A 72,089-nucleotide genomic window follows, 5' to 3' on the forward strand; every position below is an offset into this window, starting at 1 on the left:
TAGGATGCCTTTAATTGTGAAGCAGAAAACTTATAACTTGGGAGTGCTATCTCTTATTCATTAGCATTTTAGGGTTTGCAAAGTACAATTATATAATACTTCTCCATTCTGTGATTTCTATTATACTTCAATTCTGTGAAGTAAGCTTTGTTGGTATCTATATTTTATATATCTAAAATTGATCTGTACAAAGTCTAATTTTTTACATTACAGAAAAAAATTACATAACTTTAATGAACTATTTTAACATTCTCAAACTTATAAAGCTATTGTTATATTTAGTGACAATAATATATAATATTGTCACTAAATATAACATATATTTAATGTTATAAATATAATGAATAATATATAATCTCCAACATTGAACTGTATTTGTTCAATGTTGGAGATTATATATTATTCAAAATATTTCCAAATGGGTGAAATAGACCAGAGTATATTTTGCCAAGGTTGTTTTCCCTTGATTTTTAAAACTATGTGTACATGTTTATGCAGAAAGAAATTGTATCTATAGTAATTTCCTGTTATTCAGGATACATTATATTCATAATAATAGCATTTCATGTAAGTAACGTTTGATAGTGAAAATTCTATGGTATGCAGTGGTAAGATATAACTAATATAATAAATTCTTTACCCCTAATGGCCTAGACCAATATATAATTTAACATGGATAATCTTGTAACTAGATTTTTAGAGAACAATTGCCTGGGAACACAATGAAAAAAAATCTGATTTAGCAAGACATCCTACAGAAAAAAATTCTGAGTACTTTACTAAATACTAAAATTAACACTATCATATATGTTAAAATGGCAATAAAATCTTAAATACCATTCAAGGAAGCATTGTATTGTGACTACAAGGAATTTTCCTAAACTCATTTCTAGGCAGAGCATTATGTGTGTGTGTGTGTGTATACACATATATTCACTGTTGAAGTGCTATTATAATAAGTTTTATTATATTAAGATTACACTTAGTTACAAATAACAGAAAACTGGGTTATCTAGAACAGTTGCTTCAAATGAGGCTTGATTTAGGAGATAACTGAGATATCCAAGGACCCACTGTTTTTCCTTCTTTCATTCTGTCTTCCCCTGAGTCAGCTCCATCCAATGGATCCTAACAAGCTTCTGTATTCATGAAAGATCTTTTTATGACAGGAAGTCCAGCGTAGGAGAGACAGCATACCTTGGTAGACTCTGGACGCAAATTCTCTGGGTTAAAAACCTGGTTCTACCACTTCCTAACAGTTTGACCACAAGGCAAGTTAGTTAATCTCTGTGTACCTTAGTTTCCTTATACACAAAATGAGGATAATAATAGTGCCCAAATCATATGTTTGGTGAGAGAACTAAATATGTTAATATTTATAAAGAACATGGAACAAATTTCAGAACATTAGAAAATAATATATAACTATTTGTTAAATAAATAAAAATAAATGTTCCCAAGAATCTACCCCAGTACCTGACACATAGTAGGTACTAGATAAATGAATGACAATTGAATAAAAAAGAGGTACTCCCACTGAAATCAAGCACAACCATAATATTATGGCCATGATCATAAAGAGAGTAGAAACTATGCTGTATGAAGAAGGTTTGAATGAGGATGTTCAAACTAGACATCACAAAATGTATTCACAAGAGAAAATTCCTTTACTAAATAAGAAAGAGTACATTGGTTGTATTTCTTAGAACAAGATCAGAACTAGGACCAAAGAAGAGAAGGTAATTGGATAATTCTGGTAATTGTATTTATCTAATAGCGTGGAATAAGTTGATGATAAGCAGGAAGCCCTGTTTCCAGAATCTTTCCAGCAGACCATATTAAAAAGGATCACTAAATTGTGAAGTAATTTAGAAAAAAAGTGACTACAAAAGTGCATGCAACACTTAAATAGAATTATTTACATATTTGGAGGTGTGTACTGAAACTGAATAGTTTTGCAGAATTCTGCTCTTCTTTTTCTCTGCTTAGACTCCTAAATGTCATGCTGATTTTGTAGTTCTTGGTTTTGTTATATAAAAATTACTGAAGAATATTACTAGGTTTTGAGAATGACCAATAAATGAATATAAATATCAATGCAATGCAATCACAGGTAAGAAAAAATAAGCATGTTTTATGATCAATGAGCAGAGGTCCTGGCAAATTTATTTATTTCAATAAAAAATAAAATAAAAATACAGTAAAGAAGTTTTGGTAAAGTAATGATTATGGCATATGTCAAAAGGTTACAATGTCAAGGTCCCAGTTGTGGCTGAAATTTACATCACCAGTATTTTCTCCCACAGAAGGAAACAACTCCTGCACTCCTTAAGGAAAATTAGTGGTGAAGTATATGGAGGTCAGCCTAGAGTAGAAAGGGGAATAGAAGTGCTACTTCGCAATTCATGCAAACTCCTTAACAAAATCCAACAATTTGTAGGGATCAGGAAGCTCACATTCTCCTTTGGTACCCATGCTATTCTCTACATTCTCATTATTCTCAGATACAGACATTTCTAATACTTGTTTAGTCATGTCATCTACATGCAAAATTCAGATGTAGAAAAAATCTACACCATTAAAGCAGTGTAAGCATAGTTTATAAGTTTTTGCTCCATGACTATTTTCACCGTTGGAAAATTTGCATATAGTCTTAGTCTTGACTTGACTTCCAAAAAATGTTCTTGTAAATCTGCTGTACACAAGCCAATCCAACATCTCATCTTTCAAGTTCAGGAAGAAAAGGGAGAACTCAGAAAACCAGCTTTGAATTCAACTTTCAAGTGAAAGCACCAAAATGATGATTTTCATTTGTTAGCATGTGCTGGTTTGCTCTCACATTTGTATACTTCCTTTCGGGAGATTGCTAATCATTTGTAAATTACCTCATAAAATTGCTTTTATATTTAAACCTTGATTTTTTTCTATAAATATCCAGGTATTTAAGCATATTTGAAAGCAGCTTTAAATGATGCTGATTTAATCAACAACAACAAAAATTTAATGAGTGGAGCAATGCAACAAAACACCCCACCAATCACACATTGATTTACCTGCTGGACATATTTAATTTTCTTTTACATGTTTTGGCTATTTTTATCCAGAAAATTATAAAAGAAATTTAAGTATTGATTAATCCAGGAAGTTGGTTTAGAAAATTAAAGCTAAAATATGTTTTTGCAAAAATCCTGTTTTACAAGTGAAATACAGATGTTTGCTTAACTATGTACAAAGATGGCTATTTCTCTTCAAAAGTTTTGCTTTATTTAGGATGGAATTTCGGCTTTAAAACACTGTAGAAAGTTGAACCTCCCAAAACATATATATATTGATGAGCCTAAAGTGGCAATGATAATAAAACCAAAATTAATTAACTAAATCTTGCCTATCAAGTGACAAGGATATGCAAATACTTTGATCAAAACAGCATGACTACTATGAGATGTATTCCTAAACCTCAAATACAGACAAGCTTCTTTCTAAAAGTTTCATTGTAAACAAGTTGTTCAAAAATAAAAGCATATATTTCTCAGAAATTTTGTTAAAAATAGTCATATCATCACAAAAAATTTCCAGGTTTATTTTCAGTCAGCATATCATCAAAAAGTCCAAAAAAACAATTATATCTCTACATACTAACAATGATCATGAAGAAACCAAAATTAAAACACAATACCATTTATAATAGTTCCAAAGAAAATGAGATACTTTGGCACGAATTAATAAAGTATATATAGGAGCTGTATGTGGAAAATCACAAAATGCTGATGAAAAAAGTCAAAGATGATGTAAATAAATAGACATACCATGGTCATGCATGGAAAAACTCAGCATAAATAAAATGTCAATTTCCCCAAATTGAGCTATAGTTTTAACACGATTCCTATCAAAGCTCCAGCAAGATTATTTTTTTAGCTATAGGCAAGATTATTCTGAAATATATATGGAAAGAAAATGAAAGTAGAATAGCTAAACAGTTCAAGATTTTTAAAAATGGCATGTATAATATACTTATTTCTAAAAAACGTTTATATACATATATAGTGTGTATGTATAAAAGATGTTTGAAATTATGGCTACCACAACATTAATGGCACCTACCTTTGGTTGATATATTTAAAGGCCATGTTTACTTTAGTCATTTTAACATGCATTTGTTGATTTCTATGTCTGGTGGAATTGTTACCATACAACTGGTTTCCTTGCCCACTGTCCAGATAAAGGCCAATATACTGAGATAGTGGGAGTTCCAGTGGAAAGAGAATTTAATATCACAAGGGGCCAAATGAGGAGATAGGAGTAATTTCTCAAATCCATCTCCTCAAGACTGTTTGGTTAAGATTTTTAAAGGTGGTTTGGCAAACAAAGAGCTTAGGAATTGAGTATGATAATTAACTGGGGATGAACTTATATGGTTAGAAGGCAGAAATTGTCTTCCTGGCTAGACAGTTCCTAGGTAGAGGGTCACAAGACTTGTTGGATCAGTTCTCACACATGACCATTGGTCCAGTTAAGATCACTTATTCCTCCTGAATGCAGACTATGGAGAATATCGCAAAGACTACTCTTAGGTTTTACAATAGTGATTTTATCTACAGAAGCAGTTGAAGAAGTCACAAATTTTGTACCTGTCAAAGATTCATGACATTTAAGCAGTGAGTAGTTACAGCAGTAGGGAAGTTAGGGAACAATGGCTGGTTAACTTTTAGCCATATCTATACTTCTATAGAAATCAGACTTTTACCACTTTTCTGCCTTATGGCCTGACATCATTTTATATAGGCAGTTTCAGAATCTGACTCTAACTCTGGGTAGATAATGTCAGAGTTGAATTGCATTATAGGACACACAGTTAGCGTCAGAGAATTAGTCAATGTGGAGACAAAATTCATACGTTTGATGTCAGAAGTAAAGTGCTCTGGAAGTATTGAGTGTTGTGAGTGAGAGCATAGAGAAAAGGAAAAAACAGTTAATTTTTTCTATGTATAGTCATTATTTATAAATTATAGTCATGTATCACTTAACAATGGGGATACATTGCTGTAAAAAATATGTCATTAGGCAATTTCATTGTTGTGCAAACATTCACATATTTACACAAGCCCAGACAGTATAGCCTACTGCACATCTAGTCTCTATGATAAAGCCTTTTACTCCTATGTTACAAACCTGTATAGCATGTTCCTCTACTGAATATTGCAGGCAATTATAACAATGGTTAAGTATTTGTGTGTCTAAATGAACTTAAACATGGAAAATGTACAGTAAAAAATACCATGTAAAAGATTAAAAAAAAAAAAGGTACACCTGTATAGGGCACTTACCATGAATAGAGCTTGCAGGATTGGAAGCTGCTCTGGGTGAGTCAGCAAGTGAGTGTGTTACTGCCCAACCAGGTCCCTTGTCTGCTGCCCAGGGGGAAGCCAATAGGCGGAGACAGCAGGAGTTGCAGAAGAAAAAGAATTTAATATTGCAAAGTGGCAAGTTAGGAGATGGGAATAATTTCTCAAATCCATCTCCTGAAGAATTGGGAGACTAAGGTTTTTAAAGGTAGTTTGGTGAACAAAGGATAGGGAATTGGGTCTGTTGACTGGCTGGGGATAAACTCACAGGGTTGGGAAGCAGAAATTTTTTTCTTGGCTGAGACAGTTCCTGAATAGAGAGTCAAGGGACTTGTGTCAATATTCACACATGGCCACTGGTCTTGTTGACATCAGTTGGTCACTCCAAATGCAGATTTTGGAAGATATCTCAAAGACCAGTCTTAGGTTTTGCAATGGCAATTTTATCTAAAGAAATGATTGGAGAAGTCATAAATCTTGCATCTCTCAAGGTTTCATGATGCTTAAGAAATAGCAATTACAGCAATAAGCAATTACAGAAAGGCAAGTTAGAAAACAACATCCGGTTAACTTTTAGCTTTGTCTATACTTCTGTAGAAATCAGACTTTTACCACAGTTCCTGCTTATGGGCTTCCATTATTTTAATGAAGGTGGTTTCAAGTGGAGAGTAAATGTAATAGCCAAGAACATTACTGTACTCTACGGCAGACTTTATAAGCACTATATAATTAGGCTACACTAAATTTATTAAAATTTTTTTTCTTTCTTTTATTATAAACTTTAACTTTTTTAATTTTTTGTAATAACACTTAGCTTAAAAGAAAAATACATTGTGCAGCTGTCAAAAATATTTTATTTCTTTATATCCTTATTCTATTCTTATTCTTTTTCTATTTTTAAAATTTTTTATTTTACTTTTCACTTTTTAAACTTTTTTATTAAAAAGACAAAAACTTTTTTGTGTAAGACACAAACACACACATTAGCCTAGGCTTACACAGGATCAGGATCACTAATATCACTGTCTTCCACCTTCATATCTTCTTTCCCTGGAAAGTCTTCAAGGGCATTAACAACACATGAGGCTGTCATCTCCTATGATAACAAGGCCTTCTTTTGGAATGCCTCCTGAAGGACCTGGCTGAGGCTGTTTTACAGTTATTTTTTTTTTTTAATAAGTAGAGGGAGTACACTTTAAAATAAGGTTAAAAATTATAGTACAGTAAATATAGAAAACAGTAAAAGCTGTATATCATTCTCAAGTATTATATACTGTACATACTTGTATGTGCTATGCTTTAATATAGCTGGCAGTGAAATAGGTTTTTTTACACCAGCATCGCCACCAACATATGGATAATGCATTGTACTAGGACTTTATGACAACCATGATGTCACTAGGCTATAGGAATATTTCAGGCTATTTATAATCATATGGGACCACCCTCATGTATGAGATCCATCACTGACTGAAATGTCATTATGTGGTGCATGACTGTAATTGAAATGCTTTCTCTTCTCCATGATCACTGAATGCTATTGAGTTATTACCAGAAGTAATAATATTGATTATTCACGTAATTCTTTTTAATTTGGGGAAAACATCTAATATTGATGAGTAAAGACTCACACAAAAACACATAAACACACATAAACATCTGTGTACTTATAATGTCTGAATGAAACAAATCATTTATCAAAATTTTTAAAAATTAAAAAGAAAATACACAACCAATATCTGTTCTCTAACATCATGTATGTATCACTTAAAATATATGTATTAATATATGTTTTATTAAAATCTGAGATGGGTAAAAATACACTTATTGGGAAAGAAGTGATTAAAATGCAAAAAGTCTTTGTCCTCCTAGAATTTACATCATAGTGTGGGGAGAGAAAAAATATAATATATATAGATTTACTAACAGCTGGAAAGACGAAATAAAGCAGTGTAAGGAGGTAGGAACTTCTGAAACGGGGCGGTTATCCTAGTACGGTTTCTGAGCAGGGGCCTAGAGCACATGAGGGAGTGTGCTCCATACAAGGGAAGGCCGCAGCAAAGGCCCTGCGGTGGTGAGATGCTTAGAATGTGAGCAACAGCAGGACTTCACTGAGGCTGGAGCATAACATGGGGCTGTGGGAGAAAACGAGATTAGAGAATATGGCTGGGGGTGGGGATGTTGTTTGGCCTTCAAGACATAATAAGAAATTTTTATTTTATTCTCAGTGCAATGAGTAGTCACTGAAAGATTTTTAGTGAAGAAGAAACAAGATCTGCTTTATGTTTTCAAAGGATGGCTGTGGACACTGGTTTGAATATAAGTTTACCATGGGGCAGAAGTAGAGTCAGGGGGACCAGTTAGGAAGATGTAAGGGTTAATTTTATGTGTCAATTTGACTGGATGACCACGGGGCAGGGAGATATTTGGTCAAACATTATCATGGATATGTCTTACAGAGTGTTTTTAGATGAGATTAACATTTGAGTTGGTAGACTGAGTAAAACAGATTGCCCTCCCCGGTGTGTATGAACCTCACCCACCACTTGGAGGCCTAAATAGAACAAAACAGTTGACACTCCTGAAAGTAAAAGGGAACCTCTCCTACCTAAATGCCTTAAGCTGGAACATCAGTGTTTTCCCTGCCTTCATACTTGAACTGAAACCTTAGCTCTTCTTGGGTCTTGAACCTCCTGGTTTATGGATTGAAACTACACCATTAACTCTCCTGGATCTCTAGCTCCCTGACTGCAGATCTTAGAATTTCTCAGCCTTCATAACCTTGTGAGCGTGATTAAGTGAGGTATTAGTTCTAAGACCCCCGGTGGACATCAAAACCCACAGATGCTCAAATCCTTTATATAAAATAGTGCAGTATTTGGATATAACCCATGCATATATTCCTGTATATTTTAATTCATCTCTAGATTACTTATACAATGTAAATGTGATATAAATAGTTGTTATACTGTACTGTTTTATCTGTATTTTTTTTATTATTGTAGTGTTATTTTTTGCAAATATTTTTAATTTGTAGTTGGTTGAGTTCACAAATGCAGAACCCAAAGATATGGAAGGCTGACTACATATATCTGTATATATCTCCTATTGGTTCTGATTCTCTGGAGAACACTAATGCAGAGAATATGGTAGTAATCTAAGCATTAGATGATATTGGCCCTATAGTGATAGCCATAGAGGTAGCAAGAAATGATGAGAACCAATATATATCTATAGCTACGATGTCTGAGAGAAAGATAACAGGAGATGGATTTCATGTGTAAGTATGAAAAAAAATTAAATGACTACATAGGTAGACACTATGATAAAAAGCCTTACTGAGACTTAATACAGTAGACACAAAAAGGAACGTGTCAGTCAGTGTTCTGGCAGGAAATACAAGCCTACTGGTAGTTAAACAGAAAAGACTTTAATGAAGAAAAGTACAGGCTGGTTTAAGGAACCGATAGCAGATGTTGAGGCACGCAGAAGCTAACAGCAGGAAACCTACCATATCTGAATCTGAAGGGGCAGGAGGAGGACATAATGTCACCAAAAAAGCAGCAGTGAGTGTGAAAGCCACAGGAAGGGCCTCATTCCTCTGTCCTCGTTCTCGCAGGAGCTGCCATCATAGCCAAGAACAGCTGAAGAAGGGGAGGTCAAGGGCAGAAATACCACAACTCTTTTCCCCTCTGCCTTTTGGTCTCCTGCCTGTGGCCCTGACAGCCAAACCCAACAGGAAGCCATTTAGCGAGGGAGGCTGCATGAGCTGCACAGGGAAGAAGGAGGGTGGCTCTGGATGGGAGGGAGGGAAGGTGCCAGCAAAGGGGCAGCAGTTGGTTGTATCTTGGAAAAAACACCATCAAATAATGAGGTCCAAGGGAAGGAATATTGGTAAGTAATTTTTAAATATGAGCCGATTATTTACAAGATAGTAAGAAGGTAGCAGAGAGAAGCCCTGAAAATAGCCGTGGTTAACCCACCCCATCCCATTTGAAAGGAACGGATCATGCTGTTTCCCACTGACATACGACAATGTTCTATTTCATCAGAGCTTGCAACGAGCATGTGACTGATTTAACACATTTTTTTCCTCTTTAAAATTGCATTATTTTTAACATAATATAGCACTTAATTATATAGTACTATAATATGAATACATTCCCAATATAAAAGATTCAAACATAGAAGAAGCTAAAGCAACATTGGTCAAGCCCCCAATTCAAATCCCCCAGATGTAACTACTTTTATAGCATGAAATTGTATATTTTCAGCCCTTGTTCTGTGCATATAAATAAATATATTCCTAGTCAGAAAAAAAAATATACCTACATCTGTATATATTTAGATAATAGAAATATTACATTTATTTATATATTTATTATATGTCATACTGTATACTTTCAGCCCTGACTTCTCTTTTAAAGTTCAAGTCTTTGAAAGTTCAACATTCATCAGAAGTATTTTTCATTAAAATCCCTTTAATTTCCTGCCGGGTGTGGGGGCTCACACCTGTAATCCTTGTACTCTGGGGGGGGGGGGCCAAGACGGGAGGATCGTTTGAGCTCAGGAAATCAAAATTAGCCTGAGCAAGAGCAAGACCCTGTCTCTACTAAAAATAGAAAAATGAGCCGGGTGGTGGCATGCACCTGTAGTCCCAGCTAGTCAGGAGGCTGAGACAGGAGGATCGCTTGATCCCAGGAGTTTGAGGTTGCAGTGAGTTATCATGGTGCCACTGTACTCTAGCTGAGACAACAAGAGCCTCTGTATCAAAAAAAAAAAAAAAATCATTCTATTTTCTACTCAAGGTGACACCGAGTCTCAGGTATTACGTGCAGAGGGCTGGTTTCTCAGCTCTCTACTGGTGAGGTCTCTCACTTTCAATCATTGCAGAGGTCCAAGCAGAGGCTTGAGCCATTCCTCCAAGATTCTTCCCCACAAAAGAGATGACAAAGGCCTTTTCCAAAGAAAGCTCTAATTGTATAGAGCACAGAGAAAGAAATACAAAAAATAAAAAATAAAAAATAAAACCCACTCCACACTCTTCACTCCATACTCTTCCTTTATTTTCTTATTAACTTAAATTACCTCAAGAGGATGAGGTGGATTAGGTAGTGCTCTCCAAATATTCACAGCTATAAGAAAAGCATTATCCTGTGGAAAATATACAGATAAGCTCTCTTCATATTTGACCAAGTTTGACTACAAGTTTCACCAAGGGTCCTTGGCACAAAACTATCAGAGCAGAAAAAAGAGATCCAGGAACAAAATAGACTGAAAGCAAACTCTATAATTTGTAAGAATTTAATACATGACTAAATGTAGGAATTTAGTACATGATACAGTGTAAATGGTTTGTACTTGGGAAATCTAAGACAATGCATTGTATTTCATATTGCTTTAAAACATTCAATTATCTTATAAGATTGTTGAGACATTTTAATGAGATAATACAAATAAGCCACTTATTACTCTGAGTGGCATATGAGAAGAGCCTAGCTATTTCCATCATTTATAATTTGAAAATTAATTCATTTGGATAATTACCTTATACCTCATATTTCCTGCCTAAAAATAAAATTGTAAGCATATAATTAATAATTATCTTTGTCCTTTTAAGAAACTAGATGTTCTCCTCAGCATACTAATGAACCAGCTTTGTTTTTTTCTCAAAGCTAATTAAGAGTCACATTGCAAGTCAGATTACACTTGAGTTTTATATGAGGTGACATTGCATGTCCTCAAAGTGCATTTTTTAGAGAGGCAATATTAAAATGCCAACAAATTAAGAGTAATTCCTAATTCTTATTGACTAACCTAGGAGATGTCCCTATTAAGAATATTTCCAAATTCCATGATGAAGACATAAAAATACAAAATACCAGGAATTGCTTTAGTTATCCCAGAATAAAAGCAATTCTTATAGATAGAAAGAGCACAAATTGTATTTTTAACTGAAGTCAAGGGATAAGTGTTAAGATTTTTAAAAGAAACTGTGCAACAAGCCAAGCCATAAAATGTGGAGATGGCAGCCTGCTGTAAATTTTTCTGGCAGTTATGTCTGTAATCCTAAATCCGAGTTACTGAAACCCTGTAATACAATAATAATAAAAGCAATGCAGCGTGAGCACAAGGCCTGCTAGATTTATGATGAGCTGGTGTCTTCCATGAAAGGAACACACCAAATCAAATTAGTGGAGTGGAGATTAATAGAATTTCATCAGTTTCTGGCATGGAGACTATAAGCTGCCTCATAAATTTTCTGTGTTCTGAAAGGCAATGGCTTGAGCCCTTTTGAAGCCTAGCACAAAAATGCCCACCAAGAGTGGCCTTAGCTATTGTGAGGTGAGTGCTTAGATGGTTAACGGAAGGGGAGCAAGTTTCAAAGGCAGCACTAGTACTCCACCACGAGGGGCAGTATATCACGTGGTTGCAAGCTTGGACTCCGGGGCCAGATTGCTAGGGCTTGAACTCTGCCTCCACTACCTAATAACTCTGTGACCTTGGGCTAATGTCTTAGTACCTCTGTGCCTCATTTCCTCATTTGTAGAATGGCTATCAATCTCATACAGTTGTGAGGATTAATATGGTAAATACATGTAAAGTGCTTAGAAAAGGGTCATAGAAGTGAGCTGTAATACCAGCAGCTCTTCTCCCAGACCTTCTAATCCCTGTCTGAATGACTGTGCTAGTAAGAAACTAAGGGCAAAAAGAGAAATAAAAATCAGAAAACGGCTCTGAAGTTCAGATTCATCTAAAGGACAGGCAAAGGAAAGAAAATATCAATCACTCCTGAAGGATTTTCTATCTCCCTGATAAGGACAGTGTAGCTGTAGGGAATTCTGATTTTCCTGCAATTATGATTCGCTCAAAGGTTGGTTGATGCCTTATGGACATGATGTGATCATTATAGGTTGCCCTAAAGAGATTTTGTCTTTTATAACCAAAAGGTTATAATTCGTATAAAACTTTTATTTAAAAAGGAGGAAGGAGGTCATGGGCCATTTAAGTTAGTCCCTCAACAGTAAACCCCAACTTTTCTGGATTTTTAACTCCCTATATTTATTTTTTTGATTCAGTAAATACTACCCCATCTTCAAAGGCATGGGATCTGCTTGCTTGGGTTTTGTTGGTTTTACTCATAATTCTTCAAACTAATTTTGCATGAGAGTTTTATAACTAACTTGAAATAATTTGAAAACTCACGGGATTCTTAAAAGATACGACAGGATCATAGATTTGCGCATCTTTGGCCTAAAACTACCTATCCCCAAAATTGGTGTAATATTTATGATGTTTCTGCATTTGAGGGAGAAAAAAAAGATGCCAGCTTTTCCCATGCAAAGAGGTGGAGGGCATAGATGTAGAAATGGATAAAGGTATGAGATAAAACAGCCAAAGAAATTAAATTAGTAGCCCTAAGAAGATCTGGCACAGAAGTCACCTCTTGAGAGCAATACTGCCATAGCCTATTCTTATTTTCCAAGTAAGATTAAGAACGCTCCAGGGCATGGATTGTATGTCATACTTTCTTTGTGCCTAAATGGTGCCTAGCATAGTACTGTACTTCTCTACTGCATTCACTTCCTAAATTATCACAGCCAGTCCAGTCTGTAAATGTCATCTATTTGATTCAAATATTTCTATCTTTATCCCTGTCCTCTTTCCTAACTTGTCGTACATATCTAGCTGATTACTTATCTGATCTGATTATCTAATATGCCTTAGTGCTGCAGTCCCCAAGCCCCAGTCCATGACCTGGTACAGGTCCCCAGACCGTTAGGAACCAGGCCAAGCATCACTACCTGAGCTCCACCCCGCAACTCCCTGCCCTGCTTCCATGGAAAAATTGTCTTTCATGAAACCTGTCCCTGGTCCAAAAAAATTTGGGACTGCTGCCTTAGCACAGCCTCACATGGACTCTTGACTTTAATTTCTGTAGTGGACACTGCAGGCCACTGTAGTTGGTGCTCCACCCGAAGCCCCTGGGATCCCTCTTAACAGTTTTCTGTTCCCATCCCTCAGTTCTGACATGCTTTAAGCTTGTACCTGTAATATTCTGTTTTAGCTAGGGTTGCTATAAAATATTACTATAGACTGAGTGGCTTAAACAACATACACTCATTGTCTCATAGCTGTGGGAGCTAGATCCAAGATCAAGGGACTGGCTGATACGGTTCACAGCGAAGGCCTTCTGCCTGGCTTGCAGATGGCCAACTTCTTGCTGTGTCCTCACCTGGTAGAGAGAACTGTCTTTCTCTTCTTCTTCTTATAAGACCACTAATCCCACCCTCATGGCCTCATCTAACCTAAATTATCTCCCAAAGGCCCCATCTCCAAATACTGTACTCTAACACTGAGAATTAGGGCTTCAACATATAAATTTTGGGAGAGACACAATTGGCTCCTTCTTGAGAGGATAGCCCTTGGGCTACTGGAGGTGCTTAGAAATCATAAGGAACTGGTGCTTGAGAGTCTGTATTGTCTCCCCTGAACCCAGCAGCCCACACCCAAATCATTTTAAGGCAGGAAAAGCTCTGATATATAATTATGCTTCAGAATTCTCTATGGATCAGACATAGTTTGGGACTTTGTCTGATACGGCATTCTTCCCTAGCTTTCTCTCCTTCCTTTTCCTAATCCCCCACTCTCTTAGTCTCTCCTGCAAGTATTTCCATAGTAAATTACTTGCACACAAATCCTAGTCTCAAGGATTGCTTCTAAATGAGATGCTCTGAAAACTTTTTCTCCCCTGAGGGCTCCCTCACTGGCACTTCTTCTGCAATAGCATCGCCCTTAAATCACGTTTCTCAGCCCCTAAACCTCATCATTCTTGATCCCTTTTTCTTTTCGTCTTACATCTCATCTATCAGAAAGTGCTGCTGGCTCTGTCTTCAAAACATACCCAGACGCTGACCACTTCCCATGACCTTCACTGTTACCTGCTTAGTTAGGTGACCATGAAGTCACTGTCTTTGAGGGTGAGTGGGGATGCTGCTAATAATTGTGTGGTAAAAACAGGTAGAAAAACCGGAACTCTCTTCAGCAAGCTGGGATGCATAGTCCCTCTAATCTTAGTCCTATCTGCCATCTCCTTCAATCTTGACCTATAAATATTCTCTGCAGTGTAGGAACAATGAATATTATGTTATGCCACCTCCCTGCTCAAAAAATTCCAATGGCTTCATATGACAGTAGAATGAAATCCAAATTCTTTACCAGTACCTAAAAGGCCTTGGATGAGTTGGCATCTAACTACTTTTCTGACCTAAATTCCTACTACTCTCCTTCCTACTCACTGAGCTCCAACCACAGTGAATTCTTTTATGTTCTTTCAGTACTTCAGGCACATTCTCAACTCAGGGCCTTTTCATTTGCTTTTCCCTTTGCCTGCCTGAAATATTATGTCCTAAAAAGAGCCATGTCTCACTCATTTCATTGATATTTCTGCTAGCCTTTATAAGATACATCCACCTTGCCAGTTACTGCATGCTCTGATCTTCTTGTCTGCTCGATGTTCCTTTGTAGCAATTCTAAAAGCATGACATATCACCTGTTTTTGTTTATTGTTATTAATATCATTGCTCTTCACTAGGATGCAAGTTCCCTGAGAGAATGTCCAATTCAAATACTTGTCCTCTTAAATTTCAGCTTTTTTTTTTTTTTTTTTGGTAGACAAGGGTCTTACTCTGTCACTCTGGCTAGAGTGCAGTGGCATCATCATAGTTCACTGTAACCTCAAACTCCTGAGTTCAAGTGATCCTCCTGCCTCAGTCCCAAGTAGCTGGGACTACAGGCACATGCCACCACACCCAGCTAATTTTTGTATTTTTTGTAGAGACGGGGTATCACTCTTGCTCAGGTTGGTCTCAAACTTTTGAACTCAAGTGATCCTCCTGCCTCGGCCTCCCAGAGTACTAGGATTACAGGCGTGAGCCACTATGCCTGGCCAAATTTCATCTTTAACCATGTAGAGGTGACATTGTCATATTTAAAAAGAAAGCTTTCTGCTATCCAGCCTATTACTTTTAGCCACTAGCCTGTGTATTATCTTTAAATTTCAAAGGATAGAAATGTAATTCCTAATATTCATTAGAGATTTGTTACAGACTGAGGTAGGTACACCTATCGCACACTTTTGATGCTATATTCTACTGAGATGTGATCTACCTGATAAACATTCATTCCCATCTTGATTTTTTTCTATTTTTAAGTGATACACAAATATAAATATATAAAGAGTGTAAATACATTCTCAGTTTAGTGAAAACAATCTAGATACATACAGAGCAAAATATGAAAATCTTCATTTATGTCCAAAACCTCCAAACATTCTGTCTGAGGAAGAAGCCACTCTTAATAGTTTGGTGTATTTCTTTATTGTCTTTTTCCTTTACATGTATGTGTATGTGTGTGCATGTACACATTTGTTTAATTAAATGATATCACACCACATGTGTTCATCCATGCTCTCTATACCAGTAGAGATTTTTTCTTTTATTGTATGGCTGAATAGATTCCATAGTATATAGGTATTATTAATATAATCTGCATTATCCCTTTTTGATTGGCTTTATGTAATTCCAATTTATAACGTTTTTTTAAAATTTGCAATAAATGTCAAATATCCCTGTAGATATATCTTTGTGCACATATGTCTGTATGCATGTAGATAAGATTCTTAAAAGAATAAATTCTGAGTGAAATGCTATTTGTAATTCTTTTTTGATATATTCTGCCAAATTGCTATCCAAAAAGATTGTTCCAGTTTATACTCCCACTAACAATGCATGAGAAGAATATATATTTCTTCATAGAAGCACCGATAGTAGATGCTACTAATCCCTTATGTTCTTCCCCCTCTAGTGGTTAAAAAACAATGTCTGGATTGGGCACGGTGGCTCATGCCTATAATCCAAACACTTTGGGAGGCTGAGGGGGGAGGATCACTTGAGGACAAAAGCTGGAGACCAGCATGGGCAACATAGAGAGACCCTGGATCTCTACAAAAAATAATAAAAAATAATTAGTCAGTTATGGTGGCAACCACCTGTAGTCCTAGTTTCCTGGGAGGCTGAGGCAGAAAAATCACTTTGAGATTACAATGAGCTATGATTGTGCTCTAGCCTGGGCAATAGAGCAAGATCCTGTCACAAAGAAACAAACAAGAAAGAAACAATGTCTTATGGCTGTTTTAATTTTTATTACTCAATCAGAGTTTTTAGTCTGCATCTTTAAATAGGAAAATATGACCCATTGATATTTTTGCAATTCTAATGTATTTGAATTTAGTCCTCTTCACCATTCTTTACAGGATTTACTTACTTTGTTTTCTTGTTTTACTCTGACCCTTTCTTGCCTATAGTAGTTTCAAAAATATTTTCCTGCTTTAAGTTCCAAATTTTAGTTGTATATCATATATATATATGATGTCTAACCCATAAAAACCTTTAGGTTTTCAATACATAGGTACACTTGATTTTTTCTCACAATGTCCAGAACTAATCAGTATTAATTATGTTTTCCCACACCAGATGAAGCACTTAATTTACTTACTATTTCCCTTACACATCGTCTCCATAGTGAAATTACCTTACTTTGAATTGCACATTTATGCTTATAGAAGCTTGATTCAAGATAACTGGAATCAACTTAAATACCTATCAACAGGACTGTGGATGAAAATATGATATATCTATACAATGGCTCATGGATAAGCAGAATCAACATTGTTCACTTGAGGTCCAGACTACTACTCCCACTTTCTGCCATGAGAATGTCTAGAAATCCTACTTGGATTCATGAGAAACAATTACTACAGGCTTTGGCTTAGAACACTCCAGTTTCTTCTAAATTCATCTGGGTCTATAGAGGAAAGGAGGCAGAAGTGGGAAAAACCCACCTTTAGTTCCACCTCATTAAACTAGAATCCTTAGTCTTTAATCAGCCTGATTCAAGGAGAAGATAGATATAGACAGTTTTCAAAGTAAAGTTTAATATAAAACCAGACTTTTCTCATTTTACACACACACATACACACACACACACACACTCTCTCTCTCTCTCTCTCTCCCTTTGCTTTGTAAGGACCATGTTATGCTAGTATCTCAGGAAAGGGAATTTTAACATGGATTTCACAATATGGGTCAGGTAACACATAATGATCTAGAAATATTTTTCTCCTTTCCTTTATGCTAAATGTTTCTATCCTATCATCACAACACTGCCATCTAAGAGCACGTTTGTTCTAAATTATCTTTCATTCCTGTGAATTCAGTGGAATGGATGTGGAATCAGGGGCCCTCCATTGTGGATCTCTTCCACGAAAACAACCAATTAATAGAGTTCATCCGAAACTCATCTTTTTGGTCATCTTAATGATTTTGCTGATTTCTCAAAATGATAAGAATACATTACAATTGAATGAAATGGACATTTTGCCCACAGTTATAATTTAGTACTCATTAATAATGGCCCTCTGTGTTTCACTGTTTCACTAAATAAGTTTCTATTTCAATGAATTTCTAAGTATACTCTTTCTTTAGATCTTAAAAATAAAGTCAAATTTTTCTTTAGCTTTTAAATATGTATGATTAACAGCAATTCTAAGCTAAACATAAATATATTTTACTTTTGAAAATATTAATTTTCCAAAGATTAAAACTAAGCTGCAAATATGTGGAAATAGAATAGTAAAAATAACTAGCATTGATTAAGTGCTTACTATATGCAGACAGTGTTTCACTTATGTAATTCCATCCACTTCTTTGAGGTAGATGATAAATCATTCTTTTTTAATAATAGGGAGGAATTAAGTAAGATAAGTAACTTAAGTATCTTATCCACCATAACAGAACTGTTGAGAATATGCACATTCATTTGCATAAGCAGGCTTTTATATAGGAAATAATACATTTTAATAAACTCATATCTCAAACCACAGCATTAAAAATAATCTAGCTATGTCCTTAAAAATCAACTATAAAATATAGCCTTCATTTAACCCATTTTAGAGATTACTTAAAATGTAATAACAATAGCAACATGATATCTTGACTTTCTTCATACAAATGTAAGCTCTTCATACTTACATATTTCTGTTTAAAAGAATATTATATGCTATAAATTCATGTGGTCTTTTAGTTTAAAGTTCATATAAATCAAGTGAAGAAAAAAACACATTGACTAATGGTGTTTTAAACAAACCTAATAAGAAGGTATTAGAGATTCTAAAGGCTATATTGCCAAAAAAGACAGGATTTGTTGGATTTGCTTTAACTACCCCCCTCAAATTGTATTTTGGGTAAAAATAAAATTTGATCTGGCTATCAATTGCGTAGAACATTAGAAATAAGATTTTATCTTTGTTGAGTACTTTAAGCTGCAGACTTGATGTTTTCTTGGATTAAAATGATATCTAAAAGTTCCAAAGTGATTCGTGCAGGGATCAGTTGATGTTTGGACACTGAGTGGACACTCAGTGCCAGAGAAAGTTGTCATTCTCTTGGGCACAGTCGGCAGCCTAAGAAACCTGCAGCATCTGGTGAGTACTCCAGATATTGGCATTGTGGGCTTGAGAAAGTTATTCAGCAGCTGTCTTTACTACTCCTGGGCACAAGCTGGTTTCTCATCAATGTAAAATTACATAAGAATTCCTGGGGGAATTATATATATATATATATAATGACTCTGAAAAACTAGCTGAGTTTAATTTGATCAATGTGGTGACAATTAAAAGATAGACAAGCCATGACAGACCTCATTTCTATTTTTCCCCAAAATACAGATCAAGACATTCTATCTTCATTTTTTCCCCTTATTTTGATTCACTGCTTCTTTGGAATGTTTTTCAGAAAAGCTAGAAGAGAAAGTATTCTATGTTCCAGAAGCTGAAATTGCTTTCATGCAATGATCATGTAAACATAATTTTGGAAGCTGATAAATAAAAAGGAAATGTACTACATATTTCATGGCTAAAGCAAGAAGTTTAGGAAATGGACATTTGAAACAAATTATATGAAAGGCTTTGTATGGATGGATATGTGCATTAGAACCAAGGGTGGGGGAGTTTTTGAGATCAGAATTGTATGAATCTTAATTCTTCAACCACAAGGCAAGAAGGAAGCTGGACACAGTTCTATGACAACAGAGAAACATTTATTTAACATTGATCTCATATTTTATATCATATCCAAAATTAACATGGTCTAGAAAGGAGTCATTCTCATCCCGTGTTCTCTTTATACTTGGAGCATTGGAGAGGTCTGTAATCAGAGGTACTCTAGGAGAGAAAAAAACACTGCAGAGTTGTGTTCATCCAGAAGCCTGGAGTTGCCACCACATCTCTAGTGTAACATTAAAGGAAGCAAGGTCCTTGCAGGACACCAAGAGTCACTGCATCCTCAGCAGGCATGGCTTCGACCTCTTGTACAATCATACTGTGGAGCACAAACTATGAGTCACATGGACATTTCTACCTTAAACTCAGAATGTATCTATTTAATTTATTAACTCAAATTCATACATTTTTGTGTGATATGTATGTGTACTCACACACACACACAAATATGTACACATACACACACGAACACTTTCTCAGTTTGCATATTACAAACTGAGATATTTTCTTTATGCTTTTGTTAGCTAGGATAATTAGTCTGATTTTTCTAATGTTATATAATTTATATAAAGTTGCCATTGTTTGGTAAGCCAAATTTCCCCCCACTCCCTCACAATTTTAAAGTGGAAATTAGCAAAAGGAAAAATAAAGGAAAAAGAAATTGGTTTGTTTTTTCTCTTCTTTCAGTTCTGTGTTTTGCTACCTTTAATATTCATGACATTGAAAATTATAAAAATAAATAAATTCTGAGTTTTGGTCTTGTCTCTGCTTTTATTACTTGCATTATTTTTAGTAAATCAAGTACCCTCTTTGGGTCTCAGCATCCTTGTATGAAAAATTAGGGAGCTGGAATAAATCTCTAAGGTCCTTTTGAGCACAAATTTTATGAATCTTGTAATTGCTTCCATTTTATGGGGGATTGTGAAGTGCCCTTGTTTTTTGAACAGTTCTGGCCTGCATCCTTCTGAACCATTTTTTAATAGCCCTGATGCTCCCAAGGGAGGGAAAAACAATAGCAGATGAACAGATTATTTGCTCCCCATAATGCAGTATCTTTGAAAATTTCAAATGCTCTGACATGCTTACATACCCAGCTTTCATTTTAACAGGTGGCTTTACATTGACGCATCCTTCCTTTTGTCTTAATTGAATTGTTTTCTGATGATAAAATCAATACATTGTCATTGTAAGTAATAGCTTATAAAACACACACCAAAGAGCATAAGAAAGAAAAAAGTAATTACTTTTAATCTCAGTATCCCAGAGACCCATTATCAAAATTATTCCTCTGGGCCCATCTAAGTGCATGTGTGTGCATGTGTGCCTGTGTGTTATGCATGTGATATATTTTTACAATATTTGATAGGTTGTGCCTTCAATGCTTTTTTATGGCCTATCTTTATTACATATAAACATTGTGAACACATCCCCATGTTAAAGAAGATACCATCTATGCCATTTTAATTGCTACAAGTTATTCCAATGTTTGAATGTGCCATGATTTATTTAATCAAACAATACATTGTTGGGCAATTTAGCTGTTTCTAATGTTTGCACTTATAAGAAACTTCGAAATAAACATCCTGTATTTTTCAACACTTGTCTTATTATTTCCTTGGATACTGTATACACAAGATTTGTACACTTCAATTTTTTGTTGTTGAGAGTAAATTTACAAAAAGTATTTTTCCCTGTATGTGGTCCTATGTAAATATTAATACCTTTCTGACCCTATGATTCATCTCTTGACTCCCATTTCCTAAGTCACTGCTCACTGGACCGCAGCTTCCACCACGCACTGCACCCACACCCTTGCCTTTCCCAGGGGCCCAAGCACAGTCCCCCGCTGCAATGTTGCCCCAGTAGTGTGGTCTTCTGCTTTGGCTTTTAATTTTCTCTTTTTTTCCTTTCTATTTGTCCAAATCATGTTAGCAAAATCTTATACTCCTTCATGCTATATATTTTTCTTTTTCACTCTCAATAAAATATTTTGGATAAAGTTTATGAATCATCATCTATATAGCTTTTGATTTACTCTACTCTCTTGGGTATCAAATAGATTTGGTTTATATTATTAATATTTGGATGTCATACATTTTATTTATGGGTTTATATTATATTTATGTGTAAAACTATTATACCTAATCCTTTAATCTCTTGATTTCAGACTTAGTCTACCTGCACTTAAAGGATTAATATCATAATTCAAGGACATGAATAAGATCAAGGAAATCCTTTCATGTGATATTGAGTACTAGGCTTGGGTGAAGAGACATGCATTTTTGTAGTTTTTGAAATAACTAAAGAAGGAAAAATATAGGCATTTCTACTACTAAGTGGATTCTATAGTCTCTCAAGTGTATCTTACCTTCATTTAATCTTTGATCCAATCTATATAAAAATAATTATCTTTACCTTTCTTGCCAAAAAATGTTCATAGTTGTAAAAATGTAGAAGCAGTAATCTTTTCATCTAATATAGCAATAATTTTTGTGCTAGGGTATGTCAACCAAAAACAAAGCAGAGGGAAATATCTCCAGTAATGTTTAATTTATTCAGAAATTAGAAAAGAGGATTATAACCCCATATGCACAACTATGGCAAGCCACATATGCATCTGAAGAAGTGAGACTAAAGGGAAACTTGTTTGTCAAAGGAGAAATTCATATAAGCTGCTTGGAAACAGGGTTTGTTGTTTTCAGAGACTCAAAATCAGACTTGGCATCAGTGTGTTGGTGGAGATGCCATTAGCAGACAGGTGTTCTTTCGAGAGCGTCTTACCTGAATTGCTGCAATCCTAGAGAATTTTGTGTGGGGTGATTTTAGAAAGTTCTTGAGACAATCTTTATGTCAGGCATGTATGCATGATTCCTCCTTGGTACTCTCTTGGCTCTAGTTTGTTTTGATCTGACAAAAAGTGATTTTATACTGGTATCTATAATTTTATGAAGTAGAATAAAACAGTCAGGATCCATGTTCTGCTTATGCCCAGACAATGAACCCAGAGAGCCAAGGTTAGAAATGTGTACTCTTGCCAGAATCGAAAGTATAAAACTCAGAGTGGACCTTCAAGGTAGGTGCCTAACATAGGCAACGTGACAGCCATTCTGGGCCATAATCCTGGGAGCATCATCACCAATCAGTTCAGAAATCTCAGGAAGACTAAAGAGAAATAGAGAAAATAGTCAAAGATCAAATAGAACTACCCATTCTGAGCCATCTTAAAAAACTCTGCGGAGAAGTACAGATTGCATAATAGTGAGAGACTCTAGTAAATATAAATAAAAGCAGGCTAGGGGAAGGGGAAAGAACAGAGTATACCAATGCCTGAAACCCACGAGCCAAAGGAAAAGAATAAAGAGAGAAATGGGCAAGATAAAAATTACCCAAAAAAGGGCAAGAAAAGGCAAGCCAAGAGACATATTTGAACCATAAATCTTACCTTGGTTTACAGCCAGTATTTATTAGACACAGTACTGCTCTTTACAGATCCCCAGGACAATGCTGAAACCATGTGTAGCACGTTCAACTGGTTGAACTGAGGTGCTTAGGCACTGCTAGTGTAAACTTTCTGGCTTGGGAGCACACACACACACACACACACACACACAGCATTCAACACCTTGTAAAGTCTTATAAATTGTGTCGTGGCTTTTCTTTTTCATATTCAAAAGGAAAGTCGTTGTTGGAAACAAAAAGGCAGAGAAGAGAATAGTGATGGAGCTGTTGACATAGTGTCTTATCCTATGAACCACTAGGTTAAAGAGATTAATTCCAGAAACTAATACAAATATATTTACAAAATATCATGACATTCTGGGACATGCTAGAATTATAAGGAATTGTTTGCATGAGGGTCTTTGTGAGGCTCTGCCAACCATGTGATGAAATAGGACATTTTTCTATTGTACTGATCCCAACAGCTTCCTTATACCTGTAGAACTGGAGGTTAGCAGGAGATCATAGTCCATGGCATAAACAAAGATTCTCATGGTAGGTCACCTTCTGCAGGGAGTACAGTGAATTTCCTTCTACCAGCTTTGCAGGTGGCAGAGTTTACTTAGAAGAAACAGCCAGATTAGGAAAGAAAGACTTGGCAGATATTTCTGTGTGATAATTACATGTGACTCAATGGCATAAGGGACATATCTTTTTGGAAATTTCCTGATATAACTAGGGTTTATCTTATAGGGTAAAATATCCTGCCCGAAGAATGGTGGGCTGGGGTATGGAGCCACTGTAATGGAGGCATAAATTTACATAAGTCCTACTTATAGCCACAGTCATAGGCAAGGTTGGGTTACATATAGAAATATGTCAAAGGTAAGCCAGAGGTGCTTCAAATATTGTGCAAATTTATTTATAGCTCTGGAGAAGTTTTTATAGCTCTTTTGGGAGTTTTCTTGGTGGTCTAGATCAATCTGAAACCCTCCAAATGACTTTATATGGAAAATACCAGGGAATCCAAGGAAGCAGAGCACCCTGATTTCAAACATCAAATCTGGGTTGTAAAATAAGCCAAGATTTGTTCATAAATCCCTGAAATAGTCCTGGAGGGAGAGCACAGACAACAGCAGTCAGCTAAAATTTTCCTATGTCATATGAATCTAGATCCTAGAACCCTGAAAGAGGTCTGTTATCTCTCTGATGGGATGGGGTAACATTGGCCTACATCATCTGGAATAAACAATTTTTTCCCTAATTAGCACTTGGAACATAACTGAACTATCTCCACATTAAATTTAGGATGAAAGAAGGAAAGTTGTTATTTTACTTGTCAATACACTAATTTGTTTGTGCCTTATGAAAACTTAAGCCCCACGGGCAGATCCAAAAGCTAAGAATGAGAAAAAAAGATGAGAGTGACAACTTTGCATAATAATGTAAAATGACATCTTCCTAATGCAATGTAATTTTCAAAACTGTCTGCTCCCAAAGATGAAGGTAACAATTATCTAAAACTAATTTGTACTAATTTATCTAGTTTTTCCTTGAGAATGCTTGTGTCTCTTTACATATAAGTATGTTCTGTCCAAGAGTTATTCTCTAGCAAGAGTTACCAAAACATCAAACTTGGAGTGGTGAGAAGGTTAGGAGCCATGAAACCCACTCTAAACACTGGATTTCTGTGGAGCAATTCATCAGACTCCTCTTTTCCTCAGACTACTACCAAAACCCACAAGCTTTTATCTGAGATTACATAACTTGGATATCACAAGTAGACATGAAGTATTAACCTGGTGGAAGTAGGAGTGGGCATGTCCTGGGGAAGTGTATAGCCCACAGGCAGGATTTTCCTAAAGTGGTACATATTTTCACTGTGAAGAGAAGAAAGTGGGCTATCTTAGGATGACTACAAGAAAGAAAAATAAAGTCATGAGCTGGGATATTCCTAAGAGGGAAACCCTATGATTAAGTTTGAGCTTCTTTCATTTTCTATCCTTAGACTCTAGGAAGGTCATTCTTAAAATCTAACTTCCACATATACTTCCCATTCCTAATGTTTAAATTTCCTGTGGTTATCCCCAAAACTTTCATTGATTACATCACACATTAAAACCTAATGTTAGAAGCTGATATAGTTGCAAAAGTACTGTTGAATGGACAATGCTAAATTCTGTAGTTCCAAGCAGAAGCCACAGCTAAGACAGCAAGGTAGTGGGAGCGTGATTTGGAGAAGCCTGGTGTCAGGAGGAGCAGATGGCAGCATGCCCAGTCCAGATCAGGAGGGACAGGGCACAGAGACCCTCTTTGGACCGAATGATCTGCAAGAAAGCTGCCCTTTCCTAGGCCAGGAAAGCCAGATCACATCATGTGGTGGATAGGGGCTATCTAATTCACAGATATTTAGGTTACAGAACAAACAGTTGTATCAATGAAATCTTCATTTAACGAAAATATAATCTATAGCAAGTACATGCATATTTTAGTAAATATTCAGTGCAACTAGGTATTAATTTGGAAATCAAAGCATTTGGACTATCCAGTCCCACCCCCATCCCAACACCACACCAAATTATAAGTCCCTTAGCTCAGAGCTTCTGCAAAATTAGGTGGCTGGGAATTGCTGCTGTTCCACAATTAAATTACTTTCCATAGTCAGATAGCAAGGACCCAATCTTTAGGTAACTATGTTAGAAATGAGTCACCCTAGCTTTCTCATTTGGGGTGACACAAATGCTCACCTTTTTTTTCACATTAGTCGTAGTTTTATGGTACAGCCATGAGTACCTCATAACATGAAACTGACTTAGTGAGTCTCAAAATACCTTCAGTTCATATAACCTGGTTAACGTAGCCTCCATGAGTTTTCCTTCTATGTGATTTTAGAGTTCTAAAGTCCACTCTAAAGTTGGAGGCTCAGACACATACTCCTAAAAATGAGTTTCTGATAGTTATATCTGTTTTTTCTAGCCCAGAAAGAGGTAAGGTAATTTTATGATTCTCCCATTGTACCCATAACCATGCTTGCCCTATATCAATTCTCAATAGACATAAATTTTATTGACAGATCCTTGTAATAGGGTTTAATCTGTAAATATCAGATTGGGATTCCTTTGCAAACTTCACGAAATACAAAACTCAAGTACTCCCAGTTGCCAAGGAAACAACATGAGACCATGAGAACATTGACTATGGGGTCAGTGTTGTCAAGGCTGATCACCCTCTGCAAGCATAGAGTGTCGGAAACCTATGTTCAAAGAAAGAAGTAATTGCATTTGCCATTCCAAGCTATATATAGATTCCTTTGATAAAATTAAGTTAAATGAAAGTAAGAGCAATTGTTATAAAGGCCAAAAGTACCATGTTTAACCTTCCAGAATTTTTTTTTTTTTTGAGACAGAGTCTCACTCTGTTGCCCGGGCTAGAGTGTCCTGGAGTCAACCTACCTCACTGCAACCTCAGTCTCCTGGGCTCAAGCAATCCTTCTGCCTCAGTCTCCTGAGTAGCTGGGACTACAGGCATGCGCCACCATGCCTGGCTAATTTTCTTCTATACATATTTTTAATTGTACAGCTAATTTCTTTCAATTTTTTTTTTCCCAGCAGAGATGGTGTCTCACTCTTGCTCAAGCTGGTCTTGAACTCCTGACCTCGAGCGATCCACCCTCCTCAGCCTTCCAGAGTGCTAGGATTACAGGCGTGAGCCACCACACCTGGCCTGACCTTCCAGATTTTAATGGTATAAAGCACAGTGTATTAAGATTTTTACTCAGACAAGTAAATTCTAACATGCTCAGTCAATCTAATATGAATAAAATACACCACAACTATTATTTACTCCTGATGGGAAATCTACAATCAATTGGAAATTAGTTAATTAATTAATTAAGTCTTCTCAACTAAACTCCCTCATTTCTATTTTGAATTTGGCTCAGGGATGGCCATATAATCAGGAATATTTTGGCACCATTTTTTATATTTGCCTCTCCTGTTTGAATCTCTAAATAAAATATAATATATCTCATGTTCTGTATGAAAAGACGTGATTGTCTCTTCCTTCCCCATTCCCCCATCTTCCCCCTCCCACCTCCACCCTCCCTGCCACCATAACTAAGCCCTACAATCATGCGTCTAGTCGGGCAATTGTCTGTGTTATAACACATTTCTTACAAGAGAAGACAAGCCTGTCACCCTGACAACACTACTAGTGATAAGGTCTCACCTGATTCAAGAGTCAATTCATAGGCAGATTTCAGAATTGAAAGTAGTCATCTAATTTAGAAGGCAACTTGTCTCATCTGACACCAAGGCTAAATCTGAACTCTATGTAGACAAATTCCAAAGGATGTTTGTGTTAGTGAAGGGTACAAGAGAACATTAGATGCAAATATTCTGCATCTTATTTAGCCATGGCAGGTATTAGACCACACAGACTTAAATATTTATGTTTCCAGCTGTTTGAATTTAAAATAAGAATACCCTTTTTCCCTTGGTGTGGCTTACTCTTCTTTCCATGCCAAACATCACCTTAGAAAGCCTTCCCTGATGTACCTCTTCACCCTTTCCTCACCAACCAACATATTTTCTATAATTGCAATTTTTTTCACTTCCATTATAATACGTACTGCAATTTGTGATTATATATGTCCTTGTTTACCATTTACTGGCTTTATGAGTAGATTGATATTTTAGGCTCTCAAAATATATGTGGTGAATGAATGAGACACTGACTATATTCATTCAAGAATGAATAAAAGATAGTAAAAATTCATTTTTTAAATCTTAACACTTTTTTGTTTAACAGTAATATAAAATTCATATAATCCAACTAATATTTTAACACAATCACAGAGAAACTTATAAGATCATTAAATTAAGACATAGAAGTATGCTCCATAAATTTACATTACAGTAAAATGACTATATACTTCCTACACGTTTTCTAGTGAAGCATAATGTGCCGTTGCTATATTGTTTGAGAATATTCAATTCTATATAATATAAAATAAATGGAATGGATGAAGCTCAAATGTGTTAAGTGAAGAAAATAAGACAAGGTCAACATAGATAAAGTAAAGCGGAGTGTCTGAGTGCTACCTTAGACAAAAATCAGAGGGCCCAAGTGAGCACTAAATTAACATACGTACAAAAGACATGTGAGGCTCTCAATCCTTATGAAGTCTTAAATCAGACACCCATTAGTGAAATTGATTCTGATCTCACATGTCCAAGATAGACCCACAAAACCTCAGGTTTATTGACACGTTTTATCTACAGATCCTACATCTTGCCCCTACATCTCTCCAACTAGGTGATGTGTTGTGAAGGTCATTGTCTTACCTGAAAACATCTATTCATCTGCTTTTTAGATGCCATAATTTCCTCTTAAGTTCCAAAGGCCCATTTTCTCATTTCTTGTCACACTCTAAGCAGGAGACATTCAAAAAGGAAAGGACAACTTTTATAAATATAAGAAACAAAGAAAGAGAGAAAGAGAAAGAGAAAGAGAAAGAGAGAAAGAAGGAAAGAAAGAAAGAGAAAGAAAGAAAGAAAGAAAGAAAGAAAGAAAGAAAAGAAAGAGAAAGAAAGATCAAGCAAGCCATTGTTACAGCCAGCTCATAATTACTTGAGCCCATAGGAAATGAATAAGTAACAAGGGAACAAATGGCAGAAAGTTACATTAACATTTTTCACCTCTCTCTACTATAGACAAGAGAGGTGAGCCAATAAAGCTAGAATATTGAGTCCCTTCTTAAAAATGTAACTCACACGAGTGCTTCTTGAGTTTGCCCATCTTTGCTTTCCCTTATTCTCCTACTGGTATTATATGGGGAAAAGTGGCAACAAAACATAGATTGTACAGAACCTTTGGGCTCCCAGCACAGGCTGCCTTCCACTATCCCACAGGGAAGAGTCAGGGACTCCAGCACATACACAACAGTGCAAGTGAGTGTAAGGAGAACAAATGCAAAGCGTTTGGTGACAGGTCTCTTCTTTGAATTCTTTGACAGGCATTCGGGTGAGTTGATGATGGGATATCCTAAAAGGAGGTAGACTTCTGTGTCTCTCCTCTGGGAGATACTTGGGATACCTGATTTGGGCTGCAGAAGGTGACCACAGGAATTACAGTGTGTATAGTGGCCAGGAGTTAAACAGCTAAGCTAACACAACAAAGTGCTCTTCTTTCTAAGGACCACAAGTACCCATTAAGTTTTATTCCATTTCTCTAACTTGCTTCCTGAAGGATATACATTCCTAAATGACATAATAGTACTCCCCTCAATAATATTTAAATACTCTTTTTTTTACCTTCAATGCAAATCCTATGTATCCTAGCTTTATACTGTGCAAATATTAATGATCAATTATTTTATATAAACCCCATATTTATCTATGTACTGTTAAAGAATTCAGTTTTATCATCTTTTGTTATACTTTAAGGTATCTCATTTCCAGAGTATTTTATTGAATCAGCAATTCATATTTTCATTTGTAGTATAGCACAAAGAAAAGTGTTTAAGAAACAACCATGTTGCCACAAATGCACATACAAACATGCTATAATTACTTGCAGAACTTTGGAACATTTTGGAATAAGCCTTGCCTTGGGCCGTGAAAGAAACTCAAGCCTAATTATATGCCTGCTCACTCTTCTTAAAAGCTTTAAATGCCCCAAACTGCAAATATTTGCTTGGATCTGGGAAGACTCCATAAAAAGCCAGAGTACTTTCTTTGTAAGTAGTCAGAAACCAACAGGAGCCTCTTAAACAACTACTCCGTGCATGGCTACTCAGCAATCTAGTAACAGGGGAGCAATAGCCCCAGCATTGAACTTTTCCATAACTTACTTCAGTGCTTAGTAATAATTTCACTGAAAATAAACCAAAATATCATAGTGTTTTAGAATTGCAACAAATTTTTATGATAATCTGTCCACATTTTGCTACTATTAAGCAAATTTAGGAACCAAAAGGTTAGATGATAGGCTCACAGGCCCATAGGTATTTAAGCCATAGAGACATGGCCTTTTGATTCCTTGCCTGAGACTGACCACTATAATAAAATTGCCTCTAATTCCAGAAGCTGCTGAGTGGATGGACAGGCAGCTTAAAGAGAGATTTGATGCCCCAGTTTGCTCAGGACTGACTTGTTTTTAGTACTGAAAGCCTGGGTTCTCTATCACAGGCAAACTGGAGTGGGCAGTCCCTCTGGTTTTGATAAAGGATTCAAGGTTGCACCTGTAGCTTTTTGATCTCTTGTAGTATCAGGGGAAATGACAGGACAAAGTCATAAGTTTCCTGGTTCTATGTGGAGGCTAAAGAAGGATGACTTTGAGAAGAGAATTTTAGTCCAGCAATGCACATGGCAGTAATACAATATTAAATGAATAAAAGATTGTTCAGTGAATGAGGCTAGAAATCATGTAAAAAATTACCTTGATGCAATGGTAAAATGCCCTGGAAGCTCTATGTGGTGGACAGAATAAAAGCCTCCCAAAAATGTCCATATCCAAATCCATGTCTATATGTTACATGGCAAGAGAGAATTAAGCTTGCAGATAGAATTAAGGTTGCTAATCACTTGACTTAAAGAAATTATCCAGGTGACTTCAATGTACTCACAAGGGCCCTCCAATGGGGCATATGGAGGGAGAAAGGTCAAAAGCAGAGAGAAAGCCTTGTGAGAAAGATGCCACCTGTTATTGTTGGCTTTGGAGATGAATGGGAGCCACTCCCCAAGGGATAAGGGCAGACTCTAGAAGCTGGAAAAGGCACAAAAAGGGATTTTTCCCTAAAGCCTTCAGAGAATAATATAACCCTTTGGACACCTTTGACTTTAGCCCAGTTAGATCCATTTTGGGCTTCTAACCTTAGAACTGTAAGATATCAAATTTTTGTTGTTTAAAACCACTAGTTTTATGGTAATTTGTTATAGCAGCAACAGAAAATTAATGTATTATTCCAGAGATAAAAGAACAGAGTAGCTCATAGACCCAATTAGAATGCTCAAACCACATGGTTCATTAAAGAAATTCAATACACAGTAAAAAGCAAAGAGATGACTTAAGAAGAAAGAAATGAAGTAAGTTAGCACAGTCAAGATAAGGTACTTGAATCCTGGGTACACAATGTTCATATATTCTGTTCCTCTCTCTGCCAGATCAACCTCCCAACCACCCCAATCATCTGGTTAAGAAAATTTGAGTTTAGATATGAACCAATTAACATAATTAACAGCCATGGGTTTTGTGTTTCTTGGATAGAGGGCACATGGGACTAGAATAGTCACCAATGGGGGACTAAATTAAGTCCTCATGCATATTGAGTGCTCATCTATATTTAGAGTACCCATAATAATTAGTGCTTCTTGTATATTTTGTGTGTCATAAATATTTAGTGTTCAGATGCTATATGTATAATTCACCATGACTCATGAATATCAATTATCTCTAGATTTGTCTATCCTTTCTGTCTAATATATGTTCTACTTACTATTTTTTTATACTTAACACATTTTATGAGTTTCATTCAGCCTGTGTTTTCTTGTCTTCTATAGAAGACTCATTCAGCCTGTGTTTTCTTTTCTCCTATAGCAGAATTGGATATTCTCAAACAATCGAATAAAAGCATATTATGCCTATGAAGAGGATGAACAAAAATTGAGAGATGTTGTAACACTGACCCCATGCAATGACATTCTGAGGATTTGCCTCACCTCTCATGCACATGCTCACGTCCATCACTCTGCTGTATTCCTCAAAGGGCAAATTTATACAAAAACAATTATTTTTAAAGAAAGATAATTTTTTTCTTTCTCAAATCTAAAAATTTATTGAATTTTTCCTCCATGAAAACTATTAATTAAGGATAGCCCCTGTATCTTTAATCACTGGAAGCACTTGTTATGTTATTCAATGCAAAGGACTATGTGCCTACAGTCACCGTACCTTGTCCTTTGAGGGGAACTGTGAGATTGTCCAAAGGATAAGACTTTGAATTTTGGGAGACAGGACACTTGTCACCCTTCAGCCCTAAATATCTCTGTGACAATAGGCCAATCACTTCAACATCATGAACTCCAGCTTTCCTCACGTGTAAGATTGTGGAATCAGACTTGAGAATTTCTATGACCACATTCAATCATATAAACTAATTGCCATCATCCACACCTGTCCCTGGATTTGCCTAAATGCTGGCAATTTGAGTTTCTGACATAGCTTTTCCTGAGAAGCTTAAAAATCGTGAAATAAAATTCATAACCCAAAGCAGGTCTCACAGTCATATATAACATTTAGCACACAAAAGAAAAACAGAAAAAAAAAATCACTCCAACATTTTGCCTTTCCATCATTGAAATATAGTTAATTTAGCCTTTAACTAAATTTGTTTGAAATCATGAATGGCATTATAGTTCAAGTTCCTAGCAGAACTTCTTTATTCTAAAAAATAAAATCAACAAACAAAATATGTCCAAAGATTTGGCCCAAGCTGTAATATAGAAACAAGGGCAAGAGTCCCCAAAGAGTCACCAAGTAACCTTTTCAAAAAATGAATATCACATTATCTCCTCTACAGGGACAGTTATTGCAAAGCTTTGTTTTTGTCCGTGTTTACCCTTGCTGTTAGATCATTCTCAGTCATAATTCCTATACTGCAGTTTAAAAACAGTATCTGTTGTTTTGTACTTAAGAATATCTGCTTACTGAGCTCTGGAGAAACAACCAAATTTCTGAATTACTCTTGAAACTAAAACACCTTCTTATTTTTCTTCTTCCTGAAGACATTGTATTTTGTCATCCTTCAATCTTTTTCTTATTTTTTTCTCTGAAGAGGTGAAAGTCAAAATTGGATGACTGCCCCAGTGAGAACTGGCCAGTGTAGATTCTGGCCACCTGCTCTCAGGCTGGGCAAGTCACAGACTAAGAACGTGAGATCTGATACCATGTCTGACAGTATCCCACTTTTTTCTTTGCCCAGCTCAGAGCTCAGACTTTGACCTATTACTCAGAAAGACTGAAAGCACTAAATTCATTTGTTTCAATTTACAAAATTTGCTTATGAATAAATATACTACACAACTCCTTTGCCTTATCTGAAAAGCAGAAAAGAAAAAAAAAAATCCAAATGACATGTATACAGAAAAAAAGTGCTACTTCCAACTTACCTCATTTCCAGCTACATCTCCCATGGTAAATCAGGTATTGTCCTTTGTTATTCCTGAAACCCTCAGTGATAATTTCAAAAAAAATTATCAAAAAGAAGTTGCACAAGGATTTTCTTTATGTAAAAGAGGTTCTTTTCTAAAATATTTTGTAGGCTTCTATAGAAACTTTACACTTTGACCAAAAAAGGCATGGTCAGCATTTACCTTCTTTAAATATTGTCACAAGCTAACATTCCCAACTCTCGTCTTTTAAAAGTCGTTTCTAATTTGTGTAATATTTCTCACCCCACCTCCACATTATCTTCCAGTTTTAAAGCTTTTGCAAGTAGAAATATAGACATGACATCAGAAATGCACACACGCATGTGCAGTCATATGGAAAATAAGCTCATGTCGTGTGAGTTTCTGCAGTCAGTGACTGTCGCTTGCACCAGGGTGAGGGTTTTTGATGCTTCTGATATTTCTGTCTTAGAATTGTGAAGTTAAAAATGAGCAAACACCACAAATTCGCTTTGCCTTTTAAGATTCCCTGGCATAAGATCAAAGAAAAGAAGAAGAAAAGCCCAAGATAAGGCTTAAAACTATGAAGCTTGCACAAAAGCATGAGAATTGAAAAGTCTGTTTGTAGTCGAAATAACTCTGACAGCAACTGCTGCATCTATAGAAACAAGGCCTCAGGTCTAGTTTGAATTTTAGGAATGAAAGGGAAGAACAGATGTTTCAGGTACTGAGAATCTAAACTCTCCTCATCTTCCTGAGAACCGGCCTTTAAACAATCCGCATTGCTGCACACTTTATTTGAAATAAGCAAACAAAGCTGCAGAAAGGGAATTAGTCCATGAGGTGTGCGTTGAAATCATTTTTGCAATAAATAGCAAAGAGGAAAATTACTTGAGTATAAATCATATACCACTCAAAGAGAGGTATGATTTTAGGCTCTGCTAAGACAAGTAAAAAAGCAAATTCTTTTGTTCAGAGAGGCTGCTTCATAAACAAAACATGAGCTTACCCAGCACTGCCCAGGCACCAGACATCTGTCATTTCACATATGTGCCCTCAGTAACTCACCCAAACAACTGCTCCTCTCCAGTCCACAAGGACAATGAGTTCACACTGATGGTCTGCCCCAGTGTCTGGGAAAAGACTTTACTGCCTGAAAGTCGGAATAGCAATTGCAATTTACTTAAGACTGACCTTTTTTTTCCCCCAAATGGCTTTTTCTATGTACTTTCCTTTGTACCTTTACAAATTTTCAATATGAATCTACAAATAATGGTCCAATATGTGAGGCTTTGAACACAAATCATGGTAGTACAGCACTAGAGGAGTTGTCTGTGTTCGTAGAACACTTGAGATTTTGGGAAGCCTTTCTTTTGTATCTTTTGGGTTCATGGGGTCATACCTTTAATATCCAAAATAAGAATTAGCTTATTTTAAAACACATGAGCTAGACTATTTTAAAACACATAGCTAGACTGTTAATTATTTACAAAAGAAACAAGGTTCCCCCATTACTGCAAGTCTTTGAAGCAACAGATTTGATTCACTAAGGCAAACTTAAAGCAGTATATATAGAAAAAGCAATTTAGCTTGTGAAATGCTTTTCTCAGCTCATTTGTAGTTAAATCAGATACTCTTATCTCTTAAGAGAAAAAGTATGTTTCTATAGGTTAAGGTTAAGTCCACAATGACATCACTTCTCTGAATATTGCTGCCTTTAAGCTTATGGAAGCAAAAGATACAGTTATGGACATAAAAATGTATACTTCAAGTCTCTGTTTACTATAAATATTAATCAGAAATCAGATTAAAAGAAAATTCAGCATGAGTATGTATATGCATGTACTCAGGTGTTTGAGGAAAGTGTACTTATCTAGACATGCCCATGAAAAAAAAGATATATATTTCTGTATATGTATTTATAAACATGTTTTTATTATGCATGTTGTCAATTTGAGAATATAAACAAGGACTGTGAATCCTCTTTCTTTAGGATAAATATTTGGAAATCCTACCTTCAGACCTCAGTTCCAAACTAGAATAGGAAGTCCTGAGCTCACTGACTATATCTTGTCTCTTTTCTGTCCCCTGACAATTAGGAGTTCTCAATAACGTAGAAGGAAAGGAAAGAAAAGGAAATTTCAGGAACTTTTTAAAAGCTGTGTCCCAGCAGAAGTAGCCACTAGTTTTCTGAGCTCTAACCAGTGTCTTGGATTTCGCTTTTGAAACCCAAATTTATATTGCTTCACTTTCTGGCTTACAGGTTGTTTTACCCTCACTCATGAAAAATCACTTGGGAGAACTAAGAGAGAGACCTCAGCATCCTTTACAAGGTGTTTATTGCCTTCATTTTTACAAAAAGAACTTGATGCCTTTATGGACCCTTGACTTGCTTAGTGCTGATGAAAAAAGGAAATTTCTACAGATGGTGAGGACAGTCTGGAAGCTTGACTCTTAGTCAGATAAGCAGAGGAGTTAAGTTGTAGGTGTGTATGGCTCAGACTTCCAATTCATGGAACTGCTTCATCTTGGAGTGGCTTGGTCAAATTTTTTAGTAGAGCTGTTGGAACCAGCTGACAAATTTTCCACCCCTGGTAGAGTTTATATTCTTTTCATTTGCCCATGCAGACGACCTCCAATTGTTCAGTATTACAGGCTGCCTGCATTGTAAATGAGTTTGCACAGTATTAGAAAAATTTACCTTTGGACATTCTCTCAGACCCACCTCACACATATAATATTTTTAGTTATCACTCTCCTTTGACATCATCTTAGGCAGCTGCAGAGATGATTATAGATTTAGAATCAGTTATAGATATAGACAGATATACACTCAAACATATTGACAAAATCAATCTTGAATAATCATTGCATTATACAATTCATACTTCACATGTGAGGTGTAACTACAGAGTTGTGTTATAGAAAGTCGATGACAGGGGGAATCTGACAGAAAGTATTGTCATGAAAAACTTCCCTTTTTTTATAACCAATACCTACACAGGTATTTTAATAAGAAGTGTCTACGTGGAAACTAGCAGAAGTATACTGAGAATTATCCATCTGTTTCATCCTTTCAGGACTCTTAATGTGTAGGTATTATCTAAAAGGCATATTATTGGTATTATGTGTGATTAACAAATGAAGACTAAAATTTAAAATATGCTCTTGAATTAGAATATTTATAAAAGTAACTAATAATAAATTTATTCAATTGTGCTACAAACTATTTTTAGAATCACTCAGACTGTAAACCAATCAATAATTTAAAACTACTACAGTACTAATATTTCTTATCAATATAATAAGGTTGAGGATAATATGTGAATGGAAGTAGTTTATTTAAAGAACAAAACCCTTAATAAAGCCATTTATACTTAAAAGTAAGGGAAATGTTAAACATTCCTGCAGTGTTTAATAGTGACATATACTTCATTTTACATCAGGAATATGAACTATATCAGTACTTGCTTATGATGAGCTATATCAATCAGATCATATAGTTGTATTTAAACTTCTCAACAATAAGAAATAGTTGTTCTTTCTTCTTTCTCTATTACTTATACACAGTCTACTTGAATATCTTACAAATTCAACAACAAAAAAATAGTTTTAAGGTAATGTCTGATTCATTTCTACATTTCCCCATATATAGCACAGAATTTTGCTCACGATAGATTTTTTAATTGAGTTAAACTGTGTAGAATATATTTTTACATTATTTCAATCAATAATCATTCAATAGGAAAAAAGACTCAAATCACATTTTCTAATAATGGTCCACCGAGTTATGGCTGGTTTTTCCTTCTAGAAGGAAGTTGTAGAACATCTGGGGACTGCCAGCTGCTCCTGTTATAAATAGTGTTAAAGGTTTTCTGCATCTGAGTATTATGTGATCATCTCTTCAGGAAGCCTAATTTTATTGTAATCACTCTGCAGTTCATTTTAGCAAGGATTCATATTCACTTTCAAGACTGGTTCTTTATCATTAAACAACTGTTTAGTTGTTTAAATGTCCAGGCAACAGAAGAACCCAGAAATATGCCATGCTCCAAACCCCACATTTCCTTCTTCTCCAATATAGGGTTATATTTGAGCATTTTGTACATTTAAAGTCTTCTATTAAAAGCAAAACATATTACAACTTTCTTCTAATGTTACAGTTTTTAAAATACTCAAAAAGAATATGTTGATAAATTATGATTTTAGAAAGGCATTTGGCATCATGTCCATAAATGTCTATCAGCTTAATGTTATCTTATGAATCCATTTATTCATCTAATTCCTAGTTTGTTTATTTTTTTCCAGTAAGTCTTTCATTGATTGGCAATATCTAATTTCATTAAACAAAAGGACAATTTACTACTGATGTAAATCAGATGATTTTAATGAAAATATGAAAAATACATATAGTCAACAAAAAGAGATATTCATCTAACATGTATGTAAAACTATGTTGTTTTCTATCACATCATAAAAATTAGGAAATGAAGACCTGGGAGTATTTTTTTAAGAAATTCATAAAATTTTCAAGTTGGGGGTGGAAAGCTAAGTCATAACTCAACTAATTTATGTAAATCTGCTCTACTTTTCTAAAGATCATAGTAGTTTATGCATGATTTACTGAATATTTACCATGCTATTTTCCATGTGTTTTCTTTTGGGGTTTGTGTATGTATATATGAACATAAGTGAATTCTTGTCCTTGGAGTAAATTACTTTAGATTTTGTATATTTTAATTATGCCATTTAGTTCTATTTTAAGAAACCTAAAACCCTGATATGACAAAATTAGTATCGCCTCTCTGAATTAAGAAAAATGCTAGATCAATTTTAAAGGATTTATCTCCAGAGAAGCAGGGGAATGAAACAACGTGACCAAATTATAGGTAAATGCTTCCCGAAATGATGTAAGCATATTTTATCACTAGCAATTTCAGTCTGCGCACTTAACACATTCAACATTATCCACAGTTTGCAATATATCACTATACTGAGAATAAATGTAATTGACAAGGATGTCTATAGAATCAAGGTCCTTTTGCATCTCTACATATTGTAACAATGTCTACAACCACCAGAAGGGACATGAGACCTTTCAACAGGGAGCGTGTACTAAAGTTTTATGAATAGGCTTTGATTTCCCCCTCTCATGTAATTCTTATATGTCTCTTGGCTTGATTTGGGTAAGGGATAGGGAGAGGATGTTCTGGGAGACATTGCTGCTTAAAACTGTCCATGTCTTGAAAAGAACTTTATGGTTATGTCTCCCTAAGTCTTATGATCATCATCTACTAAACAGTGATAGTATCTGCCCTGCTTTGCATTGACAAGGTTATCATATAGCCCCAGTAATAGCTGCAGCATTCACTGTGTGTCAGACATAATGTTAAAAACTTTATACACAGTAGTTCAAGTCTTCTGAAATGTGTGCCTCTACTGGGTTTCCTGTGTTTCCAAAGTTATTAATCCTTATGCCAGTGCCATGTTGTTTTGGTTACTATTCCTTGTAGTATAGCTTAAAGTCTTATAAATTGATGCCTCCAGATTTGTTCCTTTTGCTTAAGGTTGCTTTGGCTATTTGAGCTCTTTTCTGGTTCCAAAAGATGCATAGAATAACTTTTTCCAGATCTGCAAAAATGAAGTTGGTATTTTGATGGGAATTACATTGAATCTGTAAATCACTTTGGGTAGTATGGACATTTTAACAATGTTAATTCTGCTGATCCATGAGCATGATATATTTTTCCATTTGCATATATTATCTGCAATTTCTTTCCTCAGTGATCTGTAATTCTGTGTAGAGATCTAAGGCTATAGTAACCAAAACAGCATAGTACTGGCACAAAAATAGAGGCATAGACCAATGGAACAGGACAGAGAACGCAGATATAAAACCATCCACATAGGCCGGGCGCGGTGGCTCACGCCTGTAATCCTAGCACTCTGGGAGGCCGAGGCGGGTGGATCGCTCAAGGTCAGGAGTTCGAGACCAGCCTGAGCGAGACCCCGTCTCTACTAAAAATAGAAAGACATTATATGGACAACTAAAAATCTATATAGAAAAAATGAGCCGGGCATGGTGGCGCATGCCTGTAGTCCCAGCTACTCGGGAGGCTGAGGCAGTAGGATTGCTTAAGCCGAGGAGTCTGAGGTTGCTGTGAGCTAAGCTGACGCCACGGCACTCACTCTAGCCTGGGCAACAAAGTGAGACTCTGTCTCAACAAAAAAAAAAAATAAAAAAAATAAAACCATCCACATATTGCCATCTGATCTTTGACAAAGTAGACAGCAATATACACTAGGGAAAAGAATTCCTATTCAATAAATGATGCTGGGAAAACTGGTAGCCACATATAGAAGATTGAAACAGGATCCATATCTTTCACCACTCATAAAAATTAATTCAAGATGAATACCGGACTTAAATCTAAGACATGAAACCATATGAATTCTGGAAGAAAATGTAGGAAAAATTATTCTAGGTATTGGCCTAGGCAAAGAATTTATGAAGAAGAACCCAAGGGCAATCTCAGCAACAACAAAAATAAATAAATGTGACTTGATTAAATTAAAAAGCTTCTACACAGCCAAGGAAACAATCAACAGAGCAAATAGACAACCCACAGAATGATAGAAAACAATTTGCATGCTATACATCCAAGAAAGGGCCAATAGCCAGAATCTACAAATAACTCAAGCATATCAGCAAGAAAAAAGATCAAATGAGCCCATAAAAAAAGTGGGCAAAAGACATGAACAGAAACTGCTCAAAAGAAGATAGACTAATGGCCAATAAACGTAGGAAAAAATGCTCAGCATCACCAATCATCAGAGAAATGCAAATCAAAACCACAAGAAGATATCACCTAACCTCTGTGGAAATGGCTTTTATCAAAAAGTTCCAAAACAATAGATGCTGGCAGGCATGGATCCAGAGAGAAAGGAACACTTATTCATTGTTGGTGGGACTTTAAACTAGTACAACCTCTATGGAAAATAGTATGGAAATTCCTCAAAGAACTAAAAGTAGAGCTCTTATTTGACCCAGCAATCCCACTACTGGATATTTACCCAAAGCAAAAAAAAGTCATTTTATCACAAAGACAGTTGCACTAGAATGTTTATTGCAGCACAATCCACAATCACAAAGATGTAGAATCAACCCAAGTGCCCATCAGTTCATGAGTAGATTAATAAAATGTGGTATATGTATACCATGGAGTGCCACTTAGCCATAAAAAATGATTTAATACCTTTTGCAACAATCTGGATATCTGGATGGAACTGCAGACCATTCTCCTAAGTGAAGTATCACAAGAATGGAAAAACAAACACCACATGTACTCACTATTAAATTGGAACTAACTGATCAGCATTCATGTGCATAGACGGAAGTAAAACTCAATGGAAGTGATGCAGGTTGGGGTGGGGGGATGTGTGAAATAATACCTAACGGGGACAATGTACATTATCTGGGTGATGGGAACACTTATAACTTTGACTCAAGCAGTATAAAAACAATCCATGTAATCAAAACATTTGTATCCCTATAACATTCTGAAATAAAAAAAAAAATCCCTGCACCAATTCAGGGTAGTCATGAGGGTCCTGAGACAACCAGAGACCCCAGACTGAGTCCTAGACTGGACCTAAGCTACTTCATTGTTTTACCTAGTAGTGTGTAGGATTCGTGAAGCTTTTTCTTCAACCAATAAAAGGAAGTAAAATAAGGATGAGAAACATTGCTTAATTCATTTAATTCTTGCAATAACCTTATATGTTACATATTATTAATATCCCATTTTTAAAACATATAGCTTGTAGCACAAGAATCAATAGGGTTAACTGGAGATATATTTTGCAAAGACAATTTATATAAAATATTTTGAAAGAAGATAAAATAAAATAAATCTATTGCTATGCCTTTTCTTTAATAGTAGATATATAATGTCAGCATCAAAACTTTTTTTAAAGTGCAAAGCAAACAGGGAACAGTTAGGCGTCCACCAGTGTTTGTTAAACTGTTTGATATGGATGTTATATGATCACCCATTTTCAAGGGTCTAGATTTGATGACTTCTGTAATGGCTCCTTAAATTTTTTGTATTATCAAAATGCAATTGACCATAACCTGGCCAATGTGGTGATTTCACCAAGGAGATGTAATTAAGTATTTCAAGGTCTGTGCTTAACTATCAACAATAGTGAACTCTGTAGATGAAAGAAAAATAATCAATTTTATTTGGGGAGATGGAAGGGGAATGATGCTGGCCTACTATTTTTTCAAAACAAGTTAAGTTGTTTTAATTATTCTTTTTTAAGTTGATTTGTTACAGATCTAAAGTTACCTGAAGAACACTCTGCTCCTTCAAACACAACCACATTGGCTTGGCTTCAAGGCCCTAGATGAGCCTTGATTTCAAACTCCCTTTCTGTCTTAATTTACCTCCTCAATGCATGAGTTTTCTTGAATTTCAAAGGCAGACAACACAGTGAGCCTTTTTTAAATTTTTTCTTGTTGGGAAGGATGAGGAGTATTTCAATTATAAACTTCTAGAGAGCTGGGTGTATGCATTTAGCTTTATAGATTTCTATCTTATAACCAAAACCATAATAGATATTTGATAATTTTTACATATTTGTTTATGTACTTATGCAACAAGAATGTTATTACGTAGGTCCTATGCTAGTGACTAGAGAAATAATGGTGATCAAGTTAGACAAAAATCACTGCTCCAGTAGAGTTTGCAACAGAGAAGTTGAAGACAATGAAATGAAATTATAATGTAGTGTGGTGTGTGTGGTAAACTATAGCATTAATTATCTCAAAAACAAGGGGGAGGAGGAAGAATTCACACAGGAGGTAAGGTGGGGGAGGAGGTGAAGATCGGTCAAGAAAGCACTCCCGAGAAAGTTGTATTTGAGTCATCAAACAGAAGTTAGCTAGGTGATTAAGCTGGAGAATAAGAAAGGGAAGAAAAAGTGGGAACAGTAGGCAAAGAACTGCATCTTACAGAGACTAAACACATTTAGATAAAGGAAACAGTTCAGTACGATTGAGGTATGGAGAATGGGACCAGATGGAGAAGTGAGATGTGAGAGAAAAAGCCTTAGAAAGCCATGGGTAGGAGTTTGACACTCTCAGAGTAGCAATGAAAAGACATTAAAGAGTTTTAAGCAAAGTAGTGACACAATTAGACATTCAGATTTTGGAAAGATTATTCTTGCTGTGTTGTGGAAAAGTGACGGAAGGAAGATCCACTGTTAAATTCTCACAAGAGAACAATTTTACATTGAACTAGGGTCAGTGGACAGGCTTGGGAGATATTTAGGAAGTCAAATTAGCATAACTTGGTAACTAATTTGCTCTGAGAAGGAGGGTTGATGAGTGCTAAGAGTTTTGTATGATTCCCAAATTTCTGGCACAGGCATCTGGGTGGATAGTAATCCTACTCTGATAAATATACACTCTAGAAGAAGCAAGTTTTCCACAGTAGCTGGTAAGTTCAGTTTTGGATGGGTTGATCTGAAAGTATCAATACTACATGCAATTAAAAATGCCCAATAAGTATATGGACACAGATCTGGAGCTCAGAAAGAGAGATCTCCATTAGACATATAGATTTGGGAGATGTCAATATCTATTTTGTCTTTGAAGCCATTGGAGTCATTAAGCTCATTATGAAAGGATGGGTGAGAAAAGGACTAGCATTTAAGAGACAATAGTATTGTTGGCATCTGAAAAGAGACTGAGAAGGAGCATCTGAAACAATAGACTAAAATCTAGGGAAATATATTGCCCTAGAAACCCTGGAAAAGATGGAGGAAGTGATGAGTTGTATTAATGTTGACAGTGAGTCCAAGGTATGAAAACAGCACATTATATTTACCAAAAGGTGACTGTCGTGAATAAAGTTTCACAGAAATTGTGCATGGCAAAAGAAAAAAAAAAAAAAATAAGCCAGCAAGTGTGATATCTCTATTATTAAAGTCCCTTGTAAGGAAAGGCAGTGAAGATCAAGTATAGGTGAACAAGACTATGGGATAGAAAGACTGTCATTTTTAAGATAGGTAATACTTGATGTTTAAATCTGATAAAGAATGAGCAAGAGAAAGGGGAAATTTGAAGCCACCGCTTAGAGAGGAAACATAAAAGATCAGTGTCTCTCAGAAAACAGAATGAAATGGGATACATACATCAGATGAAGGGACTGGCCTAGAACAGAAGGTGAGGTAACTCTTCAACTGTACAAAGACAGGGGGAAAGAATGGGTCTAGGTGCAGGTGAACCTGAGGCTTTAATGGCAAGAGGAATATCATCAGATGTTAGTTGATGATGCTGGTACATAATGAAATACAAGGAAAGAAGTGAATATTTGAGTGGTTTAAGGGTGAGGGAGAAATATATAAGGGATGGGAATGGCGGGGGGAGGGGTCCCAAAACATTTAAGCATAAGACAGTTGGAAAAACTGAGTGAAACAGGTGAAAGGCAGGAGATGATAGCCACAGGGCTGATTTAATTTAGTATTAAATTAAATACTAAAAGTGAGATGGGATTGTGTCCGTGATGGTAAAGAGCAAGGTCTAACTATGAGAGAGAATTGGTGAAATGGCATGGAGGTACAGGTAAATGAGGTTGAGTGAGAACCGAGCATACAGAGTTTTCTATGGCTCATTCATAGATAAAAATGCCACCCAGAATTGCCATGAGGATTCAAATGAAGGAGAACATGCTCAAAAATTTAAGGATGAATGTAGAAGAGAAGGTAGATGCTGTCCTGCAACTGGCCAAAAATCAAGGAACTGGAGATGTGAGCTCAGGTGGGCTCAACTGGCCCCCAAGTGCAGCAGTTACCTGGTGGATAGAGGAGGGTCTCTCAGAGCAATGAGCTGTGTCCTCGTTGACTATGTTTATAAGTCAATCCTGTCGAAACTGAGCAAGGGATTTTTCTGTTTTTACATAAAATGGCAGCAGCTTCTTGTGGCTGGGAGAACATTCTGGAAGGAATAAGTTATGGCCTTCTTTGATTATATGGTCTGGGCTCATTTCCCATGAGAAGGTGACCAGCTTGTATGTTCTGGGTAGAATGGGTCGAGGCCGGAAAGGTCATTGCCTAATATTTTGATGACAAGTGTTTCTGGATCAAATGGAAATAAAATGGAATTTCAGCCAAAGTTTTGAGAATGTTCAGCTTTGATTAATTTACATCACTCTAAGCTAGTCTACACATATAATGGATTTATACTGCTTGTGTTTGGACTAACAATAAACCAAGAGAGTGAGCATTAATCCAAACAGCAAGTAAAGGAATCATCACCATGAAGAAAGTCCCTTGAAAACTGTTCAGTATCATGCACAAACAATAATCTGATGCCACTTTTTAACCACTTAGAATATGCCCAATATTTGCTGCTTTGTCAGAAAAAAAAATTAAAAAGTAAAATTAGAAGAATATTTATAAAAATTCCCTTTCCTTTCCCAAAGCAAGCTAAATACCACAAATACAATTGAATCATTTTAGCATTTTCAAAGTATTTGTCATGTTTTTCCTTCCTACTGGATGTGCTAAAATGTAGGGCAGAATACCTTCTTTGGTGTCTCAGAGGAAAAATCTGGTGCTAATCCGGAAAGGACAGCTAAATTTGCTAAGTGTGAAATAAAGACATTTTTTGTTCTCTCTATATTTTTTTCTTTTTTTGCCCCTACTGGGTTTATCACATAAGAATTTGTCAAGTAGAGTGTCATGTGAACATGAGTTTGCACTTACAGCTTCTTTGTAAATTCTTAAGGCATAAACATTCTGTTTCTGACTCCAACTGAACTTACCAAACGTTGAGAAAGTTATCACCATGTCATTATTTTGAGGTTTTATCTCTACAGGCAGGAACATTGGTTTTACAAATTTGCAATTCCTTTTTCAGCCTGAAAAATGGTCTTGTAAATGTTTTGTTCAATTAAAGGAATTAATGTCATAGTTTACATGTGTAAATGGTATGTCTTTATTCAAGATTAGATAAGGATTTCTTGATGTTACAAATTAAAATACTCCCCAATTTTTATAATCTACAAATGTGTAAGCAACATGAATTTTCAATATCACTTGGAGAGAGTTTGCAATGAAGATTTGTCTGAAACTATGAGAATTAATAAAAATAGAGTTGTTAAATACTGCCAGTCTCCAGAAGGTTTTGCCAATCACAAATATGGAGAAGTGTGATAACATAACACTTATCTTCGGGTTATATACTTCTCACTTCAATCTCTAATTTTAAGAAATAAAAGACTTAAAAAGTCTTTACAAAGGGCACTTTCTCAAAAATCTGTTTTTCACCTTTTGGAAGGCCAGAGAACCCTGGAGGAAATCCACTTGGCCTTAATGTATATCCCAATCTGAGCATTCAAGTAACAAGTCAGAAGCCTGGATAAATTGCAGGGTGTCTTCTAACGTAGGAGAGAAAGCGGAGATGGTTCTATGGTACCCCATATTTGGTGTTCTCAGTATTGCAGGGCTAATCTTCACCTACTATGGAACCACCTAGAATTTCCCATCATCAGGAGAAAATGTTTTCATCTGACATGGACCATTCTCTGGCACTCTGACCATTCTCATGGCAAATAACAAAAGAGCCCTTTAATTTTTTTTCTTTTCTTTTCTTTCTTTTTTTTTTTTTTTTTTTGGCACATTCATGCATTAACCAGTGTTCATACTTTCTACTGAGAGAGTCATTTTGCTCTTTCTTCCTTCTTCAAATAAATTTGTTATTTGTATCTGACATCAGTTTTTTATATTTGAACATAAATTTGAGTTCATAGGTAAACTTTAAAAAGACTTTGACAATTTAAGCAGAACCTCCAATAGCAAATTTGTCTGACACAATCGGGTGCTGCCCAGATTCCTCTTTAGAGGTGAAAGTTTACATTCCGTCTTGTTTCAGCTTTCAGCCCTCATAAGGGATTGCCTCAGCTGAAGAGAGTCACTTTGTCCAAGATCTCAACCCCTTCCCAGGGTAGCTGGTATCCAACTGCTAGTCAACACAAGGATATAAAGGCACAGCCCCTCAGCCCCAACTGGAGATGACTCTCAAAGGCCGTTCCAGTTTGAGAGCTCCATGCGGGGCTCTAAGAGGCCTTTGTTAAGGTTGCATTACATCCAAGTTTTAAATCTGTCTAATCCTGCTTCTTTTTCTTTCTGTCCTTAGGTGTTGATTTCTCGAATACTTCCTAATAAATTTCTTGTACGCTAATCTTCTGAGTCTACTTTCTTGGAAGCAACAAAGAGACTCTGTTTTATCATTAGCTTCTCACATGATGGTTACAAAGAATAAATGAAAAGAAAAATGTACCTGTCACTTAGCAGATGATCAATAACTATTCACTGAATGAAGGGAAGATTTCCTGCCTTGCTAGGAGCTTCAGGCATCAGTGAGCAGGCAAGTAATTATTGGGGGTCTGGCAAATTTCCCAGTACCTCTGCAGTCACTTCATTTGCACAGCCATTTATACTGATTGTCTTAGTTTTTAGCCTCACCTTGCAGGTATATCCTGAGACTTCATGTTCCCGGGTTATTGCCTGCGCTTTTGGGCAATTATGGTTGGAATCATTCTCACTAAGATACTCTTCTGAGCCAGAAAAAGTAGTTAAGGCTCTCTTCCTCATGGCCCAGTAACCAATACTGAAGTGAAATGACATTAATAGAGTAGAATTACATTTTTCTTGATGTTTTGTCTCTGCCTGTCTGGATTTGTTTTCCTTTTGCCTCTATAAAATGGGGGCAATAAACTTTTAGCGATGTTACAAGGATTGAACCAGGCACTGCTATAGTTTTGGTATGAATCTTCTCCTGCTTAAAAGATAATTTACAGTTTCTAATTATCAACCCATGCTCAGATTCCTATGGTGGTCAGAAATATACAGAGTCAGTACCATTTTCACCTCTTTTTGTGAATATTTTAGATACGATTTGTATAGAACAAAAGCATGCAACAATAGATATTAATGCTAACTTTCTTTATATTGCTTCCCTAATATTAATTAATAATATCTTAGAATATCAAGTAATAGCTATTTGGGTGAGTAGTGGATAAATTAGTGAATGGTTTTGTCCACAGCTCTCATTTTTGAGGCAAAGCAAGAAGGTGAGAATCAATGGCAGTATTTTATACAGTTTTGTTATGGGAGGTTTATGGTCAATAAATGGTATCATCAAAATCATCATTGTTAGTATTAACATTTTTCCAATGTAAACAGATGCTTCAGAAAGATATACCATAGTGTAATCTATTCCTGGTATAGTGGCTTGCTTAGTAAATATTTTTTTTTATTATTTGTTCCATCAGGCAAGAGACAGTAACTTTTATGCGATAATTTACATTTACATGTGATTTACATAAACTCATTAAATCTCATTGCCATTTTCTATTATTCAATCCGAATCGAAAATTGTGAACTGCAGAGATAATCTAAATGTTAAAATTACTTATAATTTTAATGCTGACTTTTTAAAAGTGACTTAAATTTTTAACCCTAGGGGAAATACATTATAAAATATTAAAACAGTATTTGATAGTCTCTCAATAATTTAAGAGTAACAGGATCTAAAACAAAAAGAGTAAAATATAAATCAATACAACTCAACTCTCACAAAGTAGGGAATATGCTTTCATCAAGGCTCAAAAAATACTAAACAGAGAAAACCCATTGCCTTCCCTCTATCATTCCCAACAGTTTTACATCATTCAAGCAATGGGGCTTCCATCAATTCTCCCAAGATTATTGCTTTATACTAAGTATAAAAGCCTATTGGAACATTTGCCAGAGTGTCTATTTTCCCAGGCTCATTTGTTCACTCTACTTACAATTTCTTGGACAACTCAGTTTTTTTTTTTTTGTTTTTTTTTTTTTTGCATGATGTTTTCTGCTTTTAAAATAATCTATGAAAAGCTGTACCATCTCAACTTAGAATTACATATTTCTGTTCTGGCACAATCCTACTTGCATGCAAAATAGCATTTCTACAATAGAACTGTTTAGTTCATGTCTTAGACCTCTGATAAAACTGCTCATACCACAGGCATGTAATGCAAGCAGTCCTTGATTTTCTTCTGACCCTCTTGAATGTAGCGACTACAAATGAACACCTGCACCTGCTAAGTCTCCTGTATAACCCTGAAAAAGTTATTCAAACTCTCTAGAGTGCCTCAGTTTTCTCATCCATTAAATGTTGGTAACAATAAATGCCTATACTACTACGTCATTATAAAATTTAAACCAATTAGTGCATATAAAGCAAATAAACAGCTTATAAAAATGCCTGCTAAATAGTGCTCAATAAATACTAATTATAATAATCATAAAATTATTAGTATCCTTTTTAATTCTTCCTCTTTTCAAATCTGGGGAAACTGTGAACATGCTAGTATTAGAGACTTGTATCGGAGGACATAGCTGATAGAGAGCAAAGGCAACTTCCTGCCACTCTTGCTCAAAGTGGGAGCTGGGTCTCTTTGTTTTTCCTCTTCAGCAGCATCCCCAGACTCTGCTTATCATTCCCTTCCCTCCTCTTATGTTCTAGCCTTGGGTTAAGCTCTTTATAAATTCCAAGTTGGCAGCTGAAACTGGAAGAAGTTAATGAAAAAAGAGAAACGGAAAACCTGTTCAGCGATTTCCTCCCACACACTTTCTACTCCCACTCCCCTTATTCCTATCATCTGTACACTTCCCCAACACGCTGGTTTTGGTCTCTTCGTCTTAGTGAGAGGAGGAGGGAGGGAGGGGCAAGAGAAACCTGTCATGCTTCTTAGAGGGCCACTAGCACTGCTGTTTCTTCCTCTTTATCCACTCCTACCCACTCCCAGCCATACTCAAACTCACTGAGCAACGGTGAAGACCAAGGAAATAAAGGATCAAGAAAGGTGAACTCCACCTAACTATTGCTCCACACCGAATCCCATGCCCCACCTCTCTGGCTCTCTTTCCTCTCAAGCGCTCAGGGCTGAGTCTTTCCTCTCAATCTGTCACACCATCCCGATCCACCACCCCCTCTCCTGACCTCTCTGCTCTGGTCCATGAAGCATCACCTCAGGGAAGCTGGAGCTCTTGAAAACCTTCCTACTCTCATCAGCGAGAGCCAAAAGAAAAATAATCTCCCTCGCCTATCTTGTTTATGGCAATGTAGAGAGGCAGGTGCAGTCCCAGCATTCTGTACTGGAACTCTGAAATACCTTTCTTCCATTGGAACATGCCTAATATGTGCTGAGGCCTTTAGATTTAGTAGCATTTTTCTTTGTAGATATGTGAATGTTTGTTCTTGAATTACACAGAGAATAGTAATGAAATTAGACCTCCTGTGCAAATTTAATTCTGTGGGGGGAAAAATGCATTTCACGTTCCAAACCACTGAAATCAAGATGAGAATTGTCCATATATACATAGTTCAGGTTATATCATGAGCCTCCCCTTATGGTACATAAGACTGTATAATACCAAAGCTTTTAGTCTAGTGGGGGTTTTTTGGTTTGTTTTTATCATTTTAGTAAGTAATTTTTTGTATGGAATTTAAGATGCACATACAGATACTGAGTTCACCATAAAATATGTTGACAACTTTTTTAAAGTAATCCAACTGCCTCACAAAAATTCAAACAGTATAAATATATGTAAAATGAAAATTCTTTGATGGCAAACCTTCCTCTTTCCAGAAATAATCACTGCTAATAGTTTCTTTTCCAGTGGATTCCTTTAATAATTTTTAAAACAAATCTCTCTAATAGTTTCAGAAGGTCTTTCAGAGAGGCCCAAATATAGTTGCCACTAGTAGCTCCCAAAAATTCCTCTGGAAAATATAAGCTTTTCAATTTAATTTTCTTCTTATCTCTTAATCAGTACATTCCTGGGCAAAATACTGCCTACTAGAGACATTTCTGTGAGAGCACAGGGCTGGGTTATGTCAATTAAGGTCTTTGGCATTTCTCTCCAAGTCCCCAGTGCAGGTCTGTCCATGACCCAAATTATTGTCAGGCTTATCAGCAGTCAGTAGCATTGTGCTGATGCAGCAAAGCTTCTGATAATCTCTCCACAGTTGTCTTATGGGTGTACTTTGAGAGAAAGGTCATCTGCACACAAGAGGAGCTCAATGACACTTGAGTGTTTTCAAGACAGTGGAATTAAAAGAGTTCCCATTAGAGAACAAGCATATATAAACTCTGACTTGATCCTAAACATGCCTTTGTATGGCAGCTTGCCTGCTACAGTGTATTTTCTTTCTAAATGATGGAGGAATTGGTAAAATAAAATTGGTAAATGATCGGATGATCATATCACAAGGTTAAGATCTAAATTAATATCTAGCCAGGGCCGGGCGCGGTGGCTCACTCCTGTAATCCTAGCACTCTGGGAGGCAGAGGCGGGTGGATCGCTCGAGGTCAGGAGTTAGAGACCAGCCTGAGCAAGAGTGAGATCCTGTCTCTACTAAAAACAGAAAGAAATTACCTGGCCAACTAAAAATATATATAGAAAAAATTAGCAGGCATGGTGGCGCATGCCTGTATAGTCCCAGTTACTCGGAAGGCTGAGGCAGAAGGATCGCTTGAGCCCAGGAGTTTGAGGTTGCTGTGAGCTAGGCTAGTGCCATGGCACTCACTCTAGCCAGTAAGAAGCCCACGGTGAGCAGGAGGAACTGTAGTGGGAGATGAAGTCAGAGGTAGCAGGTGGTCACATCACACAGAGCCGTGCAGACCATGGCGCCGACTCCAGCTTTTAAAATGAGAAGCCGTTGGAGATTTTGAGTGCAGAAGACCCATAATCTGTTGTCATTTCAAAAGGATTATTTTGGTCTTGTGCTAGGACTACAGAGGGATAAAAATAGAAGCAAGGAGCCCATTTAACATGTTATTCCAATGATCCAGGGAGGAGCGATAGCAGCACAAGTGATCAGCAGTGTTCTCATTACAACGTTAGGCATGAAACATGTTATCCTTCCCAAATGTATTTTAATTTTACCAGACAATGCCCCCCTCCCTCCTCAAAAGACTGTTTAGTTAAAAAAAAAAAAAAAAGAAGAAGAAGAAGAAGGAAGAAGGTAGAGGAGAAAGAGAAGGAAGAAAAAAAGGAGGAGATGACTAAATGGTTTAATTTTAGGCATTGCTGAAGAAGAAATTTCAGATGGAGCTCTTCATGGGCCTCTCAAATTATGCCAAAAGCACAATTTGATTTAAGCACAAGACATTGTTTGTGTCAGATGATTCTAGAAAGTATGATGACAAGAAATATTGAACAGGAATATATATAATGCTCATATAATGCTCTTGTTCACTTGTTCATTCATGCATCAAGTATTTTCTTAAAACTTACTAGGAGTCAGGCACTGTTCCAGCCAGTTGGAACATGACAGTGAAGAAAAACAAACTTCCAACCCTTAGTAGTGCTTGTATTCTAGACAAAAATAATAACAAAAATAAACAAGTAAGCTACTTCACATACTATACAATGACAAGTGCCATCAGAATAAAGTCAAGCTGAGTAAGAGGGCTCCGAGTGTGTGGCAGGTGGGAGACATTTCAGTTTTATTTAGAGTGGTCAGGGCAGGCCTCAATTAAAAGGAGAAAGAGCCTTGTTGAGTGTCATTTAAAGAAGGAACTATTTCTGTATATTTCCATGTTCAAAATAAATATGTGAGTTGAAAAAAAAAAGGAGAAAGAATGAAAGGAGATAAGTACGACACATAGATTATGAAAAGTGATACAGATTTCTACATCTTCCAAAGGAACTTGATAATTGATAATTTAATATACTTCTGATACAAAAGGACTTTGACAAGGAATTTGTTAATGAATGAACTGTAAAAATATACCATATTACTTGTAATCATTTTATCATCCTTATTTTTCTTGCAAATCTTATATTGTACCATATTTGAAATCACTTATATAATTCACTATCAAATAAAAGAGCTAATGTATAGTTCCTGAAATAGTTGATTATAATCGTGACGTTTTCTTTCCTTTTTCAGTACTATATTTATTTAGGAAATAACTGCAAAAAATATAAATGATAATAAATGTTCTAACACCAAAATAACTTCCTACCTGCTTTATATCAGCCTCATTCTGAAAGAAATTGAAAATGCAATTTTAAAATATAGAAATGTTCAATGCTAATACAAGAAATGATGCTATTTTTCAAAATGTAGTGTGGCACTTTGGTATTAGAGTTAAGCCAAAGTCTGACTGGAATCTTTCAGAAAATTTTGTGATGAACTTCACCTTTCTAGCCACCTTTTTGTAGCACTATGTTCATTATCCAGAATAACAGTCATCTTTAATATGTCACAACGCTGAGCAGCTATGACATTCATTCCCAAAGTTCAGCAAAATATATTAACAAGGCTTAGGCTTTATGAAGAAAGAGGTTGTCTAGATGATTATGAAATATTTCTTTTCCATTTTCTCAATCTAAGAACCAAACTCCAAGGCCATGAAGCACTTAAATGTTATCACTGACCTGTGACCTAGAATTTTCCTCCAGGTGATATTGAAGATCAGAATTTAAAAAACTATCTTCCTCAAACTAGAAGTTTATTAGGAAAAACAGTATTCATGGGTAAATAAATTGGGGGACAGTGGTTTTACACACCATTACCAGTTCCTTACTGCAACATTTCTCAGAAATTTTTAACAAAATGTATCCCCAAGAGATATAATTAGCAATGTTCTTCAACAAGCTGTGTTTCTCGTAGAATCATTAGTTTTGCCGAAAAGCCTATTTATAAGGAACACTGCTGTAGAAATGCTTATGTGGAGGATGGAAGCAGGAATACTTATAGACACTCAAACACTATATCAGGTGCTAGCCACTTCACTCACTATATTCTTATCACCTCCGTGTATTTGTCAGAACTCTTTTGTATGCAAATCCTGAAACCCATTTACACTGGTTTAAGCCTCCCAAAATAGTTGCTGTCAAATGAAAGTGAAAATACAGGGCTAGACCTGGCTTTGGGTATGGCTGGATCCAGAGACTCAATCATGCTTCAAAAGTGGAGATAAATGATTGACAAGAAAGAAAAAAAAAAAATAAGATGGCCACAATTCTAAAGAGTAAAACTAACTGAGGAAGAAGTAAAAACTACCTCTACTTTTTTAAAAAAAGAAATGGCATGATTTTAAAATACTAGATACTGCTTCCATTAGCATGTAACTTTATTAAAGCATTTAATAGATCTTACTATTTGTATAATAGATAATTTCCTGCATTTAACTCTTGACTCCCTGTATGCATGTGTACCTTTGCACCCAAGGTTATCCTATGGAATTCTATGGATCTGTTTGTGGCTGCCTCCCTCATCACTGTAGATCTTAAAAATAGGGGTCTTGTTCTACTCATCTCTAAGCACAGCAGCTGGCACCCTGCAGGCATCTCATGCTTATTGAATCAAATAGAATTTTTGAGGCAGGGAGCACGTCTTACCTCTTTTCTAGCCTATATAAAAATTATTTGGAAAACTAAATTCAAGTGGCTCAGATGATAATAACAGGAGCTGCCACTTGTTCTCCCAAAATTGTCTTCCCTTCTTTCTTAATAATAGGAATTCAAAATTTCAGCTGGGCACCTGACAACATCAAATTAAAATTATGCTTTCTGGCTGACCAGTCAGTTAAGTATATCCAGATAACTAAGGCCTGGAAAATGGTATGCACACATTTATACTATACATCTTCTTGGAAATGTCTTTAAAGGTCAGGGATATGGCCCATCTCTTTCCTGCTCTCTTTCCTGCTGTCTGGAATAATTTTTGTGGCTAGAGCCAGAACAAACCCGTGGGGCTATGCAGTCTTTGCGGACACAGACCACACATGGCAAAGGAGCCCATCTCCCTATAACATCATGGACTGTAATAGCCATGTCAGCTCTGGACCCCACTTCTGGACTTTTATGAGAGAAAAGAAACTTCTACTGTGCCTAAGCCATTATTATTTTGAGTTTCTTGGCATTTGTGGCCAAACTTAGTCCTAACTAAAACAATGACTATTCATTATCTACATCACAGTCCCCTTCCATGAACAGAAACTTTCTATGTTCTGACCTACAAAGCTCTTGGTTAGCCTTTTACTTTGCTCTGGTCAGTTTGTGTTCTAAGCCTTTGAATGTTACAGGCAGTAAGGTCAACAATAGCACTTTGCCAAGAGCCAAAATATTTCTCAAGGGATCCTATAGCAACACTGACAGGATATCAGCCTTAGAATCCAAACCACATGAACCACATTCATTGATTTCTCCTTCCCCCACTGAAACAATTTTAAATAGCTCTGTCATGCTGTTATCAACCTGCCACCTTATCTGACATGTGTCCTTTCTTCAAGACCCGGTTCAAGCTCTACTCCTCTTTCTTCTCAGCCCAGCCCTGGGTGACCCTAGCCATTTCTCCTCTTATCTTCACCACTCATTTGGCACATGCCATTTTTCACAGAGAGAAGTAAGACTGTCTCCATCCCCACTCTACCTTCAGCCATTTTAGAATCAGTGGCTTTAGTTATTTATGTATAGTCTTCCGAATAGGTTAGAAAATGAATAAAGATGGAGAGGAAGGCTTTTCAGGTTACATGTTTCTACTAGCTACAAAACAGAACATTTTAAAATTCCTTTTCCCTGCTGGATAACAAAAGTGAAATTGATTTAATAAACAATACCGTGGCCTCTCTGACAGTGCCACAGCATTTTGTTTTAAGAACTTGCTCTGTTTGATAGTTGAGATTCAGCAAACTCACTGCTATTTCAGTAAGAATATTCCATGTTCCAGATCTAGAATCTAGCATCATATCTATTCTATAGATATGTTCCAAGGTATTTACTAGTAATATACTATCAGATAAATATATAACCAAAAGGAATTAGGCTTAGAAGATGCCCAAACCTCTTAAGTCACAGGTAACAAGAATGACATCAAACATTATTTCCAATCATTTTTACTGAGCTCATAAAACAGTGTCTTGAAACAGATGAAGGAATGGAGACTCACATGATTTCCCCATGATCCACCTAGATGGTAACAGCAAAGTAAGACTAAGAGCCCACAGCTCTGTGCCCTGGTTCCTGACCAAAGCAGTCCCAGCAACAAGTCACAAAATCTTCATATTTGCAGAGCCCTGGTCACATCCACTGTCTTCTTACCTTCTCCCACCACTGTTTGTCTCTGCCTCCTCTGGGGTTAAGGGACAGGTGCTGGCAGGGTCCCGCCATGCCCAGAGAAGCAGCCCCTCAGCAGCTCCAGCACCCATGTCTGATTCACCCCCACACGCTGAGGCTGTGGCTTCCCTAGTGCCCTCCTGGAGGGGCAGGTAAAACTATTCAGAAGTGGGGAGGAGGGAGCACCCTGTGATAAGGTGAGAGGCAGTAGATAACAAGACACTGACAGGTAAGTCGCTCCTGTCACAGATTTTCCCCTGATTGTGGAACCAACTGTGTTCTCTTATAAAGCTGTGAATGAATCGGAAACAAGCCAATTGATATCTGCTTTCCTCCTTCCTCTTCTTACTTTCCCTTTTACTCTCACTCCCCCAGATTATAAATTAACACCTGAGTTTGTCCAGATCTCTTGATTTCTATGAAACTTACACCTGTCAGTCCACGGTTTAATTAGGATACTCCAGTATCAGGAATCACATCTGTAATCCAAGCAATAGAAAGCAGAGAGAGAGAGAGAGAGAGGGAGAGGGAAGGAGAGAGAGAGGATCAGCCACTTCTTAATCAGAATATTTCCCAGAAATTATAAACAACATTTCTGCTTAATTCTCATCGGCTAAACTTAGACAAAAAGTCATACCTAGCTGCAAAGAAGATCTGAATGTTTCGGAAGATAATATGTTGAGCTGAAATTAGAGTAATGTAATAGAAGAGGAAGGAGAGAATAATTTTGAGGGTGAACGATCGTTGATCTTTTGTACATTACCCACAGCGTGTGGCTGAAACAGTCCCACTCCTGTGTGACTACCTCATTTATTTCCTCTATCCTACAAACCTTCAGCACAGCTTTTCCCATCTTTGTTTTCAGTTAATGACCTTGGCTCCTGTTTCGACAAAAACTGAAGCAATCAGAAAAAATTCTACAAGGTCCTATTGTCATGTCTACCCATCTGTCTGCAACTGTGTCCATATTCATTATGCATGCGCTTGCCCCTAGTCAAGGCCAATCCTTTCTCTTGTAAATTAAATCTCATTCATTCTTACTTAAAGATATCACTTCACTTGTTTTTTTCCCTTTCTTGAGGTTCATTCTCCTAAGTATACACATCTGTTATAATTCCTCCTATAAAAAGCTTTCCTTTATCCTCTTCCTCTTCTAATTACTGACTCATTTCTTTCTTATTCTTTAAAGCAAAACTCCTTAAAAGAATCATCCCACTACTGGGTATTTACCCAAAGGAAAAGAAGTCATTTTGTCAAAAAGACGTCTGTACTCAAATGTTTATTGCAGCACAATTCGTAATTGCAAAGATGTGGAATGAAGCCAAATGTCCATCAATTCATGAGTGGATTAAGAAAATGTGGTATATACGTATAACAGGGAATACTACTCAGCTATGAAGAAGGATGACTTAATGCCTTTTGCAACAATATGGATGGAACTGGAGACAATTATCCTAAGTGAAGTATCTAAAGAATGGAAAAATAAATACTGCATGTACTCATTATTAATTGGAACTAACTAATGAGCACACATGTACATAGAGGAAAGTATAACTAAATGGAAATCAATCGGGGGAAGGAGGGAGGAGGGGATGGGTGTAAACCTACCTAGTGGGTACAATGAATATTATCTGGGTGACAGGTGCACTTATAACCCTGACTCAAGCATTACAAAAACAATCCTTGTAACCAAAAAACATTTGTACCCCCATAATACTTTGAAATAAAAAAATAAAGAAAAGAATCATCTATATCCAATTTTTCTCATCAAATTCTTGAATTCACTCCAGTAATCTGTTTGTTTCCATATCACTTCACCAAAACTTCTCTCATCAAAGTCACAATAAAGTCCATGTTGCTGAAGACAATGGTCAATTTTCATTCTTCATTTCACTTGATTTATCAGCAGCATTTGCCACAATTAGTCACTCTCTCCTCTTTGATGCACTTGCCTCATTTAACTCACAGCAAAACGTATTGACTGGTTTTCTTTTTTTTTTTTTTTTATTTGCTTATTGTTTTTTTTTATTATTATTTCTTGTACCATGATATGAAATAATATGGGAAATATTCATGATAAATTATTAAGTGAACAATGCAAGTTAAAAACAACAGTTTCATATTTTTTCCCCACCCCCCCCTTTCCCGAGTCAGCACCTTCAAGTGATACCACTCCCCAAACAGTGTGCAATGCACTCATTGTGTAGGCATACCCCCATCCCCTCCCCCATGCCCACCTCCTGGAGAGAGTTGGAACCCATTATATTAAGTGAAGTATCCCAAGAATGGAAAAACAAGCATCACATGTACTCACCAGAAAATTGGTTTCCCTGAACATCACCTAAATACAAATCTGGGAACGACACCAATTGACTGGTTTTCTTCTACTTTTCTGGTCCCTACATCTCACTCTTTTGCTGAATCATTCTTTTCTTCTTGGCCCCTAAATGTTAGAGTACTCCAAGGCTCTGTTTTTGTCCTCTTCTTTATTCTATCCATATGAACATGCTAGGAGATCTTCTCCAATTTCATGGTTTTGAATACCATCTATATTCTCATGACTCCAACATCTATAGCACCTTTTCGTTCCCTCACTTCCACACTCAACAACCACCAACTCAGTGTCTCTACTTGATTTCTAATAGGCATCCCTGAAATAACATGTCCAAAGCTGAGCTCCTGATCAAAATTGGATTCTTCCAAAGTATTCACTAAGTTATTGGCAACTCATATCTTTCCAAATGTTTAGACAAGAAGCATTGGTGTCATTCTTGACTCTACTGTTTCTTTCATACCTTACACTCATCCAGTCTTCAAATCTTTCCCACCCAACCTTCAAAATAGCTCCAGGATTTATCACTTCTCACCACCCTCACCGCCTCTCCTGGTTCAGTGCCACTACTCTTTAGTCTGTTCTCAAACCAGAGTGAAAAGAATGCAGTTAAACCCAGGTCATATCATTACACTGCTCTGATAAAAACTCTCCTGTGGCTTTCTGTCCTATTTGTATTAAAAGCAAAAATTGTTACCAAGATCTACAACTCAGTGTATGACCTGGCTCTCTCACTATCACTTCTCTCTCCTCTTCTTTTAATGCTCTTCTGTTCATTAGATGGTGCATCCTACCTGGTACTCCAGCCCATCCGCCACTTCCTATCCCCTTCCCCTGCTTTGTTTTTTCCTCTTAGTTTTTAACATGATATAACACAGCATATTCTTTAATTATTTTGTCTATTATCTGTCTCTTTTACCAAAATATAAACTAAATAAAGCCAAAGTATTTTCTTTTCCTTGTTGTTGTTGTCTGTTTTGCTTACCACAGTATCCCAATCCCTAGAGAAATACCTGGCATCTAATAAGCATTCAGTAAATCTTTGAGACAGAAATAAATGACAGGTTGTCCTGTGTTCTCACAATGGCTTAGCACATGCCACACTAGCATTACTCAAAAGAGGCTCACATCTGTTTGTGGCTGCACCCCAAGAGCATATGGGCCTACGTCTCCCTAGACTAAGATTTTCTGAAAATTGCCTCCCCAGAGTATGTGTTACCAAGTTGCTGCATGTGGAAAATCTTAAACAACAATAGCCAAACAGAATGTGGGAATGAATTCAATTACAACAAATGACGAAAGTGAGGCAGCCATGAGAAAAAAAAAATCTATGAAGTACATAAAATAAGACCTAAATGAATAGAAAGACATCCTGTTCCACTAACACTAAGTAAAAATATAAATACATGAAAAACTGATATATAATCTAACAAAACTTGAGCCAGAATTTCAGTGAGAACTTTTTGGAACTTGATAATGTTATTTTCAGTTTTATGTGGGAGAAGAAATTTGCCAGGATTCCCAAAGAAACATGGAAAATAATAGAAAATAAGTATAGCCAAACAAATATGAAAATGTTATGGCATAAAAGCAGCAATAGAAGAGAATTAAAAAATCTAGAAACACAACCAAGCAGTCCTAGAAATACATAATAAAGGTGACAGTACATGTATTTGGGCAAACAATAGATTCCAAATTAAATGGGATTGGGACCAGTAGAAATCTACTTAAAAGAAAGAAATTTATATTAAACCCTCCTACCACATTATATATGTCAAAAAAATTTCAGATAGATCAATAATCTGAATATAAGAAACTAAAGTATAAAAGCATTAGAAGATGTAGAATATTGGTACAACACTAGTGTGGGGAAAGTTGTCTTAAACAAGAAGGAGAAAACTAGAAGCTGTAATGATAAACAATTAACATACAGAATTATGCTGAATGTTTACTTAAAGTTAAAAGAAATGATTAGAAACTTCTAGTTCTAATTTCAAAGTATCATTTGGGAGGAGTGAAAAGATATTAACTTGGGTACACATGCTATATATGTAAGGATAATTACAAAATAATAGAAATGGAATATTTTGAATAGCACATCAATCAAGCAGAATTCATGGAACATAATCAGATTTATACTGTGGAGTAATTTGTTCCATGACTTTTCTGATCTCAGGGAATTTAAAACTCTCATGTCTACGCATAGTCTTATTTTGTAAATAGAATGTCTAACTCAGTGTAACAAGAAAGCCCTCCAATTCTTTTCAAAGGTAATATTTCTCCCTTTATCCTCCATCTGGAGCCTGCTGCACTGGGGCTGCTGGCCCTCAGGAAAGGGGTATAGTTGGCATCATCTCTGTTCTTGTTGATCTCCCCAATATGCTAGTCAGCTGTGTCAGAATCCTCCACTTGCCAGGTGGAGTTTTGAGTTTAGCCCAAGAAATCAGAATTTTTTTTTTATTTGAACATTGTGTTTGCAGCTGAATTACACACAAGCCTTTCTGTAGCTTCTTTAGAGACCTCAGTCCGTGGGGACCCCAGACCTCCAGTGCCCTTGCTGTGGCAGCCCCTGGCAACCAAGATTTGGTCCCAACCATTTTTTTAAACCTCAGTACACACCAGAGGAATCAACCACTTTTTGAGAGACAATGCTTCTGGTCAGACCTATCTGATAGCATTGAAGATAATACTCCCACCAGCTCCCACTCACACATAGCCTACACCTGGTCCCAAGGTCACCTGCATCTCTTCCTCTGACACACTGAAATCACAGGCTTACCTCAGTGCCACAAGGATTTGACTTCTCTCTGCCACTAGATCACTAGCTGCCCCACCTCTCTCATCCTCTACTTTTTCCAAACAGAAGGCAGAGGCCTACCACTGTCTCCCCTTAAAGCAGGGGGAAGAGATCAAGCTGTCATGGTCTTGGTAAAGCCCCTTTTACTTTTTTAAGATGAAAGTTAGATCCTTACTCCTTCTCTCTGGGAGGTGGTGTGGGAGTCACAGCATCCTAGCAGCTCTTTCCAAAGAAAAGCTCTTTATAAATCCTCTTCTCATTTCTCTTTAATAGCCTCCATATAGGCTTTTTTGAAATTCTGAAACAAATATGCTAATAAAATATGTAACTTCCAATCTAGTAGACAACAGATTTAAAAGATAGTAAAGGAAATACAATTTACCCAATAGAAGCTAAGAAAGAGGGAAATACATTTAGATAGAAGGAATAAGTTCTAGTTTTTTATAGTACACTAGGAAAATTATAGTTAATAATATTTATTGTATATTTCAAAATAGTTAGAAGTGATGTATTGTAATGTTCCCAACACAAAGAAAACATAAATGTTTGAGGTGATGGATAGCCTAATTATCCTGAATTGATCATCATACATTGTATACTGGTATCAAAACATTAAATGTACCCCAAATATATGTACAGCTATGAGATATCAATGAAAAATACAAAGAAAAAGGGAAAAATTAAGCCAATTAGAATGATGATTTTTTAAATTTCTACAAACTATAGAAAAACAAATTTTATTTTATATGTAAATCTGTATGTGTGTATGTATGTGTGTGTGTGTATATATATATATATATATGGCACCAATTCTAATCATTTATATTTAAGCTTTCCAATTAAAAGGCAAAGATTTTCAAAATGGAAAAAAATTCAGCTATATGCCCTAAATAAATATTCGTTAGATATAATATTTCCCAAATATAGAAAACATTAAAAATTGTACCCAGTCCAGTATATATGGCTTGTATGACACTAATTCAAACTGTAGGAAAACAGTTCCTGAAAGGAAAATTATAAGCTAATATTTCTTATGAATGTAAATGTAAAAACTCCTAATAAGTTTTTGCCTAAAAATGTAGCTATTTATATTTAATTCTGACAAATACAATTATGGGAATTCAAAATGGTTTAACATTAGGAAAAATCTATCAATAAACATATCCATATAAACAAATAAAATAGAAAAATCATAACATCATGTCATTAGATGTAGAAACATTAGTTGCAAAAACTCCAATATCCAATTAGGGTAAAAATTAAGAATAGAAGAGAACTTGCTTGACTTTAATAAAAGGCATATTTTTTAAAAAAAAAAAGTTTAGCAAACGTAAATAATAATTAAATGTTAAAAGAATTCCATTTAAATTTGGAATTCTTTAAATTTCGAATAAAACATCATTGCTACTGTCATCATTTCTATTTGACATTTTAGTGAAGGTTCTAAGTGCAATAAAGCAAGAAAAATTAAAAATTATGTAAAAATTGGTATCAATTTCAGCAACAGAAAAAATTGCATTGCCATTGAAATCAACATTTTCTATTGGAAATTTTGAAATGTTGTATGAAAAAATGGGAGGACAGCAATAATAATAATTTTACCTTTGATTCTCCAAGTTATAACAATCAAAATTATGTTTGGCTAAGGAAGTGTGTGGCTATGGAGGTAGAGAGCAGGAAGCATGATAAAGAGAGATACTTCAAGTTAGAGATATTAATTTATTATACATTGACTCCAAATTACTATCCAGTAAAAAATCAGGACTCCAAGGCTGTCAGGTGCCCTTCCTCTTCCTGAGAGAGTCCCAGTCCACACATGTGCTCTCCTCCATGTCCATTGTTCTCCCAATCCCATCCCTTCTATCATCTGTGCAGCCTGTACCTCCCCTGTCCTTGTTGCTTTTCTCTCTGTGTTCTTATCCACATAGAAGAAGCCTGGCTCTTTCAGATCAGGCAAGCTCTTCTGTTAAAGAACACAGATCCCATCCCTTTGGTCATGGTTACATGGATCTTAAATAATGCCATGCAGATTGCATTCAAAAACATTCCTCTTCACCAACCACTTTATTCTATCTTCCCCAAGATGAGCATCCTGATTTCTTGGAACAGACAGATCCTCCCAATATCTTCCCAATACCTTTTTTATCCAGTATCTGCTTGATTTTGCTAATCCCAGAATGATAGAGCTACAAATATATCATTATTATTTCTTCTCTTAGAGATATGATTTATTGAAGTCTACCTTAATATCGTGAGATTACCGAAGTGAATTAACAGAATAGTGTTCACATTTCTCCCAAAAGACACAAAACTTGCCTACATCTTAAATACAGACAAGCCAACAAATACCCATAAATGCATGCACACATGCACGTGCGCACACACACACACATCTCAACTAAGATTTATATAGCCATGTGCTCTTTGGGTCATCTCACATCTATTTGACAGTGTTATAGTCATTTAAGAGAGTGTGTCCACATTAGTGGTATAATTATGTAAGTGATAGGTGCAAAGTTAGTGATTGATATCATGAGGTAAGTAAACATAATAATTATGCAACAACTAACATCAGTGTTTAAGAGCAGTAAAATATAAAAATAAAATCTCCCAATTATTTAACATGTCTCTCTGACACTAATTAGCACAAATATTTATATACTTTAGTGACTTCATTATCAAAATAATCTGTAAAGAACATTAAAAATATTTATATAGTAATATTTCCAAAATAATTTCAAAAACTATGCTAATTATAAGAAGCCAAACCTGATTAAAAGCACACAGCGAAATCCTAAATTCAAATGGACCCTGAACTCAGAGTATAAACATCAAAGACTTCCGTTTGCTAAACTCTTCACCTGAATATCTTCAATTTACTTCTGCCCATTAATGTGATTGCAAATCATTTTTAGTTTGTGAAAACCCTTTAAAAAATATAATTCTTTAAACTCATGGCCATGAAAATACACGAAGCCAATTTAATAAATTGTTCTGAATCCATTAAACTGCTATTGCAGCCCAAGTCTATATTCAGAGACAATGATAAATATGTATATAAGTGTGGATATCATTTATGCTTCTGATTGCAATCTCCAGTTAATAGACAGACTGAGTAGTGCACTGCCCTATAGAAGCTTCAAATAATTATCTGCCTCTCTTCATCTCTGTTGCACTGATGTTGAAAAATTAAGTAATTCATTCTTAGAGCTTCCACATGGAGAGCACTGATTCAAGAAAGAGGGCATTGCAATTGAGTGCTAGAGGTAATAGCTAAAAAGCCAGAGGTAATAAGTAGCAGAAACCAAATTAGTATTCAGCTGACCAGTTCTCATCTCTTTCTCCCCAATATATTTCAGGTATGTCTCATTCAAGGTCAACAGGGGATTCGTGTGCAGAAAAATAAATGGGAAAGCCAAAGGGTAATAGTCCAGGCTCTGAATCCCCTGGGCTTCAAAACTTGGCTCATCCTCTCAGAACTCACCTTTGTCACACACTATACACTGACACTATTAAAAGACTGTAAACACACTCAGCAGTTAATTTTAAAATCTCATTATTGAAAGCATTTTGCACTTTAGGAAAGCCAGTCAAATTGTCTAGTCACTAGATAAAAATGAGGGCAAAATTGTACATATCCCAAACCAGATATCTTCTTTAAGTTACTTCTCATTCATTTCTGACACTTCAAACTTCCCACATCTCTATCTTTCAAAGCAATATGATCCTTATGAGGCTGAGTTATTTGGCAACTTAATGATCTTAGCCAATTTTTATGACTGGAACATAAGCCCTTGACATCATCAGTATGATACAGCAGTCCTGCTGAGTAATTTAAATCGAAAAGTACTTGTCATAACTCTGGCTCAAATTAGTAGAGCTGTACTAATTGAATCCACTAGCAGTTCTGGTTTCCAAATTTCTGAGAGCCAAATACACTTGCCTCTAATGCTAGCTTTCTAAGACAGCAAAAGCTTCACAGGAGGTGCTATTATTTCAATAAGAATTTGAGTTTCCTTATTTTTTAAGAGACAGTGAGAGCAAGAAAATTATACCCTCAAATATTTGCTTTATCTCCTAGAATTGCAAGTAAACATTCTTGTTACTATCTTTTTCTATTCAAGTTTACAGTTTAAAGAGCAGTTTTTCTTTCTCTAGGTTATGTATAAACATTTCACTATAAAAATGTTCTGACTTAATCAAAATGAATCAGAAAGAGGGTTTAGCCAGGAGTTTTCAATCCTTCATCAAAAGTGGCACTGTCAAGGTTGAGAGAAAGCACTAATAATCTAATTTTCTGTTCTTGGTTCTCAGGCTTTTCTCCCTGAAGTCTAGATGTTTGTGTCAGTTTGAGCACTCTTGCAATCAGATGCCTGTGAGGGTGGGTATGAGGCATTGAAGACAACGGATGGAATGCCAGTCACGACTTTGATTCAAACGGAAAACTTGGAAGAAGCAAAGTCTGTTTATTTTTTTGTACTTAAGAAAAAAAAATATGTAACAAAAGAGACACTGATATATGTAAATCAAAAGGAACAATGAGAAAAGTTTGTTCCAATTAGAATACAGATATGTTTGATATTGGTAGTCAGTTTCATTATTTTTAATTTCATAAAGATTCAGATAGCAAAGTCTGTCATTTAATACCAAAGTATACATGTGACTTCTGAAGATGCTGCTTTGTTCACAAGTAGTAATCAGCCAAGGAATACCCAGGCTCCCAACAACAGTCTTTTCTTATTAAGTAATAAGAAACCTGAGAAAAGTAGTTGGCAAAGCCTCTCAGAATATCCTGAGTTCATTCCAGGCTTCCAACCTGGGCCTTTACTTGAGGTTATAAGACACACTGGTGATAAGATTTGTGTCTATAATTTTCTTAGTACCAACAAAGGTATTCTGGTCCATTGTCAGATATAAGCGATATGTTGGAAGTAATTAGAAAAGAGAACTGGGGAAAACATAGTTGAAAAAGAACTGGAAAATTTTGCTAGTATTTTTGGGTAATATATGTATCAATATCAAAACATTAACCCCAAACAAAATCAAAAGATATCCCCCTTCTTATGGTCCTGAAAAATTCTGCAGAGATCCTTGACTAAAACCTTTTACTCTTTCTCTTGAAAATACAAATTCCTTTCACAACTTATGCTGAGTAGCATAGTATGCGTTAAATTCCTTTTATAGATTTGCCAATATTCAATTCATGTGTAGGCAAGTAGACATGATTTCTAGATTTTACCCCCACGCAACATTTGATTTAGTAATTCCAGTCCCATTGTAATAATTATCTGAATTTGTCTTTAATTAAACAGTCTTCCCTTAGCTAGCTGTGTTCTAATTCAAGGTGGAAGCCAGTGAGAAGGAGTGGAAGTGGTGACTTCTCTTCCTCCCCAAACTTCTCTGCTAGTTGCTGAACAGACAGGACACTACCAGAGTGCAAGCAGGAGAAAAGAGGAAAGATAAGGAAATAGGGAAGTTCTGCCTGTGAGATGCATTTGAAATGTGAGAGAGATCTCCCCTCACTTTCTCCTAAAGACTGTGACTTTGCCCTGCTAATCTTCCTCCCTCAGCCCTACTCCCTGCCCCCTGTAGTGCTCAGCATGTGCCCCAACCACACAAAGGAGACACACAACAGACCTGGATCACTCAAAAAATTGTTGTAGGATCATTATCAATCTTATAAAGAGCAAATGTTGCATTTCTACAAAAGAATTTGGCCATCAACTTTGTTTGTGTAGTGTTTGTAGATGGCACTAGTTTGTGACATAGTTCAAGCACGTGAAGTATAATTTGAGGCCACGGTCAGGGTGGAGCTCATTTTATCCATTTGGAAATAAAAATCCATAAACTTAATTAATTTGAACCAAATATTCCCAGGAGCCTGTTGAAGAAAATGGATCAAAGATTTATATATTAATCTATACATGCATCTCTCCCCCATAATTAACTCTATATATCATATCATAGTTACCACTGACCTACAACATAAAGGAGTATAGGATGATAGTTCTTAAAAGTTACTTTAGAGAATATTCATGTAAAAGAAAATATTGACATGTACAAGTTCAGATAGTAAGAAGAACTAGAAAACTTAGCTATCTCAACGTTAGCCCAGTTTTCTTATTGCATGTCTCCTGATTAATATGTAAAACATAAACACATCAATGTTTACTTGGGATGTATCTGCTCAGAAGATAGAGTGGAATTTTACAACATTAATTAGATGAAGGCTATAAGACTTTAGCAGTAATTAGAGATGCCTAATTCTAGAAACCAAAATGGAGCAATAATCCAAAGGTCAAAAGCAAACAAATTATGAAGCAGGGTTGAGGTGGAGATACAGAAAATGGTTCTGGATAATGAAAAAGAAATTGCTTTAAATCGTAATTAATACAGAAAAGCATGAAAGCTTGAAGAGTAGGGGAATTTTATAAGCTCTTTCTCCAGAAATTTAATTAAATGAAAAAAGAAAAATCTAAAAAATAAAAGAGCTAAGAAAGAAGTTAGACAAGTATAGATTGATTTTATATGTAAGTAAAAATATGTAAATAACTACTCCAAGAATTTTTTAGTTTTTCTAAGCTTTTGTAATTTCTCCAAATATTTGATAGTTTTCTTATTTCTTATTCCCTCATAGTAAAGCTCTTAGAATAAACATGTTATTCTTATATACATGTTTCAACACGAGCAAAAGAACTTTACTCTGGGGATTTATCCTACAGCTGACTTTAGGAAGATGAAAGTTTATAGACATGTAACAATCAGGGTTGTCTGTGAAGAACATAGGAAATGGGACTGAGCTACAGAAAATTTAGACTGTAACCCAGAAGACCTGCATTCTCATTCCAGCCCTGCTGATAACCAACCACCTGGGTGACTTAGTCTAATTATACCCTTTCTGTTCCTTAGTTTATTAACTAATCAACAATGGATATGGCATAGATGAAACTTAAGTCTCCCTATGGTTTTCCCTTTCAATGATTTTACTCATTGTCACTGGAGCAATATATGCCATATTGGTAACTGTTAAAATTTATTACTGAAATACTAATGGAAACCTTTCACAATATAATAGTTTTAAGCATGTGTGTATATATACATTGTGTGTACATATAGAGATGTATACATATATATTTGAAATATTCAATACTTTTCCCCAGTATATTTTCTACATTTGCAAAATTTCCTATGTTAGACACTTTCGTGTTGAAAATGGTTTACTGTGACTTATGGTTCTTATGTTTGTTAAGTCCAAGAAAACTTTGCCCTTTTCATTTTTAATTCTCCTTCTTTGTTCTCACTATTCCCTGCTTATGTTCATCTGCCTTGACAGAATTTAACTTCTGTCTTATGTAGTTGACCTCTTTGCTACCTCCCCCAAAATTTCTTAATATTTTTTTGCAAAGTACAGTCATTATTTTTACAGTTCTTTAAATGTTTACTCAAGTTTAAAAAAATAAGTGAAAAAAAAAACCATGAAATATAAGTATCAGAAATTCATTGCCCATTTTCAAGCCAGTGAAATGGCAATGGATAGTACCTATTTCATTGGGCAGTTTTGAAGATCAAATGTTTGTACATAAAAAGAACATAGCACAGTCAATAACACCCAGTAGATATTGGTTTTTCTCATTCTTTAAGCAGACAGACAGGAATTCAGTTCTAAAATATGGGATTAGTACCATATCACTGAATTCCCAGAAATTCATAAACATACAGTTCTTAGTATCAGTGTTCTGAAAGATGTTCCCCTGAGTCTATTAAGGGGAATAACTTCTCTTAACTTTTCATTTTATTGTCTTTTCCATGCCAAGTTTCATTTGAGCTTACTCTTCCATATAAAAAAAGACAAAGAAAACATCTTGCCTGTTTCTGTGCTAATTAGTGGAACTTTCTTCATTATCAACCTGGTCTTTAAAAAACAGAAAGAAAGACACATCTTGAGCCTGTTTGGCTTGAGCTGACTACCAAGCAAGAACCTTCATTGGGTTCTTGCTCAGAGGAGGGCAATGATCAGGACTCAGAGCATTAGCTTTTCCTCAGCAGCGGCTGCCAGCTAGGCCAGCTACTAATTGACAGGCCTGAGTCTGATAAGGGAAGAGATTTTACCTGACTAGTTGAGCTGAGAGCCTCAGGACTTCTTTCTTAAAAGCAAGCTCCCACTGTGATTTCTTACAGAAAGCCTGGAATTTACCCAAAATGCTAGAGGTTGTCGCTCACAGGAGCTATAAAAAGGTTCAGGATGCTGGGAATTTTCCACTTTGTTGCCTGTGTGCGAGTGACAGTGTTCCAAGTTGCCCACAGTTTACCAATGTTGATAATTAACATTTCAGCTACAGTTAATTTTTTTAAATGCCCAGAAAATAAAAAACTGATTAACGTGACACAAGTGGACCGATCTGCTCATGAGGAAAGAAAATGTGTTTGAATCTTTTTTGACAAAGTGATGAAAACATTCCCAGCCTCCAAAATAGCACTAGAAACAACACATGCAAATGAAGGTATAAGAGCCCACAATGATAATTTGCATTTTACACACTTTCACACAAATGTCCCAAAGGCCTCCAAAAACACAAATTAAATTTCACGGATCTCCTCCAAGGACACAGTTATTGTTATTTATGAAAACAGAGTGAGAAATTGAGACATAAGTCAGAAGTGAGCCACAAATTAGTTAGGCTGGTGGGAAACAGGAAAGATAGAACTCAGTTTTAAGCTCTAAGCACTAAACCCCATAAATTCTCCAGCAGTAAAGATAAAAAGAAAAAGAAATATTAAATTCATTTGTATATTCTTTTTATAAGGTGCAAGTTTACATTTCAAAGCTTGTCATGGTAAAGATTTATAATTTATAAAACAAAATCAAGTGAAAAAATACCTCTTGTAACTGTGATAATGTTTTTTATCTATTTCTCCTACATTTTCTTTTCAAAAGATATCAGTTGAGCCATCACCAAACGTAAGGCACTGTATTGTGATGATGCAGAGTATAAAGTGCAATGCATACTCTTACAGACTTTGCCATCCATTTGCACAGAATAGCACTCAACACTGGTAGGTAAAAAACAACTCCGTCTCAGACTGTGATTAAATGTGAAATGATTACTGTCACCATTGTTCAAAAGAGGGAGATGCCTGTGGCTGACGGCATTTCAGGAAGGCTTTTTGAAGAAAGGGGTAATTGAACAGGCTTTGGCAGAACATGAAGAAAGACAAAGAGATAAAGAATGAGGACATAGTTCCAGTGAAGGAGTCAACCCTAGGGGCAGATAGAAATGAACAATGAATTTTCATAAGATAATAACCAGTCCAGTACAGAAAGTTTGTGAAATCAGCTGAATAGCAGTTTGCAGTCTGATTATTGAAAGCCTACAATGCCAGGAACTTGAACTTTATATTATAAATTATATTTCCCCAATTATCTAATTCCCAGAGGTATAAAACAAATGCTTAATTTTACCATTTTTTCCTTTCTAAATCAAATAGCATGAAGGGTCAAACTCATGCCTTGAGAGTATTTTCAAACAAAACACAATCTTTCAAATCAATTGTTTTCATGAACTGTGAATTTTTGTTCATTTTTCACATCATGCCTCATTCAAGAGTCAGGAAAAGCCATTAAATCTTAAGTGTTCTAAGAAATTAAACCCAAGAGTATACAAAGAAATGTTCATAATGCATATCTTCCACAGATTCTAGACCAAACTAGGCCACAAACCCAGCGATAGCCCTTCAAAATGGTTAAGAACTAGAATTCCACAGTCACTCACACTTGAGGGGACTCTATACTACCGATCATTAACTATATAATCTTTAAAGCCTCAGTGTCATTATCAGTAAAATGGGGCTATGATAGTTCCTCATCCTTAGGGTTGCTCATTCATTTTTTTTCCAACAAGTATTTATTGAGCACCTACTTTATGTGAGGGACTTTCTTAGGTGCTGGGGATACAACAGTGAACAAGACGGACAAATATTTTACAAGGTTTAAATAAGCCAATATCTAGAATGCATTTGGCAAAATATCCAATGAATAATGAATAATCAATAAATGTTAGCTATTATAATTATTAATTATTATGAACACCTTACCACATACCTTATGACTTTGAGCAAGTCCCCTTCCTCCTCTGAGCCTCTGGTTTTCAAAAAGAGAAAACTAGAATGTAGGACTTCTAAAACTGTTTCCAGCTTCTGCATGCTATGATTCTATGACTGATAAGTTCTCTCAAATTTTCTGGGAGACACCAGAAAAGAAGAAAGGAAAAGGAAACAATCTGATTAACTCACAGAAGCAGAAAGGTAGAAAAAAGTCAATGCTATAGTTTTCTGTACCTATTTTCTTTTTTATCAAATAAAAGGAGCATACTGCTATTAAATCAGAATGCAGCATCTGAAAAAATTGAGAGTGATGTATAGTGCAGACAATATAATCACGTTATTGTAGAGTTTTAGTAGCAGTAGTAGTAATGTTGTGTTTTAAAAATTGGGTGGATATAGAATAACTTCTTTGTATCTATATGACAGAGATAACCAGGCAGTGGAACAGTTGGTCCAGTTGCAAGTCTAGACATAGCAGCCAATTCATATTCAATCAACTTACAAATACGGCCAATGTTACCAAGTGAAATGTAATATATACAGTTTGGTGGTCCATATATGGAGACATCTTCATTCAACGTTACAATCACAGCCAGACTTAGCAAAGAATGTTCTTGTCTTCTGCAGGTGAAGGTTTAGTAAGACATTTAGAAAATCTCTTTCAAGCCAACCAGCTAATTGATTTATCAATTGACAAAAATTTGTTATTCATTCAGGACTGGACCTTGAATCAATGACACAAATGTTGATTTATGATTCTGAAAAACAAAGAATCAAGAGGACTTCATGCATGACACGTCTTGCTTTTAGAATGTGAAGTGTGATAATAAAAATAGTAGTAATAACAGTAGAACCTACCATTTCCCATGGAAATGCTAAGCCACGAAATTTACATATATGATTTCCTTTAATCTTTACATAACTCAATGAGCTAGGTATTGTTCTTTCTATATTTTGGGTGAGGAAATGACTAAGAGAGTTTCAGTAACTTTCCCAAGGTCACACAGCTAACAAGCAACAAAAGGAGCCTGCAAATTGTCTCTCCTCTTTGTTAGTGGCAGGTGCCAGATGACTATACTAGAAACCCTTTAGGTATAAAAGCGATTCCAGAGAATATAAATGAGTCATTCCTGGACTTCTTAGCACGGAGACCTTCATTTTCTGCATTTACATTTCAAAAGACTATATGATAAAGAAATCATTTGCTATTGCTAGATAAGTGCTTCTTCAAGCAAGAAATTCAAAACCCATTTAAAAAAATTGAAAAGAAAGAAAGGAAGAAAATGTACCAGCTCTAATTTCCTCTCTATATTAGACAGCCACAAAGACACTTAAAGTTCTGACATTAAAAGCAGGCTGTCCAGCATTACTGCAATCTCCAAGAGTCTGCATTTTAAATGGAACAGTTGCCTCTGTGACATAAATCAGGAGATTCCGTACATTTATAAAAAGAGGAGGCTCTGCTTTACTCGTGTTCATATCGTTAATAATTTTCTGGTATATTCTAGAATGTATATATTTCTTTGTGTCTGTTTTCCCCACTGGAATTTACCTCTGTTGGAATAAAGATTTCTGTCTGCTTTATTCAGCATCCTCCGTGCCTAAA

This window comes from Eulemur rufifrons, chromosome 7 (genome assembly GCF_041146395.1).
Source record: "Eulemur rufifrons isolate Redbay chromosome 7, OSU_ERuf_1, whole genome shotgun sequence".
Classification (NCBI taxonomy): domain Eukaryota; kingdom Metazoa; phylum Chordata; class Mammalia; order Primates; family Lemuridae; genus Eulemur; species Eulemur rufifrons.